The 72089-nt window shown below is 44.8% G+C and overlaps 3 protein-coding genes across 4 annotated transcripts in view; all 3 read right to left on the bottom strand.

Annotated features, from left to right (window-relative positions):
- Window positions 1–15219, bottom strand: part of LOC143989451 (uncharacterized) — a 15746-nt gene extending 527 nt beyond the window's left edge. The window contains exons 1-8 of one of the 2 annotated variants that reach the window (XM_077489577.1): window positions 15164–15219; window positions 14376–14489; window positions 14044–14178; window positions 13834–13957; window positions 13620–13717; window positions 13328–13540; window positions 13058–13202; window positions 1–1551 (exon numbers count right to left, since the gene is read on the bottom strand). The exon at window positions 1–1551 is cut by the window's left edge and continues 527 nt beyond it. In XM_077489577.1, coding sequence (XP_077345703.1) covers window positions 539–1551; window positions 13058–13202; window positions 13328–13540; window positions 13620–13717; window positions 13834–13957; window positions 14044–14178; window positions 14376–14489; window positions 15164–15178 — 1857 coding nt within the window. In that variant the 5' untranslated portion in view covers window positions 15179–15219 and the 3' untranslated portion in view covers window positions 1–538. The remainder of the gene's footprint in view (window positions 1552–13057; window positions 13203–13327; window positions 13541–13619; window positions 13718–13833; window positions 13958–14043; window positions 14179–14375; window positions 14490–15163) is intronic. The other variant, XM_077489578.1, reaches the window with a different exon arrangement.
- Window positions 15220–36842: 21623 nt separating this feature from the next.
- Window positions 36843–53003, bottom strand: LOC143986864 (uncharacterized). Its single transcript, XM_077485271.1, has 10 exons — window positions 51992–53003; window positions 48970–49057; window positions 43879–43914; window positions 42064–42177; window positions 41805–41939; window positions 41595–41718; window positions 41381–41478; window positions 41064–41291; window positions 40827–40968; window positions 36843–38829 (listed from the first exon to the last, which is right to left on the bottom strand). Exons 1-10 carry the CDS (start codon window positions 52966–52968, stop codon window positions 37985–37987), a joined length of 2787 nt encoding a protein of 928 aa, XP_077341397.1. The 5' UTR covers window positions 52969–53003; the 3' UTR covers window positions 36843–37984.
- Window positions 53004–53124: 121 nt separating this feature from the next.
- Window positions 53125–54764, bottom strand: LOC143989498 (gastrula zinc finger protein XlCGF66.1-like). Its single transcript, XM_077489638.1, has 5 exons — window positions 54688–54764; window positions 54140–54269; window positions 53878–54012; window positions 53668–53791; window positions 53125–53553 (listed from the first exon to the last, which is right to left on the bottom strand). Exons 2-5 carry the CDS (start codon window positions 54221–54223, stop codon window positions 53432–53434), a joined length of 465 nt encoding a protein of 154 aa, XP_077345764.1. The 5' UTR covers window positions 54224–54269; window positions 54688–54764; the 3' UTR covers window positions 53125–53431.
- Between the last annotated feature and the right edge of the window lie 17325 nt (window positions 54765–72089).

The following is a 72089-nucleotide window of genomic DNA, read 5'->3' as shown; positions in this document are numbered from 1 at the left end:
CAGTAAAGAAGGAAACATTACTCATTTACATTTTATAAAAAAAAAAAATATGAAAAACTTTTATTTTTTTATTTTTTCATTATTTAGCAAAAAATAAAAAAACCCAGTGGTGATCAATTACCACGAAAAAAAAAAGCTCAATTTGTTGGAAATTAGTTTTAAAAAATGTTGTTTGGGTACAGCATTGCATGACTGAATAATTGTGATTCAAAATGCGACAGTGCTGAAAATTTGTCTGGGCAGGAAGGGGGTTAAGTGCCCAGTATTGAAGTGGTTAAGACAAGCACGGGTTTACTATATCGCTTTATTATAACACTTCATCCATGTCTTTGGTGATCTCTGATCTCCTTATGAACTGTTTCTTACATTATGAAGATCAGCCATGGAGTATATCTGAGGTGTATATCAGGGTGTGCTTCTTCCCCACATGAGAGCTGTGATGTCCAGCAACATTCATATAGAAGACATTTCCCGCACTCAAGGCACTAATACACCTTGAGGGTTGTGTGGGATCCCCGATGTACAGGAAGACAGGACTTCAGTGAGAAACAATTCCCTCACTCAGGACAGGAATACGGCTTCTCCCCATATGAGATCTCTGATGTCTGGAAAGATTGGACTTATGTGAAAAACATTTCCCGCAATCAGTACAGGAATACGGCTTCTCCCCAGTGTGAGACCTCTGATGTGTGTAAAGATTGGACTTGTGTGAAAAACATTTCCCGCAATCAGCACAGGAATATGGCTTTTCCACCATGTGAGATCTCTGATGTGTGACAAGTGCTGATTTTTGTATAAAAGCTTTCCCACACTCAGTACAGAAATATGGCTTATCAATTGTGTGCAATCTCTGATGTCTGTGAAAATTGGACTTATCTGAAAAACATTTCCCGCACTCAGAACAGGAAAGTGGCCTCTCTTTCATGTGCAATCTCTGATGGGTGTATAGATGCGATATCTGTGAAAAACATTTACCGCACTCAGGACAGGAATACGGCTTTTCCCCCGTGTGAGACCTCTGATGTGTGACAAGTGCTGATTTTTGTATAAAACATTTCCCACACTCAGGACAGGAATAAGGCTTCTCACCTGTGTGCAATTTTTGATGTCTGTGAAGACTGGACTTCATTGAAAAACATTTCCCGCACTCAGAACAAGACAGTGGCTTCTCACCTGTATGAGATTTTTTATGCCTACTAAGATGGAATTTAGAACAGATACCCTTCCCGCACTCAGTACAGGAATACTCCTTCTCACCTGTGTGAGATCTTTTATGAACATAAAGATTAGATTTAGAATGCAAACCCTTCCCGCACTCATTACAGGAAAAGTTCTTCTCTGTTGGTAGGACGGCACCGTCCCTCACAGTCTGAGGTTCCTCAGGATAAGAGGAATACGATGGTCCATCTACACTCTGTGGTGCCGGATGGACATTTGAGGTAGTCGGGTTTTCTCCTGGACTATACTGTGTGATGTCCTCATCTTCTACTTTACAGTCTGGAGACAAAGTGAGACAATCCTCTGAGGTTTTCCTCATCTCCCGTCCATCTACTAAAATAGAAATAAAAAGATTATTACTAGACATGAGCTGATTGGTTCCCCTAAACAGGACTCCACCCACATCAGGCAGCTTTGTCTCTGAGGGTCTTACAATTCCCCCCTCAAGGTAACTAGTAAATGGGTCCTCTGATCTCCTACCAGATCATTTCTTTATTCATGGACCTTAGTCAGAGAGTGAGGAAACAACGAGAACTGTCTTTTATAGGAGTGACAGTGATGAGGGGATTATAGGATGAGTGTTCCCACCCCCTCTATCACTCATTGCCATCTTCCCAACACAAGAAGTCCTGCACTTCCTTATTTAGTCCATGATTTAGTCATGAATAACAGCGGGGCTGAGCCCCACCAGAGGTCAGAGAGTGAGGATGGGGGGAGAACAACCAAGATGAAGACTGGACTGATCCCGAAGACCCCCATCATTGGGTTATTGACTCCTCCCTCATTATCACGTTCTGTTAAAGGTTCCAAATGTATCAACAAGGACCTTACAATTCCACCCTCAAGGTAACTAGTAGACCTGAAGCATTGAACAGTATGTTGTCTACTGGGCGCACGGGTCCGGCACATCACGGGGGGGCTGGGGAAGACCCGGCTGTCATGGTGCACGTTGGCACCAATGACAAAGTCAGAGGCAGATGGAGTGTCCTAAAGAATGATTTTAGGTACTTAGGAGCTAAATTGAGGAAAAGGACCTCCAAGGTGGTATTCTCAGGAATACTACCGGTACATTGAGCCACACCAGAAAGGCAGAGGGTGATTAGGGAAGTAAACAAGTGGCTGAAGAGCTGGTGTAGTAAGGAGGGTTTGGGTTCCTGGAGGACTGGGCTGACTTCTCAGTCCATAACCAGTACTATAGAAGGGACGGACTGCACCTAAATGAGGAGGGTGCAGATTAGCTGGGAATGAAGATGGGTGAAAAGTTATTGGGGCTTTTAAACTAGGCGATGGGGGGAGGGTACAGAGGTAGAGATAGTCAGTGCGGAACATATTCCAGCGGGTAGTATTGTGGGCATTAGTGGTTGGTTGACCAAAGCACATAAACCCAAGGTAGGTATAGTAGCAAGTCCTAGTTGCAATCTTGGAACACCCAATAAGAGGATAATATGCGACCGGTCTAAACTATGTGGCATGTTCACCAATGCCAGGAGTTTGGCGAACAAGATGGGAGAACTAGAGATACTATTGTACAAGGAGGATTCGGATTTTGTGGGAATTTCAGAGACCTGGTTCAACAGCTCTCATGATTGGCTGGCAACCATTCAAGGATACACCCTTTATCCCAAGGACAGAGAGGGTAAAAAGGGGGAGGGGTATGCCTATATATCAAGAATAATGTACAAGCGAATGTGAGAGATGACATCACTAAGGGAGCTAGGGAGGAGGTGGAATCCTTATGGGTAGAGCTCCAAAGAGATGAAGTTAAGGGAAAAAAAAATACTGGGAGTATGCTATAGACCTCTTTACCCGAGGGAGAAAGGGGAGACGGAACTGCTATCACAATTTGAATTAGCAGCAAGGATGGGAAGTGTTATCATAATGGGGGATTTTAATTATCCAGACATAGAATTGACGGAGGGAACCATGCATTCATCTAAGGCTCGCCAGTTCCTAAAAGTCTTGCAGGACAATTTTATGGGTCAGATGGTAGACGCACCAACTAGAAATAAAGCGTTACTGGATCTACTGATTACCAACAATACAGACCTGATCACAGATGTGGAAATACGGGGCAATTTAGGGAAAAGCGACCACATGACAATTGGCTTCTGTATAAATCACACAAATAGGAAACATAAAGGGAATACAAAGACACTGAATTTCAAAAGAGCCAACTTCCCCAAACTACAAACCTTACTAGAAGGCATAAATTGGGATAAAATCTTAGGAATAAAGAACGAGGAGCAGAGATGGGTTTGCTTTAAGAGCATATTAAATAAGGGCATTAGCCAATGCATCCCATTGGGTAATAAATTTAAAAGAGCGAACAAAAGTCCTCGATGGCTTAACTTCAATGTAAAAATGCATATAAAAGCAAAGGAGAAGGCCTTTAAAAAATACAAGGTTGAGGGATCATCATCAGCATTCAGACTTTATAAAGAATGCAACAAAAAATGTAAGGGTGCAATAAGGACGGCTAAGATAGAACATGAAAGACACATAGTGGAGGAGAGCAAAAAAAATCCCAAGAAATTCTTTAACCACTTGAGACCCGCGCTATAGCCGAATGATGGCTACAGCGCGGATCTCCTTTTCCGGGACTACGTCTGTTGACGTAGTCCCGTGCACGAGCAGCCTGCGCGCCCCCTGAGGGGCGCGCGCGGCGCGCTCTGTGATCAGCGAATCTATGAGACTCGCCTGATCACCGATCAGAGCAAGGGGTCGATCCTGACCCCTTATCACGTGATTAGCTGTCAGCCAATGACAGCTGATCATGTGATATAACGGAGCCGGTAATCGGCTATTATTCCTCCTCGCGCTGACATCAGTCCCGATCACGGCCAGCCCTGCCAGTGCCCACCTGCCCCCTGCCAGTGCCCACCTGCCCCCTCATCAATAAAGATGATTAAAAAATAACTGCCCTGTCAGTGCCATCCAGCAGTGCCCATAGTGCCACCCAGCTGTGCCCACAGTGCCACCCAGCAGTGCCCACAGTGCCACCCAGCAGTGCCCACAGTGCCACCCAGCAGTGCCCACAATCTGCCTCAACAAAGGTGCTGCACCCCAGTGCCACATATCCGTGCCCATCAGTGTCATCTACCAGTGCCCATCAGTGCCCAGCAGTGCCACCTATCAGAGCCACCTATCAGTGCCCATCAGTCCCATCTATCAGTGGTACCTATCAGTGCCCCTTAGTGCCACCCATCTGTGCCACCCATCCGTGCCACCTTATCTGTGCCCATCTTTGCCCATCAGTGCCGCCTTATCTGTGCCCATCGGTGCCACCTTATCTGTGCCTATTAGTGCCGCCTTAACTATGCCTATCAGTGCCCACCAGTGCAGCCTATCAGTGCCCACCAATGCAGCCTATCAGTGCCCACCAATGCAGCCTATCAGTGCCCACCAATGCAGCCTATCAGTGCCCACCAGTGCAGCCTATCAGTGCCCACCAATGCAGCCTATCAGTGCCCACCAGTGCAGCCTATCAGTGCCCACCAGTGCAGCCTATCAGTGCCGCCTCATCAGCGCACTTCAATGAAGGAGAAAAATGACCCGTTCGCAAAATTTTATAACAAACTATTAAACATGATTTTTTTTTTTTTGCATCTTTTTTGTTTGTTTAAGCAAAAAATAAAACTCCCAGCTGTAATTAAATACCACCAAAAGAAAGCTCTATTTGTGGGAAAAAAAATTATAAAAATTTCATTTGGGTACAGTGTTGTATGCCCGCGCAATTGTCATTCAAAGTGCATCAGCGCTGAAAGCTGAAAATTGGTCTGGGACTGAGGGGGGTTTAAGTGCCCAGTATTGTAGTGGTTAAGTATGTAAATAGTAAAAAAGGGAGGACAGACCATATTGGCCCCATAAAGAATGAGGAAGGACATTTGGTTACAAAGGATGGGGAGATGGTGAAGGTAATTAATTTATTCTTCTCCTCAGTTTTCACGAGGGAATCGGGGGGCTTCAGTAACCAAAACTGCAGTGTTTATCTTCAAGACACATCACAGGAAGCACCTCCATGGTTAACAGAGGACAGAATTAAAATTAGACTTGGATAACTTAACATTAATAAATCACCGGCACCAGATGGCTTGCACCTGAGGGTACTTAGGGAACTCAGTCAAGTAATTGCCAGACCATTGTTCCTAATTTTTACTGACAGTCTACTGACTGGAATGGTACCAGCTAATTGGAGAAAAGCCAATGTAGCACCAATATTTAAAAAGGGCCCAAAATATATCCCTGGGAATTACAGATCAGTTAGCCTAACATCAATAGTATGTAAACTCTTGGAGGGGAATATAAGGGACTACAAGATTTTAGTAATGAGAACGGTATCATTATCAGTAATCAGCATGGATTCATGAAGAATCGTTTTTGCCAAACCAATCTACTAACCTTCTATGAGGAGGTGAATTGCCATCTAGATAAAGGAAGGCCCGTAGACGTGGTGTATCTGGATTTTGCAAAAGCATTTGACACAGTTCCCCATAAACGTTTACTGTACAAAATAAGGTCCGTTGGCATGGACCATAGGGTGAGTACATGGATTGAAAACTGGCTACAAGGGCGAGTTCAGAGGGTGGTGATAAATGGGGAGTACTCTGAATGGTCAGGGGTGAGTAGTGGGGTCCCCCAGGGTTCTGTGCTGGGACCAATCCTATTTAATTTGTTCATAAATGACATGGAGGATGGGATAAACAGTTCAATCTCTGTATTTGCGGACAATACTAAGCTAAGCAGGGCAATAACTTCTCCGCAAGATGTGGAAAAAGATTTGAACAAATTAATGGGGTGGCAACTACATGGCAAATGAGGTTCAATGTAGAAAAAATTAGAGTTACGCTTACCGGTAACGTCTTTTCCAGTAGTCTTTCAGGACAGCCACTATGAGAGATAGACTCCTCCTCTTCCTCTGGAAACACTGCGCCAGCCCATAAATTCTTACTTCCCCTGCCGGACCTCAGTTTATATCGAGAATACCTCCGGCCAGCTGGGGAGACACAAGAACACATTAATAACATATTTATCAAATACCATTATCTTGCTGCGCTCTGGTCTTTTGTAAGACACCCCCCAATTTTCGGGTGGGAACTAGGGCTGTCCTGAAAGACTACTGGAAAAGACGTTACCGGTAAGCGTAACTCTAATTTTCCCTAATCGTCTTTCAGGACAGCCACTATGAGAGGATAAGCGAGCACTTAACAGTTAGGGTGGGACTACAGCTTGCAAAACCTTTCGCCCAAAGGTCTGCTCACCTGCCGACACCAGATCCACTCTGTAGTGCTTTACAAAAGTGGAATAGCTGGACCATGTTGCTGCTCTGCAAATCTGCTCTGGCGTTGCTCCCGCTCTTTCTGCCTGGGAGGCTGCCATAGCTCTAGTGGAGTGTGCTTTAATACCCACTGGGATTTCTTTCCCTGCAACTAAATAAGCCTGCTCGATGGCTACTCTGAGCCACCTAGCAATAGTGCGCCGGGACGCCTTACAACCTTCCCTGGCCCCGGACAACAAAATAAATAAGGAATCTGACCTTCTAAATGACTTGGTCAGTTCCAGATAGTGTAGGATACATCTCCTAACATCCAATAATGGAATTTTAGTTCCTTCTCACCGGAGGGATTGGGACAAAAAGAGGGCAAAACAATTTCCTGGCTTCTATGAAAGCTGGATACCACCTTCGGCAAAAAGGCTGGATCGGTCTTTAAAACTATCCGATCCGGAAAAATAACGCCAAAGGGAGCCCTGACTGATAAGGCCTCCATCTCACTGACCCTCCTAGCAGTTGTCACTGCTACCAGAAACACTGTCTTCAGAGTAAGCTCTCTCAGAAGACACTCCTTTAAAGGCTCAAAGGGGGGTCCAGTTAAGCTCTGCAAAACTAAAGATCAATCCCATCTGGGAAAGGACAGGCCCTGGACCGGTCTCTGTCTGGACAGGGCCCTAAAGGACCTGACTACCCATGGGTTGGCAGCCAAATGATCCTCTAAATAAACACTGAGGGCTGATACTTGACCCCTAAGGGTACTAATGGATAAGCCCTTATCTGCCCCCCATTGTAAAAATTCCCACACCGCGGAGGAGCTCCGTACTGGGAAAGAGTTCTCTGCGCACCACTTGTTGAAACGTAAGCAGACCTTTTCATAGATCTGGCGAGTTTCCTTTTTTCTACTGTCCAGGAGGGTAGAAACTAGTTTCTGTGAAAATCCCTTAGATTTTAATAAACCCTCCTCAGTAGCCAGGCCGCTAACTTCCACTGGCGTACCTGTGGGCAGAGGACTGGCCCCTGAGAGAGAAGATCGTCCATGAGGGGGCAAGAGTAAGGGAGGTTCTACCGCCAACTGCTTTAGCATTGAGAACCATGCTCTCTTGGGCCAATGTGGAGCCACCAGAATCAGAGATGTGCTTTCCATCTGAAACTTTCTCAGAACTGCTGGCAACAACGCTGGAGGTGGGAAGGCATAGCAAGTTCTGAAGTGCCAATTCTGTCTCAAAGCGTCCACCCCTAAGGCTCCTTCTCCCCTTTTTAGGGAGAAAAAACAGGGGGTTTTTGCATTGTTTCTGGACGCGAACAGGTCCACCTCCGGAGACCCCCATCTCCTTATTATGAGATTGAAGACCTCCTGGTTGAGAACCCAATCGTCCTCCCTCTGCCTTTTTCGGCTGAGAAAAGTCTGCTACCACGTTTTTCTCTCCCCTCAGAAAAACTGCTGAGAGCGAAAGGGGGTAGGTTTCGGCCCAGGACAGGATCTCTGTCGCTAAAGACAACAGGGTTCCGCTTCTCGTGCCACCGTTTGTTCAAATAGGCCACTACGGAAGAGTTGTCCGACCGCACCTGAATGTGGTGACCCCGGAGCTCTTTTTTGAAGAATTTGAGGGCTAGTCCCACTGCCCTTAATTCTTTCTAGTTGGACGATCGAGTCAACTCGCCGTCCCCCCAGGTGCCCTGGGCTAGAAGGGAACCCAAATGTGCCCCCCAACCTTTTCCACTTGCGTCTGTGGTTACTATCCGAGAAATCGGGATGAGCCACAGACGACCTTGCGACAGATTTGTCACTTTCCTCCACCACCGGGGGGATCTCCTTACCTGGTGTGGAATATGAACTAAGGTGTCTAGGGCCTCCTGACTGTGGTCCCACACCCCTAGGATGAAGGACTGTAGGGGACGAAAGTGTGGCCCTGCCCACTGCACTGCTGGAAGGGTGGATGTAAGGAGATCCAGTACTGACATCAGAACCCTTATGGAAACCAGCTGGTTGCTCTGAAGAGAGGCCACCGCACTGTCCAGTTTTTGTACCTTTTCTCTTGGTAGAAAAAACTCTCAACAGTGTTGAGTCCAACAGGAAACCTAGGTAGGAGATCTGTTGTGAGGGGATCAGGCTGGACTTTTCCAAGTTCAGAAGCCACCCCAGGTCTGTAAGGACCCCTTTGGTTAGATCGAGATCCCTGACCAACTGTGTTGGGGATGCTGCAAAATAAAAGCAGGTCATCCAGGTAGGCAATTATACATATCCCCTGGAGCCGAAGAAAGGCCATGGCTTCTGCCAGGACTTTGGTAAATATGCGGGGTGCAGAGGATAGCCCGAAATGGCAGGGCCTGAAACTGAAAGTGTATTGTTTCTCCGCCCAGATCTATGGCAAGGCGTAGAAACCTCTGCGAGGCTTCCGCTATAGGGATGTGTAAATACGCGTCCCTTAGGTCCAGGGATACCATGAAACAGTTGTGGGGCAGAAGCGCCTTTACTGAAAAGATCGATTCCATGCGGGATCTTTTGTATGTCACTGAAGCGTTCAGGGGCTTTAAGTTCAGAAACAACCTGAACTTCCGAGGGTTTTTTCACTATGAAGATGTGAGAAAAAAACCCCTTCCCTCTGCTTTTGGGACCCTGAGAATAACATCCTGATTCTCCAATTCCCTCAGAGCTTCTAGCAAGGCCTCGGCCTTTACCATGCACCTGGGTAGATGCGTGACAAGGAGCCTTTGAGGGGGTGGTCTTAGGCATTCCAAGAGGTACCCCCTTCTTACTACCCCTAAAATAAATTGATTGGGGGATATTGTCTCCCACTGTGGAAGAAAGGCCCCCAGTCTTCCTCCCCCTGTAGCTGGAAAGTCACTGGGTTTTACGGGGCTGGATAGGAGGGCGAAAAATCGCCCCTCCTCTGCCCCTGCCTTTTTGGGGCCAGGTTCTCTTTTTTCCCCTCTGGTTTAGAGGTTTCCCTACGCCCCTGCGGAGGAAACCTCTTTTTTGTTGGTACGGGGGTTTTCCGTTTGAGAGGAAAGGACTTTTTCCTGTCCGCTGTCCGGTCTAGAACCGTCTCTAGCCCTGGGCCAAACAGGAGGTCCCCCGTCAGGGGTATCCCACATAGCTTTATCTTGGAGGCATTATCCCCTGGCCATGTTTTTAACCAGAGGGCCCTTCTGGCCGAATTGGCTAGAGCTGCCGTTCTGCCCGACATGCGGACGGACTCAGCAGAGGCATCAGCTATGTAAGTGATCCCTCGCAGCATAGTAGGGAAGGATGACAGAATGGTTTCAATATGTTGTTGGATCTGTGAGAGCCAGTGCTCTAAACTGCGAGCCACAACTGTAACTGCCATTTCAGGCTTTAAATTGCCGATAGCCGAGTCCCACGTCTTTTTAAGCAGAGAGTCAATCCCTTTGTCCATGACATCTGCCAAGGCCCCCATGTCTTCAAACGCCAAATCTGTGTGTCTGGAGACCTGGGAGAACGCGGCATCCAATTTGGGACTTTTATTCCAAAGGCATGCCGGGTCCTCTGAAAATGGGAACCTTCTTTTGAGGGATCTAGATAAAAAGGGTTTTCCCGGATCCTGCCACTCCTTTTTAAACTGTTTCCATTAAAACTTTGTGTACTGGAAACACCCTTCTTTTTGGCTCCCCTAAACCTGAATACATTTGGTCATGCAGGGTTAGGGGCTTTTTATCCGTCTGGATACTGAGGGTTGCATAAATTGCCTTTAAGAGGTCCCTACCTCATAAGGGATAACTTATGTCTGGAGGCTTTCCTGGACCCGTCCTGGTCCTCCCCCTCGGAGCCCTCCTGGGAATCGGAAGAGGAACTATCTGGAAGTTCCCTACCTGTCCCTGAAGGGCCTGCAACCTCTGTCCCCCCTGTACTAGCAGGTTGGACTGGAGCAGAACTCTGTGCTAGAGGTGGGGTTGTATCCTGGGGAGATGGACCCGTGGGAACAACACTTTGGTCCAAGATTCCCCTAAAATGTCCCTACAGGAGGCACACTTCTTTTTAGAGCTATGCGTAGACCTAGTTTTTTCCGTAGCTTTCAAAAAAAAAGGAAAAAAGAAAAAAACAGAAAAAGACAAAGTCAATCAAAAGCTCGGGATACAACCCTGGGAGTGCACTAGACCCTTTTTTAAAACGAAGGGATCTGAGCCTCCCTTCCCCCCTGGCCACCCAGGGGGTCTGCCCCCCACCCATGATAGAACCATACATTGGGGTGGGGGGATCCTAGATAGAGAGAACCCCTCCCCAGGGCGCTCTTACCTTAGGAATGCTGGAGATAGAGTCTGTCGTTTGAGCCTCAGCTTCCGACATGACTGCAGGTGGCTGCTTACTACAGAGTTCCACGTTGCCTGTGCACGTTCTGAACTCATCTCCAGCTTGTGCCCGGACCTCCTATCAGCTCCACGACCCGGAACCGGAAGTCGATCGTATTTCGAGGTCAAGCCTTCGTTTCCGCCGGATACGACGTCGCCCGTCGTTCGGCCCGCTCGGTTCAGAGAAAAAAAGGGGCGGACTGTACCCATGTACAGGGAAATCTTCCGAACGGCTTGCCAGCTGCGTCCCTGTAGACGCGATAGGAGTCCCCCACGACCTGAAGCCGCGCTCGACTCGGAAGGGGTGGCAGTACCTGGTGAGGTAAGTAAACCGTTCGACCCGTCCGACACGCGGACGTTGGTTTCGAACGGTTTGAAACCAGCTTTTTCCAAACGAAGCCCCTGCTTCTTTCAACCGGGTTCTTTTAACGAAAAAACGGCCACAGCCTCCCCAGCTGATCGGCCTGGTTCCTTGCACAGTGTCTCCCCGCCGGAGGAAACACTAATAACTGAGGTCCGGCAGGGAAAGAAAGAATTTATGGGCTGGCGCAGTGTTTCCAGAGGAAGAGGAGGAGTCTATCTCTCATAGTGGCTGTCCTGAAAGACGATTAGGGAAATGTAAAATAATGCATTTGGGTGGAAAAAATAGGAATGCAATCTATACACTGGGAGGAGAACCTCTGGGGAAATCTAAGATGGAAAAGGACCTGGGGGTCCTAGTAGATGACAGGCTCAGCAATGGCATGCAATGCCAAGCTGCTGCTAACAAAGAAAACAGAATATTGGCATTAAAAAGGGGATCAACTCCAGAGATAAAATTATAATTCTCTCGCTCTACAAGACTCTGGTCCGGCTGCACCTGGAGTATGCTGTCCAGTTCTGGGCACCAGTCCTCAGGAAGGATGTACTGGAAATGTAGTGAGTACAAAGAAGGGCAACAAAGCTAATAAAGGGTCTGGAGGATATTAGTTATGAGGAAAGGTTGCGAGCACTGAACTTATTCTCTCTGGAGAAGAGACGCTTGAGAGGGGATATGATTTCAATATAAAAATACCGTACTGGTGACCCCACAATAGGGATAAAACTTTTTCACAAAAGGGAGTTTAACAAGACTAGTGGCCACTCATTAAAGCGGACCTCCACCCTGAAGTGGAAGTTCCACTCATCTGATCCCTCACCCCCTCCGGTGCCACAATCGGCACCTTTCAGGGGGGAGGGGGGTGCAGATACCTGGATAATCCAGGTATCTGCACCCACTTCCAGGACAAGCTAGCCGCAGGTGCAGCTCCTCTTTAAAGTTAGAAGAAAAGAGGTTTAACCTTAAACTCCGTAGAGGGTTCTTTACTGTAAGAGCGGCAATGATGTGGAATTCCCTTCCACAGGTGGTGGTCTCAGCGGGGAGCATCAATAGTTTCAAGAAACTATTAGATAAGCATCTGAACGGCCGCAACATACAGGGATATACAATGTAATACTGACATATAATCACACACATAGGTTGGACTATAGGTTGGACTTCACCTACTATGTAACTATGTAGTAAATAGGTCCTCTGATCTCCTACCAGTTAATTTCTTTATTCATGGACCTTAGTCAGAGAGTGAGGAAACAATGAGAACTGCTTTTTATAGGAGTGACAGTGATGAGGGGATTATAGGACGAGTGTCCCCTCCCCCTCTATCACTTATCATTAATCACAGGGCTGAGCCCCACCAGAGGTCAGAGAGTGAGGATGGGGGGGAGAGCAACCAAGATGAAGACTGGACTGATCCTGAAGACCACCATCATTGGGATATCAATTCCTCCTTCATTATCACTTTCTGTTAAAGGTTCCAAATGTATCAAAATATTATCACGTTATTATCAACAAGTATACAGACATATCCCTCCAGCCAGCAAACAACAGAGGAAGTGACCCCGGGAGAATTGTTCTGTTAGAGGATTTGCTAGACCCAGGCATGAGGTAGCAGGTCCAAAGCACATGCATCAGATGCTTAGAATAAGCAATGTCTATGGTAAAAATCAACATTTTGCTGCCAGCTGAACCCCAGAATCTCCATAAATCCAGTCTAGATACATAAATTGTGTCTGCAGCACAGAGAAGGAAGATTATCCGAGAGAAATACAGGAATACAGGACGGGGAACACAGCTCAGGAAAGTGACCAGGGGATTACAGGCTGATATCACCCAGTCCTGGCCCTACTCTGGACCAATCAGTGAGCAGTATGGGTTGAGGAATGTATTTAGTGTTAATGACCCACCTGTGCTGATCTCTGTAGGAGTGTCCTCCTCTATAAATGTCCCCGTTATTCCATCCTCCTCCATAGACTGCTGATCATCCCTCAAATACATCTCTTCTTTTTCTTCTGCTTTAACCTCAACTTGTATATCTATCAGATCTTCATCCTAAACCAAGAGAAATATCAACAATAACATCTGTACGACATAAACTTTAATATTGTGACATCACCAAAATAGAATCCACATATTGTCTCCACAAGTCCTTGTTCTATATCCTCCATCCCACCAACCTTGTAATGGTGAGGGATGGTGTGACCTTTCTGTGTGGAATCCCAGGAATACAGAGAACGAGAAAATCTCTCTGGTGAGTTTCTGTTATTGAGTGGTTTCATCATGATGTCTTTATACAGATCCTTGTATCCTTCAAAAAGCTCCTTCACTACACCATACTCCTCATCCTCCTCTTTAAACTCTTCTTTAACAACAATCCCAAGGTTTCCACTCTGAGTATATAATAAAAATTTAATTGAAACAAAGTTACTGTGTATAAAACATAGCTATCAGGGATTGTTCCTCATCTACCTGATGATGGTGAGGGATGGTGTGATCTTCCTGTGTGGAATCCCAGGAATACAGAGGACGGGGACATCTCTCTGGTGGGTTCCCATTACTGGATCCATCTGTAGGAAACACACACACTGACTGAATACATTGTTTCTATGTGTTTATCAGATGATGGGGGATCTAGGTGGAGCCTCCGTACTGCTCTCTCCTTTACAATAAAGTCTCCTCTTACCCGGTGATGTGAGGGGCGGCTGATTGTCCATCATGACGTCCTTGTAGAGATCCTTGTGTCCTTCTAAATACTCCCACTCCTCCATGGAGAAATAGACAGTGACATCCTGACACCTTATAGGAACCTGACACACACAATGATACAGTCACCATCCAGACACATCCCTTGTCTGTTACTGGATAATGTCCCAGAATTCCCAGCACCGCTCACCTCTCCTGTCAGCAGCTCCATCATCTTCTTGGTGACTTCTAGAATCTTCTTCATGTTGTGTCTCTCAGGTTTTAGAGAGTCACATGGAGGCTCTGTGATGGTCATATCATCACCTGACTTCACAAGAGGAAATCTCTGTATTGAGGAACCAATAGAAATATGTTAGAATCTCAGAATCCTCCTCACCTCTCTGGTCAGGTCTGTGTTTTAATAATAGAGATAAGAGTGATGTCATGTGATCTCCCAGAATCCTCCTCACCTCTCTGGTCAGGTCTGTGTTTTATTAATAGAGATAAGAGTGATGTCATGTGATCTCCCAGAATCCTCCTCACCTCTCCGGTCAGCAGGTAGATGATCTCCAGGGTGAGGTTTAGTATCTTCTCAGTCATGTGATTCCGGTCCTTCTCCATCCTCATTGGTGCCGTCATTTGATCTATACAGTGCTCCTTGAATACAGATAAGTTTGGGAAATAAAAAGTAAGAATCATTTGGATGTGCATACAAGGGGGGCTGCTGTACATTTAAGAGCTACTGCCCCCATAGGAACACATTTCATTTGTACTGTTTAATGTTTGCTACATTTTCATGAACCCAGAATTCTCCTGGATCTGAATTTCCCTTTTCTCTGTTGGGTTTTTGAACTGGATTTGATTAGATTTAGATCTGCAGACAAGTGATAAATGATCCTTCCTTTGACTTGTTTGCTCTGAGGCAGTGCTGTGAGGACAATGTTGGGTCATTATAATGCCCAGGAAGGGGAACTTGCTGAATTTTGGTCGGCTTATCAGGATAATTACCAGAAGCTGTAGGGCCCAAATGTTTGGCAGCCTGCTGACTGATAGGAGTGATGTCACCCCCACAGTTATTAACTTTGGTTTCACTTGATCCTCCTTTTTAGATTGTAAGCTCTAACGAGCAGAGCCCTCTGATTCCTCCTGTATTGAATTAAATTGTAACTGTACTGTCTGCCCTCATGTTGTAAAGTGCTGCGCAAACTGTTGGCACTATATAAATCCTATATAATGATAATCTCACTGTCACACTCTGCAGTAAGAAAAGGGATTGGATTGACTAGCAGGAGGATGCTGCTGGTAGAGTAGAGTAGAGTAGATCTTATTACCTCCTCTGGTGCCATTTCTAGCAATGTTTCCTCTCTACTTCTGCCCGACTCACCTCTCACCCAGAACATTGTATTTATACCTGACATCACTTCCTGTCTGTACCTGACATCACTTCCTGTCTGCAATCTACAGAGATGTTCTATCTCAACATAAGAGAGATCATCACCTTGTGGGGCTCAGAGGAACTGCAGCCCCAAGAAACATCTTGTAGTGTGAACATCGGCCTTACACTGTGTGTGTATGGACTGTGTATCCTTATAGATGAGGTCATCTCCACTCCCATACCTCCCAACTGTCCCTGATTTTGAGGGACTGTCCCTGATTTTGAGAGACTGTCCCTAATTTGGAGCAATGTCCCTCTGTCCCTCTTTCCTCCTCATTTGTCCCTCATTTTGGTCTGATCTATATAGTTGTATATAAAATGCACTTTTTATCGTCCAAAAAGTGTTCCCCAGAGCTAAACCTTTCATCCAATTTGTAAATTGCTACATTTGTACATTTCAAAAGCCAATATAAAAAAAATAGTAGTGGTTATAAAAAACACTTAAGGGTTTAACAATTTTTTTTTCTGATAATTTGCCTTTAAAGGTGGCGTGACAGAAGGTGGGTCCTATGCTTACATACTTTTGCTAATAGGCATCCCTCCTTCCCATCTCAGAAAGTTGGGAGGTATGCCACTCCCACCAAGGGGGGTAGAAATATATTACTGTCTAGTTTAACCTTTTGGCATACAGGGTTCCTCAAAAAGTTTCTAGGGGTTGCTTGACCAATGAACAATATAAAATATGATGCATAGAGTAAATAGATACCAAACTTGTCAAGATTTAAAACTTCGCACCTCTGTGAAATGGCGACAAACTACGGTACCTACATTTTTTATAGGCAATGCTTTGAAAGCCTTTGCAGGTTATCAGTTTAGAGGTAACCATGAACTATGGTCCTTGACTTATTGCTCTGACCCTGACATTCATGGCGATACTTGTGTGCTGCAATCACCTTTTAAATATGCGTGCCACTGCCAGATCTACATACATGTGAGAACGGGGAGACGTGGCAGAATATTTATGTGTATTTGGTGTGTTCTGTGTGTTAGTGGTGCATTTTCATGTGTTTTCACTGTGTTTGCAGTATATTACATGGGTTTTCAGTGCATTTGCATTGTAGTATTAGCTTTTACCAGCGTCAGAGGTTTTAAAGCTCTAACGCAGGTCCTCAGAACTCTCTGGCCCTGGGTTTTTTTTATAGCTTGAAAATGCCTATGCCACTTACAGCTCCTAAAAGGGCGTTTTTAAGTAGAAAAAAAAGTCTGACCTTGCTAAATGCAGCTGTAAAGACGCCCTGTGTGCATGAAGCCTAAAAGTGGTGCATGTATAGAACCTGCTGCAGCAAAACTGACATTTAAATTGCCTGCAATACAATACCAAAAGACCAACACTTCCCTGGATCGGATCTTGGATAGGTCTAACCTAGGGAAGCCCATCCTGAAACATACCCCAAAACAAAGCTGCGAAATAGCATGCCTACTACACAGTTACGACCTTATTGATCTTTGGCGCAATGCGCACCCCTCTACTAGAGACTATACGTTCTATTCTCCGGTGCACAAAACTTACTCCCGTATAGATCATTTGTTTACCCTGTCCCCTTTGTTCCCGTACGTCTCGGAGACTAAAATTATCCCTGTAGCATGGTCAGACCATTCTCTGGTCCAGGTAATTCTAACAGGCTTATGGACTACACCGCGCTTGTCTGCGTGAAGACTAAACGAGTCCTTATTAAACGACCCACTCATTGCCAATGAAATAGAAACAACTCTACGTCAATACTTTCAGGACAATCCCTCTTCAGCTACCTCTCCTTCCATAGTGTGGGCGGCCCATAAGGCCACCGTTTGGGGCAAATTAATACAATTAGCTTCCAGAATCAAATGGGAATGGGTGATCCAACAGCAGGAGAAGGAGTTACTAGACCTTACACAGGCACAAAAAAACAACCCACAGATAGATCTTAGGAGCCAGATTGATGAGGCACGACTGGCTCTGAATTTGAGCCTCACGATGAAAGCAGACAAATATGTCAGATGGAACAGACACCGTTACTATTACCTAGGTGACAAACCTAATACCCTACTAGCCAGGAAACTTAACCCTAGACCTTTTAACCCAGCACCTCCAAAATTGAGACTACAGAATGGCCACACTTCCCAAAACTCTTAGCTTATATCAAAAGAATTCCATGCATTCTATTCCAAGCTCTATGATTCTCCCAACGATTTTAATGTGCACGAAGCGGAGACATTCTTACGGAATATGCCGTTCCCCACACTATCCAAAGACCATGCAGAGATGATGGAGGCAGTGTTTACAGCAAACGAAATAGCAGCGGCTATCAAATACTTAAACCCGTCAAAATCCCCAGGCCCTGATGGCTTCTCAGGCCACTATTACCACAAATATAGTGAGATTCTGACTCCTCATCTCTGCTCTTTTTACAATGAACTGCGTAGGGGTTCTCCTTTACCTCCACACGAGAATAGGGCTTACATACACGTGAAGCCGAACAAAGACCATGGAGACTGCACAAATTACCGCCCCATCTCACTAATCAATGCGGACCTTAAATTAATGACAAAGATAATGGCCACACGTATGAACGGGTTCTTAGCAAACTATATTCATCCAGACCAGACTGGGTTTGTCCCTACTAGACAAGCCCCGGACCAGACCAGACGTATCATCGATATTATATCCGCATTGAATTCAGGTTGGGATGAGGAGAGACAGAGGGGTGCATTGCTGGTCTCCCTTGATCTGCATAAAGCGTTTGATTCTCTGTCCTAGGATTATTTGTTCTTTATCTTAGAAAAATATGGATTTGGACCAAGTTTCCTGACTACGCTTAAAATGATCTACGATACCCCCACGGTGAATTTAGTAATTAAGGGTTGCCAGTCACCAAACATAAATATACGCAGGGGGACCCGCCAGGGATGCCCCCTGTCCCCCCTATTGTTTATATTGGCTTTGGAGCCACTGGCCATCAAGATTCGCGAACATCCGGACATACTGGGCATCACAAGCGGAGGATGAGAACATAAATGTGCATTGTTCGCAGATGATATTTTACTGCTTCTCTCCTCCCCAGTCACCTCCTTGCCCAACCTACACGAGGTACTGCAACATTTCACATTTACAGAATTGAAAGTAAATCACTCAAAATCTCAAGCACTCAATGTGTCCCTACAACCACATATAGTCCGAGCATTACGGAGCTCTTTTCCCTTTAAATGGTAGGACGAGACCTTACCATATTTGGGTGTTACACTAACCCCTACTCTCACCACGTTGTATAAACACAATTATCCTCCACTATTTAAAAAATTATCAGCAGATCTTAAACGATGGTCGAATAGTCCCCCGTCGTGGTTTGGCAGGTTGTACCCAATCAAGATGACAGTGCTATATCTATTCAAGACCCTTTTGATAACTATAGATAGAAGAGAGCTCCAGAAGTTCCAGGAAAAATTGTTGGACTACATATGGGAACACGGAAGACCCAGGGTGAACAGACAAACAATGTACATGCCAAAAGCAAGAGGTGGCCTGGGTATGCCGGACTTGCTTAAATACTACCAGGCGGCACAAATCTCACAACTGATTCGATTTCACACGCGCCAATCCAGACCACTCTGGATGCTGTTAGAGTCCTCCCAATTCCCAGGAAGAGAGATTAGCCACTTAATGTGGATGAAAGCAAAAGATAGACCAATAGTAATGTGCCCGACTTTGTCCTTCTCTTTAAATTTATGGGACCGGCTAGCCACTACCCACACCTTCGGATCCTGGCATACCCCACTAGCCCCATTGCTCAATAACCCCATGTCTAAACCCTCAAGATTTCTCATGGTGGACCAACAAAGGTTTGCTGCGAATAGCTGACCTCTGTGACCACAGAGAAGCTTTGTCGCGAGCGACCCTACAAGATAGGCATCAGCTCCCGAGCTCAGAATTCTTTCGTTATACTCAGATAGCGCACTTTTTGGCAACACTGAGTCGCACATCTGACCTTACCACATGTACCTCAATGGAAACTACCTGTAAGACATACGACAAACTCACTGGCCATATATCTCGGATCTACAGCATTTTATTTTCAACCTCTCAGAAGCTGCCTTATATGGAGAAATGGGAAAGAGATATGCACAACAACTTGGAAATAGAGGAGTGGAACAAAATAGTACAATGTGCATCTAAATCTTTTATTAATACTTCTTTGATTGAAGCAAATTATAAGGTGTTGATGAGGTGGTATATGGTTCCAGCTCGGGTAGCAACCTTCGCTCCGGGGGCGTCCCCGCGGTGCTTTAGAGGCTGTAATGCAGACGGCACCATGTATCACATATGGTGGTCTTGCCCGAAAGTGAGACGGTTCTGGATACGCGCGTACAATTTTATATATTCTCTGACCCGAGTGAACCTTTGTAAATCGCCTCTGCATGCGCTGCTGGGACGCCCCGTGGAGAAGACGTCAAAACCAACGAGAAAACTTATAGCTTTCATATTTGTGGCAGCGAGGATATCCATAGCCAAATCGTGGAGGTCACCAACAATACCTTTTTACCTACTTAAAACAAAATTGTCCTGGATAATGGTGAATGAACGCCTATCAGCAATATAAAGTGATAGAATGGCTTGGTTCAACAGAGTGTGGGACCCATGGATTAGGGACCTCGTAACTGTGTGATAGGTTAATCTGGTGCTGGAGGGCGTTCCCCCGGAGCTGGAGTGCATCCCTTTCTTTCTCTTTACCTTCTATTTCCTATTTCTCCATCTCATTCTACTATAGCTACTTTTCTCCTTTCCTTCTCTTTCTGAGTGCTCTTGACAATACATGTGCCTGTGTTCATTTCATCATCATTACTTCTGCACTAACTAAAGCCCTGAAGCCAGCATCGAGGGATAGTTATCAGGGGTCTAGTTGCTTGCAATTCTGACCCACATATGGATTAAGACAAACGATAGTCACTTGTATATTGCGATCCAATTACTCTTCAAATATACATCCAGTTTTTCTTCCCTCCCTTTTTTTATTTTTATTAATTTCTTTCTTCTCTGTGTATCAATGATGTCAGATACCGAAATTGTATTTCTCTTTGTGAAAAATTTGAATAAAAATATTGGAAACTAAAATCAAATTCACCCTCCCCCCCACAATCCTAGTTTAGAAACCCCTCCAGCCTTCCCATAAACCTCTCCCCCAGCACAGTAGACCCCCTTCCATTTAGGTGCTTCATATCATCTACCATAGCCCCCCCCCCCACATCTTTTCCCATTCCACCCACCAATAGAGGCTGACCCCTGTCTGCCCCATTAAATTCAAATTTACCCTCCCCCCACAATCCTAGTTTAAAAACTCCTGCAGCCTTCCCATAAACCTCTCCCTCAGCACAGTAGACACCCTTCCATTTAGGTGCAAGCCATCTTTGGCATATAGGTTGCACCCCAATGAAAAGTCAGCCCAAAATTGAACTTTTTGGCCTAAAAGCAAAATGCTATGTGTGGTGCTGGGCACTCACTGCGAGCCTTAAATGTTCAATATTTATGCTGTGCAAAGCTAAAGATCCTTGCTAATGGATCCTCACGCTTTGATAACCCTACGTCTGCTGTGCACTGGTTGGACAGAGAGGAGCGTCATCTGGCGCAGCGTCAGCCTGAAGGATATTAATATACACTCCCTATGTCTTCATCGGTGCTCTATGTTTGTTTCTCCTTTCTATATCCTGTCACTACTGTCATGTTCTGATATGTTGCTATACAAAGTTTTGGCGTGTTCTCCAAGTGGCTAAGCTTGATACAAGCTATAAGGAATGTATGCCCTCCGGGCTACATTGATGCCCTGCACTATGGTTCTGAGAGTACTCTTCTCCCCTCACATTAAGGTGTATGATCAGACTCAATGGGTCCCGTTGACCCGGAATTGTATGCACTGATTTTTTTTTGCTCCCCCCTCCTTTTTTTTTTTTTCCCCTGTTGCTGGTGGGAATAAAATGGACTATTCAACTGCTTACTGTTCTGGGATATGACACTAGGCGGTGTTCTAACATGTTCTTTTTTATGAGAGACAAGAAATACTACAGCAGCGGTCTCCAAACTGTGGCCCTTTGCTTGCTTTTATCTGGAGCATGAGGCACTACTTCATCCACTGATACCAACAATGGGGCATAATTCCCCCCACTGACACCAATGAATGGGGCACCATTTCTCCCAATGATGGGGCACAATTCCTTTACACTAACACCAACAATGGGGCCCAATGTCCTCAATGATGGGACACAATTCCTCCCAATGACACCAACAATGGGGCCCAATGACACCAACAATGGGGCCCAATGACATCAACAATGGGACATAATTCCCCCCACTGACACTAATGAAGGGGCACAATTCCTTCCAATGATTCCAAAGATGGGGCACAATTCTTCCCACTGACACCAACAATGGGGCCCAATGACATCAACATAAGGCATAATTCCTCCAAATAACACCAATAACAGGGCCCAGTGACATCAGCAATAGGGAATAATTCCCCCCACTGACACCAATAAAGGGGCATAATTCCTCACAAAGATACGAAGGATGGGGCACAATTCCTCCCACTGACACCAACAATGGGGCCCAATGACATCAATGATGGGACACAATTCCTCCCAATGACACAAACAATGGGGCAAAATTCCCCCCACTGACACCAATGAAGGGGCACAATGCTTCCCAAAGATACCAACGATGGGGCACAATTCCTCCCACTGACACCAACAATGGGGCCCAATGAGATCAATGATGGGGCACAATTCCTCCCACTTACACCAATAATGGGGCGCAATTGCTCTCACTGAAATAAACAATGCAGCTTTATTTTTGTCCTACTGATGTCGAGACCTTTAGTACTCCCAAAAAGTTTTAAAAACTGCAGTTTTTTCAGGAGCAGTGATTTTAATAATGATTAAAGTGAAACAATAAAAGTGTAATATTTAAATTTCATACCTGGGGGGTATCTATAGTATGCCTGTGAAGGGGTGCATGTTTCCCATGCTTAGAACTGTCCCTGCACAAAGTGTAATTTCGCAAGGAAAAAAAGTCTTTTAAAATCACTTTGAATTGTTGGCTCCCATAATACAGAGAACACTCAATGATTGTTCTCTGTATTACAGAGCCGACAATTCATTCATTTATATATAAAAAAAAAAGTGTGGTGTTCCCCTAAATTCAATTACCAGTCCATGTTGATGGGGACAAGGGCCTCATCCCCACAACCCTGCCCGGTGGTTGTGGGGGTCTGCGGGCAGGGGGCTTATCAGAATCTGGAAGCCCCCTTTAACAAGGGGACCCCCAGATCCTGGCCCCCCCTGGATTGAAATGGTAAGGCGGTACAAAAGTACCCCTACCATTTCACAAAGAAAGTTTAAAAAATGGTTAAATAAGACAAACACAAAAAATCCCTTTATTAAAAATCAAAAAAAGATTCCAGCGATGCTAATCCACTCTTGCTATCCAGCGATGGATAATCATCTCTCCGGGGTCCAGCGATGGCTGATCTGATCCAGCGACGGGTGATTTTCAGTCCAGCGCAGTCCATGTATGCATCCGTCTTCTGTTTCCACTAAGGAGACACTGCGGGGATCCCAGCGTTGACGTTTCTTATATTAGGAGGGCGGGCCACCTGTCACCTGACCCCGCCCCCTCTGACGCTGGTGAGGGAAGCCAGGGGTTCCCCATGATGTATGGGTGACCCCGCCCCCCTCTGATGTAATGGAAACCTGCGGGGCGGGTCACCCATAGGTCATGTGGGGTTTCAATATTTGTCTAGGTTGGAGCCGCACATAGTTACCTGTACAGTTACACTCTACATAGTCCTCATTTTCTAGAAGAGTGAGTGTGCTGATTGCTAATAATGTCTTCTTTAATTGCTTGGAGAAGCAGGTTGACAGAAATGGTAGCTTTGTTTTCTTATTCTGTACCCTCAGGGGTTTTTTTTGTATTGTTGCAGCCATATATACCGTTCTCCTCTTAAGAAACTGGCACAATTTATGGCATTGCACCCCAGGGTCCCAGTGCAGCTATGGGGGACTTTAACAATGTTCTTAACCTCACCTGTTCTCACCTGGATAGGCTATCAGTCCTTCCGAGAGCTAAACAGGTGGTGTCCTGTAGAACTAACTGTGCTGACTTATGCCACGTACACACGACCAGACCTTTCGACGGACTAGGTCCGACTAAATGAATCCGTCGGATATTACGATTGTGTATGGGCTCCAGCGGACTTTTTTTCCCAAAAGTCAGACGGATCTAGAAATAAAACATGTTTCAAATCTTTCCGACAGACTCGAGTTCAGTCAAAAAATCCATTTGTCTGTATGCTAGTCCAATGGACGAAAACCGACACTAGGGCAGCTATTGGCTACAAACTTCCTTATTCTAGTCCGGTCATACGTTGTCACATTCGAATCTGTCAGACTTTGGAGTGCTTGTGTGTGGCCAAGTCTGTTTGTACGGAAAGTCCGTCGGAAGTCCACCGAAAGTCCGTCTGGAAGACCGTCGGACCTAGTCCATCAAAGTCTGGTCGTGTGTACACGGCATTACTTTCTGAGATCAGCCTGCCAGATGTCTGGAGGGAGCAAAATGTTGATGTGAAATGCTGCTCTTGCCACTCCGCCTCTCATGGAGGTTTATCTAGAATCGATTTGGGTATTGGAAATGATGCCTTGCTCCCATATATTGTAGATGCCGCATATGAACCCCGCCTCCTTTCGGATCGCTCTCCCTTTTGGGTGCGTGTGGTTACTACAGACTCAGTTGCTAGACCGTTGTGGCGAGTTAATACATTTTGGTTAACCCTGTTCCCTGCTCCTGGCCCTATTCCCAGTGTATTATCTGAATTTCTTCAATTAAATATACATTCTGCTAGTGAAGCGGTGATGTGGGACTCTGTTAAGGCATTCTTGCAGGGTCTCAACATGGAAAATTTCTGGTATTAAGCATAGAACTAGAGAGTGGTAAGACACGGTCCGTCTTGAACTGCAACGCAGAAAGGAGGCGTTAGTGGCCAATCCCTTACAAAATAATCACAGTAGCTGGATTAAGGCCCAGTCCCTATATAACAAGGTAGTGTTGTCAGCAGCAGAGAAAAAGTGTTATTTTATACAACAAAGCTATTTTGAGCAGGGAGAGAACACGGGCCACTTGTTGGCTCTGGTCGCTAGGGCGCAGCAAGAAATTAACTCCATTACTGAGATTAGATCATTGAATGATGATGTGTGTACCCCTACCTCTGAAATTTTGCAATTCTATACAGATTTCTATGCCTCTAAGACCCCCACTGCCTTAACTTTTTATAGGACTTTTATAGGACTGTATAGGACTGTACCTTTCCCCAGGTCTCCGCTGATGAACAGGTTGCTTTGAACTCACCGATCACTATGGAAGAGCTGAGTGAGGCATTGGCAGATGCACCAAACCACAAGTCACCAGGCTCAGATGGCCTTCCTTCTGAAGTATACTCCAGGTATGTGTTGATCCTTCTACCTCCGCTATTGTGCCCCTCACGTGAGGCAGCTAAAACAGGCCATTTGCCTGACTCTATGAAAGAGGCCATCATCGTGGTGCTCCTTTAGGAAAGGACAGACAGGTACCGGATTCATACCGCCTTCTATCTTTACTTAATACGGACGCCAAGTTGCTTGCCAGGGTCCTCGCCAATAGGCTTTTGGGGGCAATTGGTCGCCTGGTTCGCCATGACCCGTCTCGAATTATTCCGACGCAGTCAATGTCTTAACTTAGAGATGTCAGTAGATAATCCTGGAGGTAGGGCCATTCTATCCCTAGATGCTGCCAAGGCCTTTGACTGGCCCTATCTATGGGAGATCCTAACTAGATTCGGCTTGGGTGACAATTTTATCAATTGGGTGAGGGTTCTCTACTCTGCTCCTAAAGCCACGATACACATGAATAATTCCCTCTTACCCTTTCGCATTGCACAGGGGCAATCTTCAGGGGTGTCAATTATCTCCCCTTTTATTTGCATTGGCAGTACAGCTATTAGCCATGTTAATTTGTAAAAAACATGAAATTTTGGGTTTCCGCAGGGGTCAGTTGGAGGACAAAATATATCTCTATGCAGACAATCCATTGTATCTGGGGAATACCAATGCTTCATTGCGAACTTTGATGGCAACCATTAAGTTTGGTGAATTTTCGGGATTCACCATAAAGAAGTATAAATATGTGGTTATGCTCCTTGATCTGCTTGTATTACCCCTTCCCACAGATGCTTCTCAAATTACTATTGTTAGCGCCTTTAAATATCTGGGAGTGGTGATATCGCCGGATCCATCTGAATATCCGAAACTTAATCTAACTCCTTTACTGGGCATACAACATATTAAATGCCAAGGCTGGTGTAAACTCCCACTGTTAGTGGTGGGGTGGGTAAATCTAAATCAAGATGATCTGGGCCCCTCTCAGCTCTTATATATTTTCCATAATTTCCCTATCTAGATTTCTAATAAATGGTTCAAAGGGATTGACAACCAAATTCGTGATCTTATATGGAAAAAGAGACAAGCCTGTATCAGTTACCCTACAATATGGCAAGGATAGGGGGGGACTGGCGGTTCCACACCCCAAGATGTACTTTTTGGCATCCCAGCTGCAACAATTTGCAGGAGGGAATCTTCGAGACATTGATGATCCTATTGTACATTTGGTGTATTTCTCTAACCCTGTATTAATGGCTGGTTCCCATCTGGAGAAGGATCTCCCGAGTATCCCCCCTTCCTCTTCAACAGCATCATTGCTTCAGAAAGGTTTGGAGACCAGCCAGGGAAGCACTGTCCATTACTGGCCTGTTGGAGTTTACTCCACTTTGGAATAAGCCTAACTATCTGGAATTAGATAAATTACAGGGCTTTTCCCTCTGGAAACAAGGAATCTGGTTCTTTAATCAATTAAATTCTGGTGGTACACTGAAGTCGTTTGATCACCTATGTGTGGAATTTTCTTTAACACGCAAATCAATACCTCCAACTTAGACATGAGGCTACAAACCCAGGCACAGACCATTAGTTTATCCGGCACTAAATCTCTGCTTCTTCAGGAGGTCCTGCATTCAACCAATCATAGGTGTTTAATATTGCGAGTCTACTCAGTACTATTACCATCAATTCAGAACTCTGCTCTACTTAAATGTAGAACCAACTGATGTAGGTAATATAGATGGAGACCAATGGGATATGGCCCTGGAGTCAATCCCAGTGGTGTCGGTATCTCATAAACCTTTGCAACTATTTATGCTGCATAGATCTTATCACACACCTGATAAATTATATGACTGGGGATGAAGGAATTCTCCTCTATGCCCAAAATGTATCGTCCATAGGGGAGGGAAAAGATTTGGCTATGTCCAAAAGTTACAAGGTATTGGCTGGAGGTTACACAGACTCTCTGACTTAGCTCAATTGCCCGTACCTCTTACCCCATTGGTGTGCCTACTGGGGTGCAATTGATTCTGAAATGTATCCAAAAGGTATATGGTAACCAGTAGGGATGCACCAATGCCACTTTTTTGACACCGAGTACGAGTACCGATACTTGCCATCATGTACTCGCCAATACCAATTACCGATACCTGATTTTGGTCATGTGACCAAGTGTAACACAGGCCAGCCTCCACGTTAGGCAAGAGAGACAATGTGGGACAAACTAACTGAAGTATAACACAGGCCGGCCGCCATGTTAGGCAAGTGAGAGACAATGTGGGACAAACTAACTGAAGTATAACACAGGCTGGCCGCCATGTTAGGCAAATGAGAGAGAGAGACAACGTGGGACAAAACTAAACTAAGTATAACACAGGCAGGCCGACATGTTAGGCAAGTGATGTAAGCTAGTAGTACTTACAGCAATCACCGGCTGTGGGACACATAAGAAGAAAGCAAGCAACAGTTAGAAATAGAGAAGAGCACTCACCGGCCAGCATGAGGGGACATGGTGTAAGGAGGATGCTGGCCATGTGGGGCAGCCATGTAGCAGACGCAGAAGCAAAACACGCCATGAGGGAAACAGCACTCACCGCCGTGTGGAGAGGCCGCACCCTAATCCGGTTCCCGAGCTCCGCCCAAGCTGATGTCACTTCCAGTATCGGTGCATTTTCACAAGTACCGATACCCCCAAAAATGCCAAGTATCGACACAGATACCGGTATCGGTGCATCCCTAGTAACCAGTTTACTATATCATGCTAGGAAGCTGATAGCCCGCTTTTTGTTGGCATCCACTGAGCCTACTAGGGCCTGGTGGATCTCCTATGTTAACCCTCAAGAAGCAGTTGGCAGGGAGTGGCCGGAGTCAGACGAATGCCGGGAGGTGATGTGAGAGGGCGCTGAGAACCTCAAGCTGTTATTATTTTACCGTTTTGCCTATTTTTCTATATTACATTGTAAAAGTCGCATTTTAACATTTAATAAATGAGCCCAGCTTTTTATAACATACTACACTAATGGAGGCTCTCTTTCGCTTTTCCTTCCCCCCTGTTTTTGGCATGGTGACACTGGAGCAATACAGGACATAGGTGTAAAGGATTTATAAAGGGGAAGATACCGCTGGCACTATTCACAGTATACATCTAGACACTAGGATCCCCATAGAAGTATCCAGATAATTACAATTATTTATTGATGCGAGACACTGTATAGATCCAAGGTGAGAGTTCTCAGAGACCACAACACAGGAGAAAATAGATGGAACTCCACATAAGTAACAACATTTGCTCATCGTAAAAGCAACATTCAGGGACTATTTGGAACATTGTTTGGAATAGTGTTTGTCACATTCGGAATGTTTGCTTGGAAGCCTGTGCTATTTTACCAATGAGATTTGGAGCACATTGTTACTATTCGGAGGAAATTTGTCTATCTATTTTTGATCCTGCTGTGGTTTTTCAATACCATTAGATTCCTATGAACTTTATTTTTGCATTGCCATTGTCACTTTATACATCCACAATGTATCTGTATATTTTAGACACTATTCACTTTACGCATTTTGTGTATACTTTAGACCAGTGATTCTCAACCAGGGTTCGGTGGAATCCTAGGGTTCCTCCAGAGGTTGCTAGGGGTTCCTTCAGCGTTGGGCAATTTCTGCCTCTCAGATAAGTTCCCACTCACACCATTGATCTTTTTAGTTATCTGTAAGGAGGTAATTCTTCCCAATGACCACAAGTGTAAGGAGCATTCTTCCCACTGACCATCACACTAATGTATCATGAGTTGAAAATTTCAAATTTTTAGAAGGGGTTCCCTGAGACCAGAGAACTATTTCAAGGGTTCCTCTGTGTTGAAAAGGTTGAGAAAGGCTGCTTTAGACACTGTTCACTATATGTATTTGTCACTTTGTGATTGATTTCTTGATTGCATTTGGTCACCAGCATCACCTTTTGGAGTCCTCACGATACTTCAATTTATCCAGCATTTGGAGAATTCACTTCTCTAATCAGTAGTGATTTTTATCCTGCGCAAAATCATTTATATATTTTTTATCAGTTGGCTTATCGTCATCGCAAGTTGGAAAATGCAATCTTATTTGGAAAAACTGGCTGGATAATTCTAATCTTGCTCCTCCGCAGATAGTAATGGATAGACAAAATAAAAAGATAAAAGAAAAATCCGCCCTTAGTGAGCCTTAAAATAAAACAAGCAGCTGAACACCATAACCTGATCAGCCACCAAAAACCTCCTCCTCGTGCCCAAAGCCCGGTATAAATCCAAGGAGGATCGGAGATTCGCTGTCCAAGGTCCCCGGCTATGGAATGCTCTACCAAGCAACATGCACCTGGAAGAAAACCACCTGGCTTTTAGGAAAAAACTCAAGACCTTCCTTTTCTAGCTGATGATCAAAGCTCGTCACAGTGCCTTGAGGCGATTCAGTTCGCATTGTGCACTATACAAATATTTCATTCATTCATTCAACCCAGATACCGGGCACAAAAGCTGTAAAGGAAGAAAAAAAGTGCAGCGCTTATACTATAAATGATAATAAAGGCCCTTACACACGATCTGAATTTTTGACAACAAACATGCAAATTAGCTGTTTTGGAGCAACATCCGACCGTGTGTACGCTCCATCGGACAAACTTTTTCGGTATTCATCTGACTTTTGTTGGCTGTGCGAATGGACAAACTTTCTGCCAAAAAAAGTCCGATGGAGCAAAGTCCGATTGTGTGTACAGAAAACCATAGGACTTTTGTACAAAGTACAAATGTCAGGTCACCTAGAGGCGAGGTGACAGGTGCACACCGTAGGGATCAGGAGTGCACCGCAAGGTTGTGGACCCTACGGCTGACTGCTGCAGATGGGGGACAGATCCCACTGGGGTTAGAGCGTAAGATTCCCTGGGGCGCGGAGTCTAAGAGCCAGCAGGTGTTCACCAGCGCCTCCAGTGGTGAGGATGGACTTGGCTGCAACTGGCTCCAGGTCGCGACCCCCAGGGTCCCCCAGCTCACACCCACAGTAGGCAACAGGAGGATAGGGATGGTGAGGGACAAAGCCAAGGTCGAGGCCACAAGCAGACAAGAATAGTCGGGTACACGCCAAAAGGTCAGGATAACAGGCAAACAGGGATAGTCAAAACACGCCAAAGTCAGTAACAGAAAACAGTAGCAGAGCGCACGGCAGGAAGCTAACACACAAAGGAATACACAATGGTTGATCAGCGCTGATGGCCTGCAGTGCACAGGTTAATATAGGGCTCCCTGATAGGGCCTGGGGTGGAGCCATGCTTAGAGGAGAGGTTATAAAAACCACCAGGTGGAAGTGGTTGGCCTCTTAGTCTGAAGACATGAGGGGAGGTAAGCAAACACAGGAAGATCACTGTATAACCATGACAGTACCCTCCCTCTTACGAGGCCTCCCCCTCCCCCGCCTGGGTCCAGGCTTAAAGGGAAACTTCAGATGGAACCTCCTTAACAGACAGGGAGCAAAGACCTCAGATGCAGTGATCCAAGACCTCTCCTCAGGACCCAACCCTTTCCAAAGTACGAGGTATTGAAGAATGCCTTTACGGAGTCGGGAATCCAAAACTTGACTAACCTCGTATTTTAGATTATCCTCAGAGACCGAAACAGAGGTAGGGAGAGGACTTGAGGACTAAAGGCCTTTTAGGAATGGGTAAGGGCATGAGAAGATCAGGAGTCTGAGCAGGGACCCCCACCCCCTTAAAGATGAGCTGGGCATCCATAACAGGACCACCAGACTGGGCAGAGGTCAGTGGATCCCTGAGGTCATGTTGGTTAGAAAGTGACATGTCACAAGAGTCAAGCTGGGTAGCTGCAACACAAACAGAATGCAGAGAACCCCGAGAAAAAGATTGAAAGCCCCTCCTGGCCGAATGAGGTATTCTATCCAAAGGATGGATTGAGCCTCTTAAAGGGGTTTGAACGGACATAGTAGCAGTAGGGTGAGGCCAGGTCACCGAAGGTGTTAAACAAGAAACAGGAAGCTCATTGGGCATGGGCTGGACTGGCATAACTGGTGCAGAGGTCGACTGAATAGTATTGTCAGGTGTAGCGACCATCACAATCGCATCACAGGGCATAGCAACTGTGGAACTTGCAGACAAGTTAGTCTGGCTGTGCGTCCAAGGGAAATTAGGGACAGGCAAAGGTAAATGGTTATGCGAACTGGAGTGAATGATCGACTCAGGTTCATAGGTGAACCCCTCATCCAGAGTACCACATGACCTAGAGAGTGCATCAGTCCGACTATTGCAGGACGCATCCCAGAGATCTCTATATACAGCGGGAAGAGCAGAAGATACTGAGACGTGGAAACAGGAAATTTCTCATTTGGGGTACCCTTGAGTAGGCAGGAAGAGGAAAGGGAGGAACCCCAAGCCAGGATCTGACCGGCAGACCAGTCAACATGCGGAGAATGGAGCAGTAACCAAGGAAGACCTAATATGATAGGAGATGAAGCCTTAGGTAAGACAAGGAAGGATATCCACTCCTGGTGGAGTGTCCTTACTGACATCTTAACAGGAAGAGTCTGGAAGCGGATAGGGCCCCCTGGGAGAACAGTGCCATCAATCGTCAAGACCACCAATGGCGTTGTAAGGGGCAAAAGGGTAAGTCTCATGGAGGATGCAGTTTCCCAATCCATGAAATTGGCAGCGGCTCCGGAATCCAGATGTGCTGAGACCAAACGAGAGGAAACACCCACATGAAGCAACACGGAAAGGAGAAGACGAGAAGGTGAAGGTGATATTTCAGGGTCTAATACTCCACCTTCCAGATGTATTAGCCCTGAACGTTTTTCCGGACGAAGAGAACAAGTGTCACGGAAATGACCTTTGGCCCCACAATAAAGGCACAGGCCCAGAGTTCTGCGCCTAGCACGTTCTTCGGAAGATAACTTAGTCCAGCCCAACTGCATAGGTTCCTCAGTAGGCAGGGGGTGCTCCTCGGATCGAAGAAAAGGGACTGGGGGCTCAGGCTGTCTAAAGAACGGGGAGTGCTGGCGTCTTTTTTCCAGGGCCCTCTCCTGAAAGCGAATATCGATCTGGTTACACAAGGTGATGACACTGTTCAGATCAGCAGGAAGGGATCTTCCTGTTAATTCATCCTTCACTCTATCAGAGAGGCTATGTAAAAAGGTTGCAACTAGGGCCTCATTATTCCAGCTCGATTCAGCTGAGAGGATACGGAACTGAAGAGCATACTGTCCCACAGACGCAGACTCTAGACGGAGACGTAAAAGAGCGCTAGCCGCTGAGGAGACACAACCCGGTTCCTCGAAGATATTCTGAAAAAGTTTCAAGAAATCAGAAAGGATAGAAGCCACTGGATCATTCAGTTCCCACAGAGGGGCAGCCCAGGCTAACGCCTCGCCGGACAGGAGGGATATGATATATGCGACTTTTGCCCGATCGGACAGGAAGTTTTGGGGCAGAAGTTCAAAATGAATTGTGCACTGGCTAAGGAACCCCCTGCAAGTTGGAGTCCCCAGAGAAACGGACCGGAGCTGGTAGTTGTAATGAATGTGTGGCTGCGACTGATGCAATAGGTGTAGCGGCAGATAGCGGTTGCGGTTGTTGAACTGGGGGTCCTAATGAGGCCTGAACCTGTTCAAAACGGGATGCCAAATCCTGAAGGAATCGCATCACCTGGGTCCCCCAGCTCACACCCACAGTAGGCAACAGGAGGATAGGGATGGTGAGGGACAAAGCCAAGGTCGGGGCCACAAGTAGACAAGAATAGTCGGGTACATGCCAAAAGGTCAGGATCACCGGCAAACAGGGATAGTCAAGACACGCCAAAGTCGGTAATGGAAAACAGTAGGAGAACAGCAGGAAACAGGAAGCTAACACACAAAGGAATACACAATGGTTGATCAGCGCTGATGGCCTGCAGTGCACAGGTTAATATAGGGCTCCCTGATAGGGCCTGGGGTGGAGCCATGCTTAGAGGAGAGGTTATAAAAACCACCAGGTGGAAGTGGCTGACCTCTTAGTCTGAAGACATGAGGGGAGGTAAGCAAACACAGGAAGATCACTGCATAACCATGACAACAAACACCCATGCTCAGAACCAATGCAAAAGATCAGACAACAATACAGAAGTTGACCAAAGGTGGCAGTAAAGAGCAGAAACACCACGTGATTTGGTGAAAGTTGGCTGAAAAAGTCCTGCTGTGTGTATGCAATAGAAGTTTTCAGCCGACGCCCTTTGTACAAAAATCCACGGGAAAGTTTGTACAAAGTCTGCTCAAATTAGAGTGCAGATATACTTCAAAAATAAAATATCAATCAAATGTATAAAATACAAGAACAAATATATACACCGCAAAATCTGTGAAAATATGCAGTGAAAAAATAAAAATAAAATAAAAAAATCAACATAAATAAAGTTCATCTGTAGATAAAGTGTCCATATATACAGTTAGGGCCATATATATTTGGACACAGGCACAATTTTCATACTTTTGGCTCTGTATGCCACCAGAATAAGAATTAAAACAAAACAATCCAAATGAATTTGGAGTGCAGACTTTCAGCTTTAATTCAAGGGATTGAAGAAAAATATATAGTACACATTTTAGGAACTGCAACCATTGTTATATACAGCCCCCCCCCCATTTTCAGGGGCTCAAATGTAATTGGACAAATGAATATAATCATAAATAAAATGTTTATTTTTAATATTTTGTTGAGAATCCTTTACTGGCAATGACTGCCTGAAGTCTGGAACCCATGGACATTGCCAAAGCCTGTGTTTTCTCCTTTCTGATGCTTTGCCAGGCTCTAACTGCAGCTGTCTTCAGTTGTTCTCTGTTTGTCGGATTTTCTGCCTTTAGTTTTGCCTTCAGCAAGTGAAATGCATGCTTAATTGGGTTGAAATCAGGCGATTGACTCCGCCATTGCAGAATATTCCACTTATTTTCCTTCAAAAGATCCTGGTTTGCTTTTGCTGTGTGTTTTGGATCATTGTCCATCTGTACTGTGAAGCGCCGTCCAATCAACTTTGTTGCATTTGGCTGAACCTAAACTGATAATATATCTCTAAACACTACAGAATTCATCCAGCTGCTTCTGTCTACTGTCACATCATCAATAAAAACCAATGACACAATGCCACTGGAAACCATGCATGCCCATGCCATCACACTGCCTCCACCATGTTTTACAGATGACATTGTGTGCTTTGGATCATGAGCTGTTCCAAGCCTTCTCCACACTTTTTTCTTCCCGTTATTCTGTTACAGAATAATCTTTGTTTCATCCATCCAAATAATGCTTTTCCAGAACTGGTCTGATTTTTTAGATGTTTTTTGGCAAAGTCTAATCTGGCTTTTCTATTGTTCAGTCATATAAATGATTTGCACCTTGTGGTGAACCCTCTGTATTTTCTCTTGTGAAGTCTTCTCTTGATTGTAGACTTTGACAATGATACGCCCACCTCCTGGAGAGTGTCCTTCACTTGCCTAGATGTTGTAAATGTTTTTTTTTTTTTTTTTACCATACAGAGGATCCTGGGATCATCCACCACTGTTGTCGTAGGTGCCCAGGCCTTTTTATGTTGCTGAGCTCACCAGTGCATTCTTCTTTCCTCAAAATGTAGCAAAATGTTGATATGGCTACTCCTAATGTCGATGCTATCTCTCTGAGGGATTTGTTTAGTTTCTGAAGCCTTGCAATGGCCTGTTTCACTTGCATGGATATCTCCTTTGAACACATGATGTAGGTTCACAGCAATAGATTCCAAATGCAAATACCAAACTTAGAATCCACTCCAGACCTTTTACCTGCTTAATTGATGAAGAAATAATGAAGGAGTAGCCCACACCTGGCCATGAAACAGCTTTTGATTTAATTGTCCAAATACTTTTGGTCCATTGAAAAAGGGGGGTGGCTATTCTTAAGAGCTGTAATTCCTCAAACCCTTTCTCTGATTCGGATGTACATACCCTCAAAAGAAACTTGAGAGTGTGCACTTTTAACCCATCTTCATCATATAACTATAACTTGAATATGTTTTGGTAAATACCTTAAAAAATCTAAAATTGTGCCTGTGTCCAAATATATATGGACCTAACTGTAAATGAAAAAAATCAACATAAAGTTCATATATATATATATATATATATATATATATATATATATATATATACAGTGGTGTGAAAATGTGTTTGCCCCCTTCCTCATTTCCTGTTCCTTTGCATGTTTGTCACACTTAAGTGTTTCGGAATATCAAACCAATTTAAACAATAGTCAAGGACAACACAAGTAAACACAAAATGCAATTTGTAAATGAAGGTGTTTATTATTAAAGGTGAAAAAAAATCCAAACCATCATGGCCCTGTGTGAAAAAGTGATTGTCCCCCTTGTTAAAACATACTATAACTGTGGTTGTCCACACCTGAGTTCAATTTCTCTAGCCACACCCAGGCCTGATTATTGCCACACCTGTTCACAATCAAGGCATCACTTAAATAGGAGCTGCTTGACACAGTAAGGTCCACTAGAAGATCCTTAAAAGCTACACATCATCCCAAGACCCAAAGAAATTCAGGAACAATTGAGAAAGAAAGTAATTGAGATCTATCAGTCTGGAAAGGGTTATAAAGCCATTTCCAAAGCTTTGGGAATCCAGCGAACCACAGTGAGAGCCATTATCCACAAATGGCGAAGACATGGAACAGTGGTGAACCTTCCCAGGAGTGGCCGGCCGCCCAAAATTACCCCAAGAGCGCAGCGACGACTCAACCAAGAGGTCACAAAAGACCCCACAACAACGTCCAAGGAACTGCAGGCCTCACTTGCCTCAGTTAAGGTCAGCGTTCATGCCTCCACCATCAGGAAAAGACTGGGCAAAAATGGCCTGCATGGCAGAGTTCCAAGGAGAAAACCACTGCTGAGCAAAAAGAACATCAAAGCTCGTCTCAATTTCTCCACAACACATCTTGATGATCCCCAAGACTTTTGGGACAACATTCTGTGGACCGATGAGACAAAAGTGGAACACTTTGGAAGGTGTGTGTCCAAGTATATCTGGCGTAGAAGGAACACTGCATTTCATAAAAAGAACATTATACCAACAGTAAAATATGGTGGTGGTAGTGTGATGGTCTGGGGCTGTTTTGCTGCTTCAGGACCTGGAAGACTTGCCGTGATAAAGGGAACTATGAATTCTGCTGTCTACCAAGAGATCCTGAAGGAGAATGTCCGACCATCTGTTCGTGTACTCAAGCTGAAACGAACTTGGGTTCTGCAGCAGGACAATGATCCTAAACACACCAGCAAGTCCACCACCGAATGGCTGAAGAAAAACAAAATGAAGACTTTGGAGTGGCCTAGCCAAAGTCCTGACCTGAATCCTATTGAGATGTTGTGGTATGACCTTAAAAAGGCCGTTCATGCTCGAAAACCCTCTAATGTAACTGAATTAGGACAATTCTGCAAAGATGAGTGGGCCAAAATTCCTCCAGGACGCTGTAAAAGCCTCATTGCACGTTATCGCAAACGCTTGGTTGCAGTTGTTGCTGCTAAGGGTGGCCCAACCAGTTATTAGGTTTAGGGGGCAATCACTTTTTCACACAGGGCCATGATGGTTTGGATTTTTTTTCACCTTTAATAATAAACACCTTCATTTACAAATTGCATTTTGTGTTTACTTGTGTTGTCCTTGACTATTGTTTAAATTGGTTTGATGTTCCGAAACACTTAAGTGTGACAAACATGCAAAGGAACAGGAAATGAGGAAGGGGGCAAACACTTTTTCACACCACTGTATAAGTGTTCATATATGTGAAAAAAATCAACCAACAAAATCGTGTGCATACAAAAAACACAATGTGACTTGATAGTTTAACTCATTCAATTTGACCACGTAGAACCCGTCACCTCTAAATCACCAATTCTAAGATGGAGGCTTAGCAGATCCCCAGTGACTCCCTTGTTAGGGGAGGTCAGAAAAGGCAAATCGGATCACAGATCCCACTAAGGATGTCCAGGTGCCAGGGATTATCCCAATCGTATAGGTGTCTCCTACTCCTTGGAATTGAATGGTCACTTACAGCAGATTTCCAAAGCGTATCCCCAAAAAACAAAAAAATTCTCCAAATCATGTGATACAATTTCAACAGAGGATTTAATGAAGCTTAGTGCTCAAACAATTAAAAAAAGACTCCACCGAGTCACAGACAAAAAAACAAGTAAACATGTTTAAAAACAGCAGAGTGTTATCAGTGAAAAAACTGCGATCACACATGCGCAAGGAGTGTGGACGTGGCTACCTGACGATCGCTTCATCAAAGGTCTGACATCATCAGGGGTACCTGATGTAATGGATAGGTTACTATGATTCTAAACTCACCTATAGTTTCAATGGTTCTCACCCGGGCTTGGGACTTTTCTTATGTCCTATATAAGTGTAGATGAAAAATCTTCCTGTGCATATGTCCACAAACAAGCTCGGGAGTTTTTGGTTTGGTTGTGTGTTCTTCCAGAAAAATGTTTACACGTACGATGTAATAGGTAACTACATGTTATATCTTTACTTTTGTGTATGTATATCATGCATGTGATTCTGGTACTCTTACCTTTGCATATCATTTTTTATGTACTTTACAGTTCCCTATTATTCTTGCCAATAAAAAAAAAGTTTTGATAAAAAAAAAAAAAGGGAGACTGGGATGGCATTAAAGTTCACGTGCTTGTAAAGGCAGGTGTCCCAATACAGTGTATGTTGAAAATGTATCCGTGCTTCTTTTTCGTGTAAATTTCAAACCCTTCAAACCCAATACTTCCTCCTTAGTCAATTGGGCATCTCAGAATGAATATGCCTTCTCCAATTATTCACTTTTTCGTTTGCTTCTTTGTTTTTGCCCGACATCCTCTCCTCTTATGGGGCATCTTTTTTGTATTCTCAATCTTTTATTTATTATATTTTCACAAGCTGTCATAATTCGGGTTTTTAATTCAGAGTTGGTATAAAGTAAACACATTTTATTAAGACAAGCACGGTTTACTATATCACTTTATTATAACTTTCCATCCATGTCTTTGGTGATCTCTGATCTCCTTATGAACTGTTTCTTACATGATGAAGATCAGCCATGGAATATATCTGAGGTGTATATCAGGGTGTGCTTCTTCCCCACATGAGAGCTGTGATGTCCAGCAACATTCATATAGAAGACATTTCCCGCACTGAAGCCACTAATACACCTCCAGGGTTGTGTGGGATCCCTGATGTACAGGAAGACAGGACTTCAGTGAGGAACAATTCCCTCACTCAGGACAGGTATATGGCCTTTCCCAATGTGACATCTCTGATGTCGGGAAAGATAGGACTTTCGTGAAAAACATTTGCCGCACTCAGAACAAGAATACGGCTTTTCCCCCGTGTGCAATTTCTGATGTCTGTGAAGACTGGACTTTAATGAGAAACATTTCCCGCACACAGGGCAGGAATATGGCTTCTCACCGGTGTGCAATTTTTGATGTCTATGAAGACTGGATATCAATGTGAAAAATTTCCCGCACTCAGGACAGGAATACGGCTTCTCACCGGTGTGCAATTTCTGGTGTCTGTGAAGACCGGACTTCAATGAGAAAAATTTCCCGCAATCAAGACATGGATACGGCTTCTCACCTGTGTGTGATATCTGATGTGTGTGAAGATTGGACTTCAATGAAAAACATTTCCCGCACTCAGAACAAGAAAATGGCTTTTCACCTGTATGAGAGTTTTTATGCCTATTAAGATGGAATTTAGAACGGAAACCCTTCCCGCACTCAGTACAGGAATACTCCTTCTCACCAGTATGAAATTTTTTATGAGCAATAAATCTGCATTTATAACGGAAACACTTCCCGCACTCAGTACAGGAAAACCTCTTATCTGTTGGAAGGACGGCACCGTCCCTCACAGTCTGAGGTTCCTCAGGATAAGAGGAATACGATGGTCCATCTACACTGTGTGGTGCCGGATGGACATTTGAGGTAGTCGGGTTTTCTCCTGGACTATACTGTGTGATGTCCTCATCTTCTACTTTACAGTCTGGAGACAAAGTGAGACAATCCTCTGAGGTTTTCCTCATCTCCCGTCCATCTACTAAAATAGAAATAAAAAGATTATTACTAGACATGAGCTGATTGGTTCCCCTAAACCAGGACTCCGCCCACATCAGGCAGCTTTGTCTCTGAGGATCTTACAATTCCCCCCTCAAGGTAACTAGTAAATGGGTCCTCTGATCTCCTACCAGATCATTTCTTTATTCATGGACCTTAGTCAGAGAGTGAGGAAACAACGAGAACTGTCTTTTATAGGAGTGACAGTGATGAGGGGATTATAGGACGAGTGTCCCCTCCCCCTCTATCACTCATTGCCATCTTCCCAACACAAGAATTCCTGCACTTCCTTATTTAGTCCAAGGCTCAAAATTTCAAGTCCTGAGCTACTAGCCAGTCCTCAAGGGTTACTCCCCACTAGTTGCACCACCCAACCCCGCCCCACCCCACCCATAAACACGCTCTCATAAATTATCTCATTTAATGACACTTAAATGTTTTATGCAGAATTAAATTATAAAAAAAAAAAATATGGAACAACAACAACTTTATCCGTGCCCACCAATGCAGCCTGTGTCCACCATGCAGCCTGTGCCTGCGCTCACCATCCACCATGCAGCCTGTGCTCACCGTCCACCATGCAGCCTGTGTCCACCATGCAGCTTGTGCCCACCACATAGCCTACCTATGCAGGGGAGGAGAGGAACAGGAGAGCAGCCCGGATGTTCAGAGTGCAGCCAGGGAACACAGCGACATTAGCTTTCATATCAAATGCTGTTTTCCCGCCGCTCAACGTAATATACAGCCCCACCCCCTGGCCAGGGAACTTTGATTGACAGATCATCCAGCCCAGGATTGGACGTGTGATCTGTCTATCAAAGTCCCGGGTCCAGAGGGCGGGGCTGCATCTGACAGAGAGCGGCGGGGAACACGACAATGTAAAATGAAAGCTAATATCGCTGTGTTCCCCGTGATGTGCTCTGAACATCCGGGCCACTCTCTCTACCATCCATGATTGCTGGGAGAAGGACTCCCATACCACCCAGGCTACTGTCGGTGCTCACCCCACTCCAGGCAGCCCTTCCTACCCAGCCTTCAAAATGCACTCGCAAAATGCGTGCAGGTGAGTGCAATTTTTGAGGGCCAATTTAGTCCATGATTTAGTCATGAATAACAGTGAGGCTGAGCACCATTAGAGGTCAGAGAGTGAGGATGGGGAGAGAACAACCAAGATGAAGACTGGACTGATCCTGAAGACCACCATCATTGGGTTATTGACCCCTCCCTTGTTATCACTTTCTGTTTAAGGTTCCAAAGTCTGAGAATGTTATCACATTATTATCAACATGTAAAAGTCTGTGCTCCAATCAAATCATCAGATATAAAATGTCCAGCTGGTAGGAAATGAGTCTAACAAAAGAGAATACATATTATGTTTATACATAGCAGTGGGTAGAGGGGAGAGAGCAGAAGTCAGGACTATGTAATGTAAAACACATTGTATAGGGTACAGCAGATAGGACTATATAGTATCAGAATGATGTAATGTACAACATAGAATATATAGCGCAGGGGTCAGGAGAATGTAATGTACAATATAAATTATACAGTGTAATGGTCAGGACTCATAATATTGGTATTCAGTGGAAGTTTAAATGTTTACTTGAGACAAGTTTCAGAGATCCCACACTGCTGCCTCCCATCTCCTGAGACTGCGCTCAGTGATTTGGGTCTGAGACTATATAGACATATCCCTCCACCTGGCACAGCCAGCAGACAACAGAGTACGTAAAACTGGAAGAGTCATACATAAGGCAGAAGAACTCCAGAATCGCCATAAATCCAGTCTAGATACATAAACTGTGTCTGCAACACAGAGAAGGAAGATTATCGGAGAGAAATACAGGAATACAGGACAGGGAACACAGCTCAGGAAAGTGACCAGGGGATTACAGGCTGATATCACCCAGTCCCCACCCTGCTCTGGACCAATCAGTGAGCAGTATGGGTGGAGGAATGTATTTAGTGTTATTGACTCACCTGTGCTGATCTCTGTAGCAGTGTCCGCCTCTATAAATGTCCCCGTTATTCCATCCTCCTCCATAGACTGCTGATCATCCCTCACATACCTCTCTTCTCCTTCTGCTTTAACCTCAAATTCTAAATCGATTGGATCTCCACTCTAAATCAAGAAAATATAATCTGTAAAATATAAGGTTTAATATTGTGACATATTGTCTCCATGAGTCTGTGATTTATAAGCTTCGTCCCACCAACCTTGTAACAATGAGGGATGGTGTGATCTTCCTTTGTGGAATCCCGGGAATACAGAGGACGGGGACATCTCTCTGGTGGGTTTCTGTAGCTGGATGACTCCACCATGGTGTCCTGGTACAGATCTTTGTGTTTTTTGAGGAACTCTGACTCCTCCATCACCCCATCCTCATCATCCTCCTCTTTTATCTCTTCTTTAACATCAACTTTAGAATCTCTCAGGTTTCCACTCTGAACATAGAATAAAAATGACATCAATGGTAAGAATGCAGATAATGTACAGATCCTAATGATACTATCAGTGATTGTTCCTCATCCACCTGATGATGGTGAGGGATGGTGTGATCTTCCTGTGTGGAATCCCGGGAATACAGAGAGTGAGGACATCTTTCTGGTTGGTTCCCAATACTGGATCCATCTGTAGGAAACACACACACTGACTGAATACATTGTTTCTATGTGTTTATCAGATGATGGGGGATCTAGGTGGACCCTCCGTACTGCTCTCTCCTTTACAATAAAGTCTCCTCTTACCCGGTGATGTGAGGGGCGGCTGATTGTCCATCATGACGTCCTTGTAGAGATCCTTGTGTCCTTCTAAATACTCCCACTCCTCCATGGAGAAATAGACAGTGACATCCTGACACCTTATAGGAACCTGACACACACAATGATACAGTCACCATCCAGACACATCCCTTGTCTGTTACTGGATAATGTCCCAGGATTCCCAGCACCGCTCACCTCTCCTGTCAGCAGCTCCATCATCTTCTTGGTGACTTCTAGAATCTTCTCCATGTTGTGTCTCTCAGGCTTTAGGGAGTCACATGGAGGCACTGTGGTGGTCATATGATCACCGGACTTCACAATAGGAAATCTCTGTATTGAGGAACCAACAGGAATGTCATGTTAGAATCCCGGAATCCTCCTCACCTCTCAGTTCAGTTCTGTGTTTTTTTAGAGATAAGAGTGATGTCATGTGACCTCCCAGAATCCTCCTCACCTCTCTGGTCAGCAGGTAGATGATCTCCAGGGTGAGGTTTAGTATCTTCTCAGTCATGTGACTCCGGTCCTCCTCCATCCTCATTGGTGCCGTCACTTGATCTATACAGGGCTCCTTGTAGACGGATAACTTTGATAAGTAAGAATTATTTGAATGGTATAAGTCACACAATAATAGGATGTGGATGTGAGGGGGGTAATAGGAGGGTTGCTGTACATTTAAGGACTACTGTCCCCATTGGAACACTTAGTCTGGACTGTTTAGTATTTGCTACATTTTCATGAACCCAGAACCCTCTTTGCCTGCCGGATCAGTCTCCCCAAAATTCATACCAGACCCTTATCCGAGCGCTCAGCCTGGCAGGTCAGGAAAGTGGGGGATGAGTGAGCGCCCCCCACCTAAACTCTACCAGCCCACATGCCCTCAACATGGGGGGGGGCTTTGAGGTGGGGACAAGGGTCTCTTCCCCACAACCCTGGGCTTTGTTTGTCGGGGTCTGTGGGCGGAGGGGCCTATCAGAATCTGGAAGCCCCCAGATCCCAGCCCCCCTATGTAAATGAGTATGGGGTACATAGTATCCCTACCTATTCAACAAAAAGGTGTCAAAAAGTAAAAAAAAAATTTAAAAAAAGAGGCAGTTTTTGACAGTTTCTTTATTAAAAAAAAAAAAAAACAATGTTCCCCCGATGTATATCCTTCCTCAATCACGATGCCAGCCACACTGCCGATCCGAAAAAAAAAAAAAAAATAGCTTCTCTCGCCCTGAAGGCAAACTGCCGAATAGCTTGCTTGCCATTTGACAGTTCTTATATAGATAAGAGCCACCTGGCAACGACAGCAGGTGGTACCGCCCACTTGTGACATCTCTGACCCAGCATGCGCCCGTTGGTGATGTCACAAGGGGGGCAGGACCACCAGGTGACGTCGCAGGGGTCCTCGCCCTTATCTCTATACAGTAAGAACCATCAAACAAAGGGTTTTCGGGGTTGGCGGTCCTGGTGCAGTGGGCGTCGTAACTGACGATAGATTTACATTAGGGGGACATTATAAAAAACAAAAAAACAAAACAAAGGAATTGTCAAAAAATTTCTGTTTTTATTACTTTTTGACACTTTTTACTACTTTTTCTACTATGTACCCCATACTCATTCTCATATGGGGAGAGGGGGGGAAGCTGGGATCTGTGGGCCCCCTTGTTAAAGGGCACTTTCAGATTCTGATAAGACCCCTGCCCGCAGACCCCCAAAACCACAGTCAAGGGCAGAGCCACTCTGCCCCGAAGCACCCCCCCCCCATGTTGAGGGCACGTGTCCTGGTATGGCTCGCTCATCCCCCCTTCCCTGGCCTGGCAGGCTGCATGATTCGATAAGGGCCTGGTATGGATTTTGGGGGGACCCCTGGTCGGTGTTTTTTTTTTTTTTTTACCAACAAACTTTTATTTTTTTTATTTATTCAGCTGTCAGCGGGGAAGCCCCATTGACAGTTTCCCGACCCTGCTCCTTAACGACCAGCTTTTACTTTTACTGCGCTCTGATTGGGCAAAGCTTTGGTCATTGTCTTGTCTATTTATTGTCAGTGCTGTTTTTTTGAGAGGCCCACATTACTAGAATTTATCTCCAAAATTTAGAGAATTTTTTTCCGGCCCCGTAAGTGGGCAAATGTTCTGCCCCTGAAGGGGTTAATCTATGTTTCCACACTATATATGTGTGTATCCTCATCTGCTGGAGATAAAAGACATCACAGTGACTATGGAGGAAGAGGACGGACATGACGGGGGGGGTTACTGGGTGTAAATAGAAAATAAGATCTTATTACCTCCTCTGCTGCCCCTTCCAACAATGTCTTCTCTCTACTTCCCCCGACTCACCTCTCACCTGGAACTTCCTATTTATACCTAACATCACTTCCTGCCTGTATTCCATAGAGATGTTCTATCTCAGTATAAGTGAGATCACCACCTTGTGGAGCTCAGAGGGGCTGCAGCCCAGACAAACATCTCATAGTGTGAACACAGCCTTGTGCTGTGGGTGTATGTACTGTATATCCTTATACAAGCACATCTCATAAAATTAGAATATTATCAAAAAGTTAATTTATTACTAGTGATGGAGGAACGTCTGACTGGACATTTCGCGAACGCGGCCAAAAGTTCCTTGCGGTTCGCGGCGGACCCCATTGACTTTAATGGCAGGCGAACCTTAAAAACCTCCAGGTCATATTTTCAGCCACAAAATACTTACTAGCTGTGCACACATAGTCCTACAACATGGACACTGACATAACAAAAGTATTAAGTGAATCTGGGATCGACAACGACAAGAATTCTTTTTTTATCTGTGAAATTTTGACAATTCAGGAGCGCATGAAGGCCATGGAGGAGAGGCAAGGTCAGGGCAGGCTATGAAGGGGGTGCAGGAGATGATCAGTATCGCAGTCCTATGTCAGTGTCCCAGTGTGCCAACCTGTGCTTGAGCCCCTACCTCTGACCAGCCCTTACCCCCACCTATGCAGGGCTCCACTGCGGTGGTCCGGAGGTGCTAGTCCAGTGCTGATCCTCAGCCATGGTGCTGGCACTGCCTGTTGATTGGCTTCTCCGCTGCTATCGCCCTCACTGTCTGAAACCAGCACCGCGATAGAGACTGAGCACTGACACCTGCACCGTGATAGAGAGCCCTGACAGCAGCACCAATAGAGAGCACTGACACCAGCACCGTGATAGAGAGCACTGACACCAGCACCGAGATAGAGAGCACTGACACCACACCAGTGCCGAGATAGAGAGCACTGACACCAGCGCTGAGATAGAGAGAGAGCACTGACAACAGCACCGTGATAGAGACCACTGACACCAGCACCGAGAAAGAGATAGAGAGCACTGACACCAGCACCATGATAGAGGCACTGACACTACACCAGCACTGAGATAGAAAGCACTGACACCAGCACTGATACCAGCAACTCGCTGCGGGACCCAAAAATATGACACCGCTCAACCTCTTCAAACAGGAGGGTACGGGCATATAGTACGGTGTGCTTTTTTTGTACAAGGAAGTGAGTCAAAGGTAGAAAAAAGGTCTGTGTGCTAGATTACATAAATGGTTTATAGAGTTATGCATATACATGGTCTACTGGTCATATGTGTTGAATTCCTCCGAGATCCATGGCTCATTCATTTTTATAAATGTGAGGTAGTCAACACTGTTGTGAGCTAGGCGAGTGCTCTTATCGGTCATGATCCCCCTTGCTGCGCTGAACGTCCTTTCGGAAAGGACACTGAACGAGTGACAAGCCAACAGTTCCATTGCAAATCGCTCAAGCTCTGACCAGGGGTCAAGCCTGCCCACCCAGTAGTCCAGGGGTTCATCACTTCTCAGAGCGTCCACATCGGCCGTTAACCTGATGTAATCAGACACCTGTTGGTCTAGGCATTCCCTGATGCTGAATCCAGATGAGACCTGTCGATGGGTCGGCTGAAAGAATGATCTCATATCAGAAGTCACCAACACATCTTCAAACCGCCCTCTTCTTGCAGGCGCTGTTGGATTGGTACCCACAACTCTTTCTCTGGTAGTGGGAATTCCTCTGCCAGCGCACGCAAAAGCAGAATGCAGTATTTCTCGAAGCAAGGCCTGGAAGTGCTCCATTCTGACAGCCCTCTGTGATGGTAGTAACATTTCCACCATTTTGTGTTTGTACCGGGGGTCTAAGTATGTTGCCACCCAGTACTGGTCCTTGACCTTTATTCTTTTTATACGGGGGTCCCTGTTAAAACATTGGAGCATGAAGGCCCCCATTTGCACTAAACTGGAAGAGGTCTGGTGGCCTGGCTCCTGCTCATCATCCAGGATAATGTCGTCCTCCTCGTTCGCCTCTCCCCATCCACGGACAACAACAGGGATCCCAGAAAGGTTTAAAGCATGCTCTCTTTCTCCTCCTCATCCGCCCCGGCACCATCCTCCTCTGACTCCTCTTCAGACTCCTGTTGTTGACTTGTCTCAGATAGAGTAGCCCCCCCTGGGAATTCATCCAGCATTGCGACTTCCTCATCTTCCTGCTCCTCCACGGCTTGATCAATGACACGACGCAATGCACGCTCCATAAAGAAGGCATAAGGTATGATTTCACTGATGGCGCCATGGCTGCGACTGACCAGTTTGGTGATCTCATCAAATGGCCGCAGAAGTCTGCATGTGTCATGCATGAGCAACCACTGGCACGGTGAAAAAAAACCAAGCTCCCAGAACCTGTTCTGCCGCACAGTTCGTACAGGTAGTCATTAACTGCACGTTTCTGCTTGAGCAGCCTATCAAGCATATAGAAGGTTGAGTTCCATCGCGTCGGGCAATCGCAAATAAGATGTCTGACCGGCAGATTGTGTCGCAGCTGAATGTCAGCAAGACGAGCCATGGCCGTGTAAGATCTTCTGAAATGGGCCGAGATTTTTTTTGCCTGCCGCAAGATGTCCTGGACCCCAGGGTATTTGACAATGAATCGCTGCATGACCAAGTTTAACACACGTGCCATGCATGGCACGTGTGTAATTTTGCCCCGTTTCAATGCGCTAAGCAGATTGGCACCGTTGTCACACACCACTTTACCAACTGTCAAATTGAGCGGTGTTTGCCACTGATCTGCCTGTGAACGCAAAGCTGAAAGGAGTGCAGGGCCAGTGTGGCTCTTTGCTTCCAGGCACAACAAATGCAGCACAGCATGGCAACGTCTCACCTGGCATGTCGAATAGGTTCTGGGGATCTTGGGCGGCGCAGCGGAAGAGATGCTGGCAGCGGAAAAGGAGGAGTCAGCCGAGGAGGAGAAAAAGGAAGGAGTAGGAGGAAGAGAAGAAGAGGCAGGCCTGCATGCAATCCGTGGCGGTAAAACCAAATCTACACAGGTGCCACGGGTTACATGCTTGACGGCCATCAGAAGGTTCACCCAGTGGGCAGTAAAAGTGATATACCTTCCCTGCCCGGGTTTGCTAGACCACGTGTCTGTGGTCAGATGTATCTTGGCACTGACACTGTGAGCCAGAGATACATTCACTTGCCGCTGAACATGGCCATATAACTCTGGGATGCCCTTCTGTGAAAAATACTTCCTTCTCGGGACCTTCCATTTTGGTGTTCCAATGGCCACAAATTTTCGAAAGGCTTCCGAGTCCACCAGTTTATATAGAAGTAGTCGGCGGCTATCAGTTCTGACAAGTCAGCGGTCAACCGTTGGGCAAAAGGGTTATCCAGCAACATTATTTTTTTACACTCGAACATTTGGCCCACAGAAGCCTGCCTTTTTCCAGAAAAACATGAGGACGGCATGATGTAAGGTGGAGTGGAGGACAATTGTGAGGAGAGAGAAGGAGAAGTAGAAGACGAGGCTGGACAGTGAGAGCCTGATGTGTGGCTTTGTGGGTTCCGTTGCTCCCACTCGGTGATGGCAGCTCATGTGCTTTCTTAAGGCGGTCATGCCTAGGTGAGTGTTGGGCTTACCGCGACTTATGCGTTGACTGCAAAGGCTGCAGTTGGCAAAACTATTGTCAGCAGCGGACACGTTAAAAACAGCCCACACTGCGGAGCCATGTGCCGGTGTCCTGGGAGCACCAGATGTGACCATACATGGTTGATGCCTCATTCCTGATACATTAGCAGTCTGGTTTGTTCCTCCTGTGCAATCTAAGCTCTGCCTGCTTCTCCTCCTTATCTGCTGGCCCATATCTCCCTCTGAACTCCCCTCCTCTTCCTCTCTTGTGGGCACCCACGTGACATCACTAGACACGTCATCATCGATGTCACCTTCCCCACTGCTATAATTAGAGATCTCGGAGTAAGCAGCAACACTGGGGACCAACCTCCTCCTTGGGCTGATCTGGGTACTGTCGTCAGACTGCTGAGTGGAGGTTATTGCTACCTCCTCTTCCTGATCCAATGCCAAGAGTGGCTGTGCATCGGCAATGTCTTGTGATGGATCAGAAAATAATTCCTGTGACTCAAGCGGAGGGTATATGGTGGCGGTGGTGATAGTGTCTTTGGGGGTGCACACAGCAGAGAGTGAAGTAGAGGGTGCAGATCGAGAGGATGAGGAGGGTGCAGAAGAGTAAGGCTGAGTGAGCCACTCAACCAAGTCTGGTGCACCCTTTGACGTAATCAAACACACCTTCTGCAATTTGCCACTTGGGCTCAAGCCTTTTGCTCCTGCCCTACCCCTACCACCCCTGCGGAAGGGTCTGCCTCTTCCTCTGTCTGTCATTTTTTAAATGACCCTGTGACAAAAGTCTCTAGAGAAGTGCAGTATATGTGGAAGAAGGTATATAACACCCCCCGCTTCACTCTGTCGTTTTGGGGGGCCACTGGTCTATCACACCAGTTATAATACTTTTTTTCTAACTACGTTTGTCACTCTTTGTAGTATCACTGTAGAACCGCTCAGCAGTCACAATGCTGCACAGTGGAAATGCACTATACTATACTAGGACCTTTGTGGACCTAATAGTAGCTAGCTAGTATCTAGTGAATTGCAGACTGTCCCTGCTCCAAAAACCAAACTGCCCCTCCCTACACTGAGAAACGACAGCTGCAGAATCGGTCAGCATTCAGCTCAGCAGTAAAGTATAATATGCTTTCTATATTTGAAAGAAATTATATTATACGTGTACAACCCTATATACTGTACCAGTCCTTAAAAGGACCTTTGTGGACCTAGTAGCTAGTGGATTGCAGACTGTCCCTGCTCCAAACACCAAACTGTCCCTCAGTCCATACACTGATAAAAGATAGCAGCAGCTTGAAGGGGCACCACAGCTTGTACAAGTGACTGGGGGAGGACTCTTCAGAGGAGGGCTGGCAAGTGGCATCCTGAGAAGTGCCTGGTTACTGCATTGGGAAGGACATTGACGAGTCCACACTTTTCCCGTACCTCAAAGAAAGCGGGAAATGTTCCATGTACAGTTGGGAAAAGGTTCCTGTTCATCTTCAGTTGATTGTTCCAGTTCTGAGTCAACGTGCTGAGTGCCATGACCTCTGGTTAGAGGTCTGTTCAGCCTTGAAGTACCCAGTGGCTACTCTCTGGGTGGAAGTAGAGACTTGGTTAAACCTGCAGTTCAAGGTACCTGAGTTCTTCACCCATACCCTCTGTTCCCAAAGAGACTGTGTTTTGTGAAAGTTCTACTGCAAAATTAAACCTTTTGAAAGGACTTTATCTGTGACAGTGTACAATTCGTTGTGTATCTCTTTACGTCTAGAGGAAAAGAGATTTAATCTTCAAATACGGAAAGGTTTCTTCACAGTAAGAGCTGTGAAAATGTGGAATAGACTCCCGCTAGAGGTGGTTCTGGCCAACTCAGTAGATTGCTTTAAGAAAGGCCTGGATACTTTCCTGAATGTACATAATATAACTGGGTACTAACATTTATAGGTAAAGTTGATCCAGGGAAAATCCGATTGCCTTTTGGGGGATTAGGAAGGAATTTTTTTCCGCTGCTGTAGCAATTTGGAGCATGCTCTGCTGGGTTTTTTTTTTGCCTTCCTCTGGATCAATTGTGGGCATAAAATTGGGTATATTGGATTGTACGATTATTTTTTATTTTATTTATTTGTTTTTAAGGTTGAACTGGATGGACTTGTGTCTTTTTTCAACCAGACTAACTATGTAACTATGTAAAAGTATTGGGACGCCTGCCTTTATACCAGGGATATGCAATTAGCAGACCTCCAGCTGTTGCAGAACTACACTTCCCATGAGGCATTGCAAGACTGTGAGAGCCACAAGCATGACACCCAGAGGCAGAGGCATGATGGGATTTGTAGTTTTGCAACAGCTGGAGGTCCGCTAATTGCATATCCCTGCTTTACACGCACATGAACTTTAAAAGGCATCGCAGTCTTAGTCCATGGGGTTCAATTTTGAGTTGGCCCACCCTTTGCAGCTAAATAAAAGAAAGGTCTGGTGTCACCAGTAACACACACCCATCCCTAATAGTACAATAAAAACATAAGTATCGCCCTTTGGGACTTTATATAAGGAGTGCACAATTGACCGATGAAATTGACAAATACAAAAAAAACATTTAGTGCAGAAAAGATAACATCTGAAAGAGTAGCATAAACAAAGGCAAAGCAGATACAAGTTTGCAATGGGTAAAGATTGTATTGCATTTGAAATACATGAGTATACATGACATCTACAACAGCTGACACATTTTGCGAGATGTGACGCGCTCTTCAGGGGTGGATGCATGTAGGATAAATCAATCGGCAAGGCCTATGTTCCTGTGGCTATGTTCACAGAGGATGGCAGCAATATATGCTTGGGAAGGGAGCTGAGGGAGCGCAGTCAACCAAAAAACCCCAACCAAGGAACAATGAGAAGGCGAACGTGGCATGGGTAGAAATGAGTGACCTAGATAATCCATTAAGGTGTCGACTGTTACAATGGTAGGACAGATAAAAAGGCCAAGGAAGAATGTGTGCAAAACTGCAGATATGTGAAAAGAGATGTCAGAAAAGGCAATCCCTGTGTAGGATCAGTAGCTTGCAGTAGCAGAGTGAAGTGAAAGAGTGAAATGAAAAAACCCTTTGCAGCTTTTACTCTTCTGGGAAGTCCGTCCACAAGGTTTAGGAGTGTGTCTATGGGAATGTTTGACCATTCTTCCAGAAGCGCATTTGTGAGGTCAGGCACTGATGTTGGACGGGAAGGTCTGGCTCTTAATCTCCACTCTAATTGATCCCAAAGGTGTTCTGTTGAGTTGAGGTCGGGACTCTGTGCAGGCCGGTCAAGTTCCTCCACCCCAAACTCGCTCAGCCATGTCTTTTCGTCCAACGTAGTGGCACAGTGGTGTAGTGGTTAGCACTCTCACCTAGCAGTAAGACGGGTTGCTGGTTCAAATCCCAACCACGAAACTACCTGCCTGGAGTTTGCATGTTCTCCCTGTGCCTGTGTGGGTTTCCTCCCACAATCCATGCAGGTAGGTTAATTGTCTTCTGTCCAAAATTGGCCCTAGTATATGAATGGGGACATTGGATTATGGGCTCCTTGAGGGTAGGGACCGATGTGAGTGTGCAATGTACAAGGATAGGGACAATTGTAGACACCTCACTCAGGATGGACTGGTGTCTTTATTCAACCTTACTAACTATGAAACATCAGTGCCTGACCTCACAAATGCTCTTCTGGAAGTATGGTCAAACATTCCCATAGACACACTCCTAAACCTTGTGGACAGCCTGCCCAGAAGAGTTGAAGCTGTTATAGCTGCAAAGGGTGGGACAACTCAATATTCAACCCTACAGACTAAGACTGGGATGCCATTAAAGTTCATGTGCGTGCAAAGGCAGGTGTCCCAATACATTTGACAATAATGTGTATGTGGGAAAATATATCCATGTTTCTTTTTGGTGTAAATTTCTAACCCTTCAAACCCAATACTTTAATTTCCTCATCAATTGTGCATCTATGAGAATGAATATGCCTTCTCCAATTATTCTCTTTTTCTTTTGCTTCTTTATTCCTGCCCTACATCCTCTCCACTTCTGGAGCTTCTTCTTTGTATTCTCAATCTTTTATTTCTTTATTTATTATATTTTCACACAGTGTCTTAAATTGTGAACATTGTTTTTTTTTTCCAGAGTTGGTATAAAGGGAACACATTTATATTAAGACAAGCGCGTGTTTACTATATCACTTTATTATAACACTTCATCCATGTCTTTGGTGATCTCTGATCTCCTTATGAACGGTTTCTTACATGATGAAGATCAGCCATGGAGTATATCTGAGGTGTATATCAGGGTGTGCTTCTTCCCCACATGAGAGCAGTGATGTCCAGCAACATTCATATAGAAGACATTTCCCGCACTCAAGGCACTAATACACCTCGAGGGTTGTGTGGGATCCCTGATGTACAGGAAGACAGGACTTCAGTGAGGAACAATTCCCTCACTAAGAACGGGAACGTGGGTTCTCCCCGGTGTGAGATCTCTGATGTCTGGAAAGATTGGACTTCTGTGAAAAACATTTCCCGCACTCAGGACAGGAAATTGGCTTCTCCCCTGTGTGAGATCTCTGATGTCTGGAAAGATTGGAATTATGTGAAAAACATTTCCCGCACTCAGGACAGGAATACGGCTTTTCTCCAGTGTGAGACCTCTGATGTTCAACAAGTACTGATTTTCGTATAAAACATTTTCCACACTCAGGACAGAAATGTTTCTTATCATCTGTGTGCAATCTCTCATGTCTGTGAAGATTGGACTTCTGTGAAAAACATTTCCCGCACTCACGACAGAAATACAGCTTTTCCCCCGTGTGACATCTCTGATGTTTAACAAGATCTGATTTTTGTGCAAAACATTTCCCACACTCAGAACATGGAAGTGGCTTCTCCCCCGTGTGAGATCTCTGATGCGTGTAAAGATTGGATTTCTGTGAAAAACATTTCCCACACTCAGGACAGGAATATGGTTTTTCCCCTGTGTGCAAATTCTGATGTCTGTGAAGGCTGGACTTCAATGAAAAACATTTCTCGCACTCAGGACATGAATATGGCTTCTCACCTGTATGCAATTTCTGATGTCTGCGAAGACTAGATTTCAATGAAAAACATTTCCCGCACTCAGAACAAGAAAGTGGCTTCTCACCTGTATGAGATTTTTTATGCTTGTTAAATTTGGATTTAGAACAGAAACCCTTCCCGCACTCAGTACAGGAAAAGCTCTTCTCTGTTGGAAGGACGGCCCCGTCCCTCACAGTCTGAGGTTCCTCAGGATAAGAGGAATACGATGGTCCATCTACACTGTGTGGTGCCGGATGGACATTTGAGGTAGTTGGGTTTTCTCCTGGACTATACTGTGTGATGTCCTCATCTTCTACTTCACAGTCTGGAGACAAAGTGAGACAATCCTCTGAGGTTTTCCTCATCTCCCGTCCATCTACTAAAATACAAATAAAAAGATTATTACTACACATGAGCTGATTGGTTCCCCGAAACCAAGACTCCGCCCACATCAGGCAGCTTTGTCTCTGAGGATCTTACAATTCCCCCCTCACGGTAACTAGTAAATGGGTCCTCTGATCTCCTACCAGATCATTTCTTTATTCATGGACCTTAGTCAGAGAGTGAGGAAACAAACGAGAACTGTCTTTTATAGGAGTGACAGTGATGAGGGGATTATAGGATGAGTGTCCCTACTGTATGTTAAAGGTTCCAAATGTATCAACATATTATCACATTATTAACAACAAGTATACAGAGATATCCCTCCACCCGGCACAGCCAGCAAACAACAGAGTAAGTAACCCTGGGAGAATTGTTCTGTTAGAGGTCTTGCTATACCCAGGCATGAGGTAGAAGATTCAAAAGTACATGTATCAGATGCCTAGATTAAGCAATATCTATGGTGAAAATCAACATTTTGCTGCCAGTTGAACCCCAGAATATGCATAAATCCCGGGAATACAGAGGACGGGGACATCTCTCTGGTGGGTTCCCATTATTGGATCCATCTGTAGGAAACACACACACTGACTGAATACATTGTTTCTGTGTTTATCAGATGATGGGGGATCTAGGTGGAGCCTCCGTACTGCTCTCTCCTTTACAATAAAGTCTCCTCTTACCCGGTGATGTGAGGGGCGGCTGATTGTCCATCATGACGTCCTTGTAGAGATCCTTGTGTCCTTCTAAATACTCCCACTCCTCCATGGAGAAATAGACAGTGACATCCTGACACCTTATAGGAACCTGACACACACAATGATACAGTCACCATCCAGACACATCCCTTGTCTGTTACTGGATAATGTCCCAGAATTCCCGGCACCGCTCACCTCTCCTGTCAGCAGCTCCATCATCTTCTTGGTGACTTCTAGAATCTTCTCCATGTTGTGTCTCTCAGGTTTTAGGGAGTCACATGGAGGCACTGTGATGGTCATATGATCTCCTGACTTCACAGGAGGAAATCTCTGTATTGAGAAACCAATAGGAATATCATGTTACAATCCCAGAATCCTCCTCACCTCTCCGGTCAGGTCTGTGTTTTATTAATAGAGATAAGAGTGATGTCATGTGACCTCCCAGAATCCTCCTCACCTCTCCGGTCAGCAGGTAGATGATCTCCAGGGTGAGGTTTAGTATCTTCTCAGTCATGTGACTCCGGTCCTCCTCCATCCTCATTGGTGCCGTCACTTGATCTATACAGGTCTCCTTGTAGACGGATAACCTTGATAAATTAAATTAAGAATTACTTGGATGGTGTTGGTCACACAAAAATAGGATGTGAGGGTGGTAAAAGGAGGGTTGCACTCCAACATTGTGTTGGCTGCATATTGTAAGGATTGCCCTTTGTCTGCCTGTGTAGTGTAATAATTGCCCTTTGTAGGTCATGTATGGTCAGGATGGTCATTGTCAGTGCTGTTTGTTTAGAAGACCATATTACTAGAATGTATCTCCAAAATGAGGAGAATGTTGTGGTCCTGTAAGTGGGGGAAATGTTCTGCCCTGAAGGGCTTAATCTAGGTCTCCACACTACATATGTGTGTATCATCATCTGTTGGAGATAAAAGACATCACAGTGACTATGGAGAAAGAGGACGGACATGACAGGGGGGTTACTGGGTGTAAAAAGAAATTATTATTACCTCCACTGCGGCCTCTTCCAGCAATGTCTCCACTCTATTTCCTCCCAACTCACCTCTCACCAGAACTTCCAATTTATACCTGACATCACTTCCTGTCTTCTTCCATAGAGACTTCCTGTCTGGGTAGAAGTGAGATCACCACCTTGTGGAGTTCAGAGGAACTACAACCCGGTAGTGTGCTGTGTGTGTGTATATGTACTGTATATCCTTATAGATGGGGTCATCTCTACCCCCACCAAGGGGGATAGAAATATATTACTGCCTAGTCCAGCCTTTCTCAGCCAGGGTTCCACCAAAGATTTCTAGGAGTTCCTTGACCAATGAACATTGCAATATAAAAGATATAAAATATGATGCTGCATAGAGTAAATAGACACCAAGCACATCCACATTTAAAACTGCACACCACTGTGTTGTTAAGACATGGCATGACTCCGATCTCTGTAAAGGGTAGATCAGGAAACTCTTTAACCATGTGATCTGCTGTGTCCAATCACATGTAAACATGGAAGTGCTGGTGATCGGCTCTCCTCGCCACACACTGTCATGAGAGCCAATCAGTGGCATCTCCTTGCAGGGGACACCCAGGCATGTAATCTGGGCTCTGATCATCAGGGCCCTGATTATAGTAAAGCCAATCAGTGCCCATTAGGGTTGCCACATCATCCCTTTAATCCAGGACACAAATTAATTACACAGGTTCTGATCCTGATTTAATGCAGATAAGGCACCAAGTGAGTTTAATTACCACCTTTATCAGCCAGAGAACCTGTGTAATTAATGTGGGTCCTGGATTAAAGGGTTGATGTGGCACACCCTAGTGCCCATCAATGACACCAATTAGTATAACGCCAGTCACTGCTGCCTTTCAGTGGCCATCACTGCTGCCCATCAGTGCTGTCCATCAGTTGCCATCATTGCCGCTTATCCATGCCACCTATCAGTGCCCACCAGTGCTGCCCATCAGTGCCAACTATTAGTGCTCATCGGCGTGGCATATTAGTGCCTCTTTGTGGGTGCCACCTAGTGCCCATAAGTTCCACCTCATCAGTGCCCATCAGTGAAGGAGAAGAAAAATATTTATTTACAAAATTTACTGACAGAAACTAAGAAAAACTTTTTTTTTTCCAAAATGTTCAGTCTTTTGTTTTGCAAAGAATAAAAAAAACCCAGCAGTGATTAAATACCATCAAAATAAAGCTCTATTTGTGTGAAGAAAATGATAAAAAAAAAATTATTTGTGTACAGTGTTGCATGACCACGTAATTGTCATACAAAATGTGAGAGCGCTGCAAGCTGAAAATTGGCCTGGGCAGGAAGGGAGAGAAAGTGCCCTGTAGGCAAGGGGCATCCCCTGCATTCTGAGTGTAATGAACAGTGCATTCTCTACATAACATCCTCCTTAACCCTTTCATGACTAAGCCTATTTTTGGAATTTGGTGTTTACAAGTTAAAATCCATATTTTTTGCTAGAAAATTACTTGGAACCCCCAAACATTATATATATTTTTTTAGCAGAGGCTCTAGAGAATAAAACGGCGATTGTTGCAATATTTTATGTCACACGGTATTTGCGCAGTGGTGTTTTAAACACAACTTTTTGGGAAAAGGGACACTTTCATGAATAAAAAAAAAAAAAAACAGTAAAATTAGCCCAATTTTTTTGCGTAATGTGAAAGATAATGTTACGCCGAGTAAATAGATACCAAACATGTCACACTTTATAATTGCGCGCACTTGTAGATTGACGACAAAGTACGGTACCTAAAAATCTCAATAGGCGACGCTTTAAAAATTTTTTACGGTTACCAGGTTAGCGTTACAGAGGAGGTCTACAGCTAGAATTATTGCTCTCGCTCTGACGATCGCGGCGATACCTCACATGTGTGATTTGAACACCGTTTACATACGCGGGCGCGACTTCCGTATGCGTTTTCTTTGCTTCGCGAGCTCGCGGGGACGGCGGGCGCTTTGAAATTTTTTTTTTTTTTTTTTTATTTATTTTATTTATTTTAAAACGACTAAATTGTTAAAAAAAAAAAAAAAAAAATTTGATCACTTTTATTGCTGTCACAAGGAATGTAAACATCCCTTGTGACAGTAATAGGTGGTGACAGGTCCTCTTTATGGAGGGATCGGGGGTCTAAAAGACCCCCCACCCCTCCTTTACACTTCAATGTATTCAGATCGCCGAAAACGGCGATTCTGAATACCGGATATTTTTTTAAAACCGGCGCCATTGGCAGCCGAGTAAACGGGAAGTGACGTCATGACGTCGCTTCCGTGTTTACGATGAGGAGACTGGAACGAAGCCGATTACGGCTTCGTTCCAGTTCCTCCGCAGCAGCCGGAGGCGTCGGACAGGGAATCGGTGCTCCCGATCGAGCGGGAGCACCGGTAACAGCGGCGAGAGGCGGCGGGAGGGGGGGACGTCCCCTCCCGCTCCTCCGGCATAACAGCCGAGCGGCTTTTAGCCGCATCGGTTGTTATGGCTGGAAAGCCAATCGCCCGCTGTAAAAAACGGTACCGGGATGATGCCTGCAGGTGCGGGCATCATCCCGGTATACCCCCCGGAAGCCGAGTACGCAGATCTGCGTACGCTCGGCGGGAAGGGGTTAACCTCCCTGGCGGTATGATTATGTCTTATTTTTTAAGCTGAAATCGGTACATTGTTTTGCATGGAAATTGTGCGTTTTATATTGTAGACCTTTAATTCTTAGCTCACTTCAATCTGTCAAAACAAGAGTCTAGTAGACATCCTGGATAGGATAAAGTTTGAAACACAAAATCATAAACTATAATATAATAAATAATTATAAAATTTAGAAATAGTGACCAATCACAACCATGATATAACAACATGCTTCCATCCCTAATAAATTAGAAAAAATATATAGGAAATAGAAATGGAACTTTAGATGAAACATTGTGGGTAGGAATAATATGTATAAATGAATAAAGTACATTTTTATTTGATTTGATGTCTTTAACCCCTAAGGGTAGTCCATGACTTTTAGAGCATATAAAATAAAATACAGACATCTGCTGATTAATGTATAATTTGTAATAATAATAATGAATTTAATGCAAAAAAACGATGGACATAATACTATTGTTACAAAAAATACATAAATCAATAAATGTACAAATCAAAATACATAACATGATACAGATAAAACAGACAAGAAAGTGTAATAATGATGAATTCGTAATTAAAACAAGCTTTAGCTAAGCATTCTTATGCGTTTCTTGGCTTCCTGACTCTCATCCGGTGTAAGATGCACCTTTTCACTAAAGAATAATAAGGTAACTATTAATAAATATAACCTTCTAATGAAAGGAAATGATCAGAGGCAGCCACTTACTAAAAAATACTTACAGAGTGAAACCCGCAAGTTATGCTCAATTCCAGCAATGGGATTGAATGGTGGTCTGGAACAAACTGTCTCACCCGGGGTTGAGGCAGGGTAATACCCCCCCCCAAAAGTCAGAGAAAGGGCGAGGGGAGAAGATAGCCATGGACCAACCCAGATGCCCACACCACCTAACCAATGAGTGTTGTGTGTGCACATTCAGACCAAAATTTGTGAAAAGAATTTAATGAAAAATGGTGGGGGCGTGGCCGGACCGGGGACAGCGATGGACGCTTGAATCTTCTCCTCCGGCGCTCAGGGAGATACAACGCCGCACACAGGGCTTTAAACCAGCCATCCGACCATGGGGAAAGCGGATAAGAGTGCTCCAGGATCCCGGGATGCCGCCGAATCAGGTCTGTCCCCGCTCACGAACATACCGGCGATGTTCCGTCCGCCGCAGTGTGAAGGCCCCAAAGCCTCGGCCTCGCCTAAACAGGCTACCCCGCTCGGCGCTTCCGGAGGCGCGGTGGGCGGCGCGAACGGCCCGCAGGGCCTAAATAGAGACATCTTCCCCCCTCCACCCCAGGCTTTATCCCCCCAAGCCTCCCCAGCCCCTCAAGCCCTCTGCCTGGCTGATCTCCAGGCAGTGGCTTTAGATATCAAAGCTACCCTGTCTGCTGCCATCACAGATCTGAAAGCAGACATACAGCAGGTGGCAGCAAGATTGGGATCTGTGGAGCAAACTGCATCTCGTCATTCTGAGGCACTAAAACAAATACAAAGAGCGTCAGATAACCACTTGAGCCACATAATAGAGATGCACCGCCACATTGAAGACCTCGACAACAGGGGCAGGCGCCATAACATTAGAATCCGCGGAGTCCCTGAGACCACAGACCAAATCCCTGTAATACAGACAGCTACCTCCATTTTCAATGAGCTGCTGGAGAGGCCCCCAGACTCCCCAATTGACTTTGAACGGATTCACCGCGCTCTCCGCCCAAGGGGAAGGGACACCGACCCGCCGAGAGATATAGTATGTTGCCTGGTAAATTTTCCGCTAAAGGAAGCCATTCTCAAAAAAGCCAGAGAAAGAAACAGAGTGCTCTTCAACGGTCATGAAATCAAATTATTTCAAGACCTCTCCAACATTACTTTGCAGCAACGCAGGGCCCTGCGTCCATTACTAGATCAACTCCGGACCAGAGGCATCCCCTACAGGTGGAAATTCCCCTTTTGCCTATCTGCAACCTGGAGAGGCCACACAGCTTTCCTACGCACTCCGGACGACCTACGACCGTTCTGCGATTCACTCAACATACCCGTAACAGATGTACCTGAATGGTACAACTCATTCCAGATTCATGACACGTGGGTTGAAGTGGCAAACAACATGACTCCCAGAACGCAAAGAAACAGAGACCGACGTCGAAGATCTCCGTCAGAACAACATCATGGAAGAAGAGCAGAACAAGGAAGCCCAGTCATCTCTCCACCCAGAAGGAGAGACCGTGTCGACAGACAAGACTAAATGGACACCTAGACAGTGGCTCCATACCTCTCTCAAATAGCCCCATCTCAATCGCTTTCTATTTTCTTCTGGTCTACCCCCACCACCACACACTCTATATTCAGAGAGCGAACCTATCCTGCCAACTCTCAACCTCTCTTTCTGTATTGGATTGATACAGTGTTTCACCGAAAGGTAAGGCCCTATTGGGGTGCTTCGGAGTTTCTTTTTTGAATACATTTTATTTTCAATTTCCTTTTTTATTATTTATTTTTTGGATCGAACTGTTGACAATTCGATGCAAGTAAATATGTCCAACCCCCGAGCTTGCAAATGTGAAGTCACTTCACTACCCTCGTGGTATACTCCGACCCAGGACAAGTCTGGACTGAGCATCGCATATCACCTTTCCTTTTACAAGAGAACTACCATTACAGGGCTCCAACCCCGATACACTTTTCACCTTTACGGACATAATAGCCGTTTTTAAACTCAAGGTTTATACTTGTATTAGGTTTGTTTGTCAGGCCTTGTCCTGTTGTGTTATGTGCAGGCCTCTAACCCTCTTTGCCCTTCGCTATAGCATTCTCTTCATTAATGCCTTAATGGGTTAAGATTCTCCTTGCTTACCATGGCGGTATCTACCCCACGAGACCCGATCCCTGAGGTTCTTGAGTGATAGCAACGTATAGGATGCTCCTTTAATCTGTTTATTATTCCTCAAAGGGATAATGTTTTGAATGTTTCTTTTCTCTTCAGGTTTTATGTTTTTCACTGTTAACAAAAGTTATGTTCTTAGTTGTCAATACTGTAAACCAGGTGGGGGTTAATAAATGTTTACCACTTGGAGTCGCAGTCACTAATGCTCTGTCGACACTCAAGGGGGTCGGACGTGTGGAGAGTCCTCCCTGCCCATGCCTTTCTTAGTTCTAGAGAAATCGCTACCTTCATGCTTCCTAGACATATAGCTGCACCATATCATTCCAATGCAGCTCTAAATGCCCCATAAAGGGAGATAACAATTATAGGATGCTCAACCTCAAAGCTATCCTGCAGGGGCCTGGGGGGTCTCTCGGCGCGCCCTCACTCCTCTTTATATAAGGTTAGAATAAATGTTTATGGAATGTTCCTTATTGGCTTGTTATATCGCACTACCTGGTCAAACGACTCACTTAAACAGGAAAACCCAGACTTGGGTAAAAGGGTTACTTCTGTTAGCACATTTGCTGTTAAAAAGTTTTCGTAATGGTTTTAGGATTTCTAGTTCAGAGGCCCGCACTGCGAGAATTTCTTCCTAGTCTATATACAGGAGATCAAACTCTCCCACCCATCACATATATGACAATAGCTATAACTATCTCTTCGCAAACACTAAGACGCAGTTACACCATCTTTTTCCCCGAGTTTATGATCCTTATTTCTGCCCTTTATAAATTTCATACGCCCTTAGGAACTCCCTGGGCGCCGGTCCCTCCCAACCGATACGAAACTTCTTTCTTGGTGATACAAATTTTTATCATTGGATTGTACCTCTTTTGGTCACAGAACCCACACAAGGAGTGGCTCCCCTCATCCCTCCTTGACCTTACCGGCATATATATATATAGGTAGGCTTAGCTGGTCTAACCCTTCCTCCAGTTTGTATCCTTTGTATCTGTCTTAGGTACTACACCAATCCTCTAACTTCCCCACTCTCTCCTTTCTTTCCTCCCTTTTTTTTTTTTTTTTTTTTTTTTTTTTAGTTATGCCTCCTCAAAGCCAGCAAAGTTCACCCCTTTCCCTTAAGCTATTATCCATCAATGCTAAAGGACTCAACATTGCATCTAAAAGAACCAAATTCCTATATGAATTTCACAAACACAAAGCTAACATAGTATGTATTCAAGAGACGCACTTTAAATCCAATAATATACCTAAATTCTCAGATAGCCGTTTCTCCACAACTTTTCACTCCACCAACCCTGAGGGGAAAACGAAAGGAGTCTCCATCCTTATATCAAAACATACTCCTTTTCAGATAAATGAGACAATGATTGATCCTGAGGGGAGATTTATTTTTCTCAAGGGTGTAGTGGCATCTCATCCGATCACGATTGCTAATATCTACGCACCCAACTCAAAACAGGTTACTTTTTTCCGCAAAATTAAGGACCTACTAACAAATTTCGCCTCAGGCATCCTAATACTTGGCGGAGACTTTAATGTCCCCCTCAACCCTATAGCTGATACCTCAAATAGTTCCTCGAGTCTTCCCTTCAGGGCTTTAAAACAAATTAAACTCCAATTGCAGTCACTAACATTACATGACACCTGGAGAACCCTCAACCCTCAAGCCAGAGATTATACTTACTTCTCAGCAATCCATCAAAAGTATTCAAGAATTGACTACTTCTATATTACACAAGCGGACCTTTCACTCATGACAAACACGACAATAGAGCCTATGACTTTATCGGACCATCACCCAATCACATTATCCTTGACTTTCCCAGAAAAAACCTCTATAACTAAAATGTGGAGACTAAACACCACGGTGTTGAAGGACCCAATAGACATTAATCGCTTTCGAGATGTACTCAGTGACTACTTTTTCCGTAATGACACCACAGACACTACTAAGATCATCCAATGGGAAGCACACAAAAGTGTCATTAGTTCATAAAGAAATTAACCCAACTCAAAAAAGAAAAACAAATTAAAATTAAATCCTTAACAGATCGCATCCATGAGCTCGAACTACAACATAAGAAGACAGTGGCTGTCTCCACTTTCGAGGAATTGACTAGAGCTAGAGAGCTTCTTACGGAAGAATTAAATCTTAAAGCTAAAAGACAATATATTCTACGACATAAAATTTACTATGAGCAAGGTAATAAAAGTGGGAAAATGCTTGCAAGAGCAGTTCAGAGTAAGAGGGCCTCATCCACCATTCATCACATAACCGACAATCGAGGAAAGTCGTATTCTTCGAATGAGGAGATAGCCACCCAATTTGAACAATATTACCAAACACTGTATAATATCCCTCCAAATTCTAAATCCCCCCTTAACCCAGAAGCCAGATCAAAATTGATTCAAAACTACCTGGAGAAATATAGTCCACCCAAAATCGCAAAAAATATAGCCCAGGAACTCGAGTCCCCCATTAATGGTGATGAATTTGATAAGGCCTTGAAAGACATGAAATTAGGCAAAGCCCCTGGTCCAGACGGTCTCCCCTTACAATATTACAAAACTTTTATAGACATTCTCAAACCCAAATTTTTACAAACTTTCCAATCGCTACACTCAGAAAAAAATCCCCCCAAACAGCTCCTGGAAGCGCATATAACAGTTATTCCCAAGGAAGGAAAGGACCCATCACTTGTCACAAATTATCGTCCAATCTCCTTAATAAATGTAGACATTAAAATATACGCTAAAATTCTGGCCAATAGATTGCTACCCCTACTGACCTCCTTGATTTCCCTTGACCAGGTGGGATTTATCCCCGGCAGAGAAGGCCGTGATAACACCATCAAAGCCCTGAACATACACAACTGGTTGACTTCAAAAAAAAAACAGGGCTTCTTTCTGTCTCTTGACGCAGAAAAGGAGTTCGACAGAGTGGCCTGGGATTTCATTGACGCAGTCCTTAAAAATATTGGCATACTGCCCCAGATGAGAGCATACATAGCAGCTTTGTACTCTAATCCAACTGCACGCGTACGCACCAATGGCCACCTGTCGAACGCCTTTAACCTTAAAAATGGGACGAGACAAGGTTGCCCTCTGTCCCCATTGCTTTTTGTCCTTACCTTAGAGCCCCTCTTAAATAAAATTAGATCCAACCCTAATATTAAAGGCATCGAGATTAAAGACCGCTCCTACAAAATAGCAGCCTTCGCGGACGATATGTTACTCTTTCTATCACAACCCTTGGTCTCCATACCCAATCTGATTAAAGACCTTGAAACATACCAAACATTATCTAATTTAAAAATTAATCACTCCAAATCGGTAGCATTAAATATATCATTGCCCCTCAAAGAGGTAGATCTATGCAAACAAAACTTCCCATTCACTTTGTCCCCCAACCAAATTACCTATCTTGGAATAGAGATACCCTCTTCCCTGAAAGACTTATTCAGACTCAATTTTTTACCTTTATTAAAAAATTCACAAGATGACCTCAAACGTTGGAACTCTCTCAATATCTCATGGTTTGGGAGGGCCTCTCTGTTAAAAATGACCATTCTACCCAGATTCCTCTATGCCATGCAAACGATCCCCATAAAATTGCCATCCTCCTTCTTTGCCTCCTTCCGCAAAGCCTGTTCCACCTTTATTTGGAGGGGTAAACCTCCCAGAATCAAATATACCAGATTGATCCTCCCGAAAAACAAAGGAGGAATTGCACTTCCTGACCTTAAAAAATACCATCAAGCAACGGTACTCACGCGAATTGTAGATTGGAACCTACATCAGCTTGTCAAAGATTGGGTGTCATTAGAACAGGCCCAATTCCCATATTCAATCACTCACATACCTTGGGTTGACCCCAAGTACCTTCAAAAAGAAATCAAATCACACCCCCTTATTGGACCCACGATAGCAATTTTCCACGACACTTACAAGAATGGAGACCCCACTCCTTGGATCAGTCCCTTAACGCCTCTTCGGAATAATCCTGATTCTTCCCCCCAGGAAACACCCCAAACCCTTTCCTGGTCAATTGGCCCCACGAAACGGTGCTAATTAAACACTTTCTTCACAGGGGGATTTTTTTATCCCTCGAGGAAATCAATAAAGACAGTGATCCTGGACTGATTTCCCCCTGGACATATTGTCAAATTCGTCACTATATCTCCAAAACAGCACTGACAACCCTTAGATCCAAACCTCCCACGACCCTCGAGAGCTTATGCTCAGACACTTCCCCTCAGAGACATATTATTTCTTGTCTGTACAACTCACTATTTGAAGAGGGTTTAGGGTTCTCCTACCCATCTTGCCTAGCATGGGAAAAAGACCTCAACCTTTCCCTATCCAATGAAAACTGGGAAAACATTTACACCTACGCTCATAAAGGCTCACTAAACGTTGCCACACAGGAGTGTGGATTCAAGATTTTAACGAGATGGTATAGAACACCCAGTACTCTTCATAAATTCTACCCCCAGATCTCCAACAAATGCTGGAGATGTAATGAGGAGGAAGGTTCATTATTCCATATCTGGTGGTCATGTCCACTTATCCAATCATTCTGGCAAAATGGTTCACGAAACCATCATATCAATAACATCAGAAACCTTTGATCTCAACCCAGCCCACTTCTTGCTGCATCTCAACAAAATCCCCCCCAAAAAATATTTGAAATCCCTAACCATGATCATGATAAACGCAGCAAGACATTGTATCCCTTGCCATTGGAGATCATCCTCACTCCCTACGAAGAAAGAATGGTTCAGAAGGATTAACTTTATTGAAAACATTGAGGAACTTATAAGCATATCACAAGAAAGAATGTTAAACTTTACCTCAACCTGGTCGAAATGGCTTGCATTCAAAGATACGCAGGAATTTAAGTCTCTCATTTAATATTGATTGCTGTTGAACCCTCATCTTATATGCTACTTTCTTGAGGTCCTAACGGCGCGGGCCCGCTGCTTGGGAACTCTCCTTGCCTTCCCTTCTCTTCTGCATCTATACCAAACTAACTCCTTAACCCCTTCCTTGACCTCCCTCCCCCTTTTTTTTTTTTTCTTCCCTTTCTCTCTTCTTCTCTCTCTCTCTCGCTCTCTCTCTTTTCCCCCTCATTTACACGAGTGATTCTGACTTTTTTTTTTATTTGCCTACGATTTCTATCATATACACAATGTAAAATTAACCGCAGAATGTTATTAAAGGTCTTCAGTCATTTTTCATTTATATCATGACAGTTCATGTTACTGTTTCTATACCTCTGTAACCTCCTGTAATAATGTATTACTATGCTACCATTATTGTGCAATATACTGTCGATTGTAATTTCCTGCAATTCTCTAATAAAACTTTTGTGAAATAAAAAAAAAAAAGAAAAATGGTAAACAAGTACAAATGTGACTACAAGGTCAAAAAGTGTGTGCGTTTAACAGATGAAGATTATATATATATATATATATATATATATATATATATATATATATATATATATATATATATATATTGAATGAAGTGTCTGTAAGGTAAGCGAGACCAGAGTGAATGTGTAGCAATTAAAGGCTAAAATAAATAAGGTCTAAACACACTCCAAGAGGGTGTGCAATAAATGCACAGAAATTGTGTTATATACAATAAATATGTATGCCATTACCCATATGATAATGAATCCTGCTCAGAGTGATCCCTTCCGTGTGAGACAAAGTGGAGGAATGAATCGGTTCCAGCTGAAGTATCCCTGGTCCTGGGCAGGTCCCTGCCAACCAGTGCTGGGACAAGGTCATCCAGCGCCCAGGACAAAGATGCCAAGCTGCGCCCCCTTTCCCTTAGGGTATGGGTCGGGAATGGCTGTATGCGACAATGGCACCAACCTTTTCTCTGCCCTCCGACAGGGACGCTTGACCAATTGTCCCATGTTTGGCACACGTCCTGAATATGGCGGTGCAGTGGTTCTTGAGCAGGTACCCAGGCTTACAGAATCTCCTGAGGCAGGCCAGAAAAGTCTGTGGTCATTTCCGCCAGTCATACAATGCCAGTGCTTGGCTGGCTGACATTCAAAGGGAATGCAATGTGCTCACCAACCGCCTCAATTGTGACATGCCCACCAGGTGGAACTCAATGTTGGCAATACTGCAGCAGCTGCACACGCAGCAGAGGGCCATCAATGAGTACCTGTGTGAGTAGGGCACCAGGACAGGGTCAGCGGAGCTTGACTTTTTTTCGCCACGCCAGTGGCTACTGATCAAGGATGCACTCACTGTCCTGTCACCATTTGAGGAGGCCATGAGGATGGTGAGCAGCGGCAATGCATACTTCAGTGATATTGTCCCTCTTGTCTTGCTGTTGGAGCACACGCTTCATGGAATAATGGACAGGGCACTCTAGGCAGAACAGCAGGAGGAAGAGGAGGACTTCCTTATCTCTCAAAGCCCCCTTTATCCAAATACTGTAGTATTCCTGCGGGCCTGCCAAACACACAGGAAGCAGAGGAGGATTATGTCAGCATGGACGTGAAGGATAACACTCAGCAGCAGTCTTCAAAGGATGGTTTTCAGTCCCCAGAAACCCAAGGAGTTGTACATGGCTGGGAGGAGGTTGTTACGGATCATGTGATCCTTAGTGACCCAGAGGACTCAGAATCGAATGTCTGAAAACTTACGCTGCATGGCCTCCCTGATTCTCCAAAGCCTGCGAAAGGACCCTCGGATTTGTGGTATCAAGAGGGATCATTACTGGCTGGCAACCCTTCTTGATCCACGTTACAAGACTAAGGTTGCAGAACTCATCATATCTTCGCAGAGGGAGCAGAGGACGAAACATCTTCTGGAGGCCTTGAAGAAAGGTTCGTGCAATGCGTTTCCAGACCCTGGCAGATTAAAATTTCCTGGTGCTGGACAACGTGTTGCTGAGGCTTCAATCAGTCAGAGGAAGAGCAGTGGAGAAGGTGGCCGGCTGACTGATGCCTTTAGACAATTTTTCAGTCCTCAGCGCCAAGGTCTGATTCAAGCAACCATCTCCAGCGTCTGCATTACATGGTTCTGATATATCTAGGGGCAAGAGCAGACTTGGAGACCTTTCCATCAGACCATCCACTGGGTTACTGGGTCTTGAGGATGGACCACTGGCCAGAACTTGCTCAATATGCAATTGAGCTACTGGCCTGTACTGCATCCAGTGTTCTTTCTGAACGTACATTCAGTGCTGCTGTAGGGTTTGTAACGGATCATAGAGTGCGCCTGTCCACATACTCCATTGATAGACTAATTCATTTTCATGAATCTGAGCCTATGATCAGCAGCTATCAAGCACCTGATGCTGATGTAACTGATTGATTTTTCTATGGATGTGGGATCCCTTGAAGACTGCCTATGCTGAGTGACTATCCTATTCCTCCTTCCAACAATATTTTTGGTAAGGGCACCACCACCACCACCAAAGGCCCAATTTTTTTGCCCCTGTTTAACAGGGGCATGTAATTACAATTTTTGATTTAATATTTCACATCAGGGCCCGTTCCTGCGCCCAACAAGAGTATCTGTGAGGGGTTACCGTGTTGTGACACCACCACCAAAGGCCCAATTTTTCTGCCCCTGTTTAAAGAGGAAGTAAACCCTGATGGGTTTACTTCCTCTTTGATTCCCTGCAAAAGTAAAGCATAATGGACTACTGTGCATCGCATAGTAGTTCATTATGTGTCACTTACCTGACACAGGAGCCAGTGAAGTCACCGCTGTCCCCTGTAGTTCCATTTTCTTGGTGGGTCTCCGTGGGTCTCGCTGCTCCGGCGCTGTGATTCGCCGGAGCAGCGATGACGTCACTCCCGCGCATGCTGTCTACGGCATCCAGTGTTCTTTCTGAACGTTCATTCTTTGGACCACTTTAACAGGGGCATGTAATTACAATTTTTGATTTAATATTTCACAGCAGGGACCATTTGTGCGCCAACCAAGAGTAACTGTGAGGGCTTACAGTGTTGTGGCACCACCAAAGGCCCAATGTTTCTGCCTCTGTTTATCAGGGGCATGTAATTACAATCCTTGATCTAATATATCACAGCAGGGCCCATTCCTGAGCCCACCAAGAGTAATGCCACGTACACACGGTTGGAATTTCCAACAACAAATGTTCGATGTGAGCTTGTTGTCAGAAATTCCAACCATGTGCAGGCTCCATCGGACATTTGCTGTCGGAATTTCCAACAACAATTATTTGAGAGCAGGATCTCAAATTTTCAGACAACAAAATTGTCAGAAATTCCGAGCGTGTGTACCCAATTCCGACACAAAATTCCACGCATGCTCGGAATCAAGCAGAAGAGCCACACTGGCTATTGAACTATTTTTCTCTGTTCGTCATATGTCTTGTACTTCACCACGTTCTTGATTTTTAGAATTTCCGACAACATTAGTGTGACCGTGTGTATGCAAGACAAGTTTGAGCCAACATCCGTAGGAAAAAAATCCACGGTTTTGTTGTCGGAGTGTCCAATCGTGTGTACGCGGCATAACTGTGAGGGCTTACAGTTTTGTGGCACCACCAACAAAGGCCCAATTTTTCTTCCCATGTTTAACAGGAGCGTGTAATTATTTTTGATATAATATTTCACAGTAGGCCCCTTTCCTGCGCCCACCAAGAGTAACTGTGAGGGCTTACAGTGTTGTGGCACCACCACCACCAAAGGCTCCGTTTTCGCAATGATTTTCATCTATATTGCCAGGACCTGACAATACATTATTACCGCAAGCAGTTTTCAATTACTTTTTTTCCTTTAGAAATGTAATTTTGCTGGGGTATTGTTCTTAACACGGGAAAACTGCGCCACTTTACAGGCATACTATAGACACCCCCCAAGCACAATATTTAAAGGAATATTTCATTTTTATTGTTTCACTTTAAGCATTATTAAAATCGCTGCTCTGGAAAAAACATCCGTTTTTAAAACTTTTTTTTTGCATTGATGTCCCCTGGGGCAGTACCCAGGTGCCCAAACACTTTTTATGACAATAACTTACATATAAGCCTTTACAAATAGCACTTTTGTTTATTCATGTTCGTGTCCCATAGACTTTAATGGTGTTAGTGTGTTCGAACAAACTTTTTGCATGTTCGCATGTTGTGCTGCGAACCAAACCGTGGGGGTTTGGCTCATCCCTACTGAGCAGTATTCATTATCATATGGGTAATGGCAAACATATTTATGGTTTTTATTGTATATAACGGGGGGGTATTACCCTGCTTCAACCCCGGGTGAGACAGTTTGTTCCAGACCACCATTTAATCCCATTGCTGGAATTGAGCATAACTTGCGGGTTTCACTCTAAGTATTTTTTAATAAGTGGCTGTCTCTGATAATTTTCTTTCATTAGAAGGTTCTATTTATTAATAATTACCTTATTACTTTTTAGTAAACATGTGCATCTTACCCAGAGACGTAACTAGAATCTTCGGGGCCCCGGAGCAAGAAACCATGATGGGCCCCCCTTCCATCCGAGCCCGGGACTTCCAATTTGGGGAGGGTTTCCATGGACATCCTCCCAAAACCGTGCTTCCTGCATGCCCACTGGGAGGTGCATCCAGTGCAATCACAGTGGCCCTTTACCATGTGATGCCAGCTGATCACATGTAAACAGACTTGCCGGTTATCAGCAGCCCTTTCCTCCCATGCTGTCTGTGTTAGGAAAGGACTGCAATTAACTGTCAAGAATGTCAGTAAGTTGTTTACACTGATAATCAGTGCCATCTATCAGTGTCCATCAATGACACCTACAAGTGTTACCTATCAGTGCTCATTAATTCTGCCTATTAGTGCCCATCAAATCTGCCTATCAGCACCACCTATCAGTGCTCATTAATGCCGCCTAACAGGGTTCATCGGTGCTACCTATCAGTATCAGTACTAACAGTGTATATAATATAAAAGTGCATGCAGGGCACTGGACAAAGCATTAGGGACAAAAGGGAGATGAAATTACTTTTTAACTTTGTGGCTGGGCTCCACCCCTTGCGTCGTGACACCTGCAGGGAACCAAGCCCGGCACAGTGATACATCGGGCGGAGGAGACAGCCCATGGACATGACGGGAGGACATCACAGGATTCTGGGGACAAGGTAAGTAACTTTGCCTGCAATGCAATCCTGAGTTTGGCTCGGGGCTTACCACTTTTGATAGTGAAAATTCACCCCGAGAGACACTCGGGGATACCACTAGGAAGGTTAACCCTGCATTCTGAGTGTAACTCACTGCTGTTCCCTGCATTCTAAGTGTAACGCACTGGTGAACCCTGCATTCTGAGCGCAATGCACTGGTGAACCCTACATTCTGAGTGTAACTCACTCCTGTCCCCTGCATTCTGAGCGCAAAGCATTAGTGAACTCTTCATTCTGAGCATAACACACTCCTTAACCCTACATTATGAGCATAACACACTCCTTAACCCTGCATTCTGAGCGCAATGCACTCCTTAACCCTGCATTTTCTGCATAACACACTCATTAGCCCTGCATTCTTAGAACACCATACTCCTCTGCAACTCTGAACTCTGCATTCTGAGTGTAATGCACTGGTGAACCCTGCATTCTCTGCATAGCATATTGTCCTAAACTATATATAGTGCTAAACTACTTTTCAAATCACATCAATATTACAATTGTACTTGTATCGTAACAAGGGGCATAACATAGGCAGACTAATTCTAATCAGGACTCGAAAGAATGCAAACATGTAAGAAAACATTATTAGTGCCGTGTGCACAGTGAGGTCAGTGTGCAATACATACAAAATAGAATACAATTATATACAGAACTTACAAATTTATTTTACACTACAGACAACCAGCCCTTTACAGTTGTTGCGAGATATTTGCTTCCAACGCGTGCTGACCACAATAGAACCAAGATATTCAATCAAATGTGAAAAATACTACCGCACAGACATTCTCGACAGTGTGTACAAAAAGGTTACACAGCGAATTAAGACGCTAATTTCATCAGAGAATGCTGGCCCCTATTTGTCCTTCGCAATAAACTGTTGGTCTAGAGAAACAGAATCATTAATGAGTTGAACGTGTAATTTTATAGACAGTAACTGGGAAAGGAAACAGGTAATTCTAAATGTCAAGGCCATGTCTGGCTCCCATACTGGGGACTACATCAGGGAGATGTTCCTTAGCATGCTGAATGATTGGGACATCAACCAAGACAGAGTGGTGCTTGTGCTTTGAGACAGTGGTGCTAACATGATTGAAGGCCTCAGACTGGCAGATATACCAGACTTAAGCTGCAGTGCACACACATTACAGCTTGTGGTGAAAGACGGCATCAGCAGTCAGCGAGTAGTGAGGGGAAATCATTGCCAAATTAAAGACTTGTGCTACACACTTTAGCCTCTCTGTGCTTGCAAAGCAGCATCTTGGAGCCATCCAAAAAGATCTTGGCCTCCCCCAGCACAGCATCATTCAGAATGATCCCACCCGCTGGAACTTCACATTACATACAGTATGTTGCAGAGGATGCTGGAGCAGAAACGTGCCCTGAATATGTAACAGAACGTGGCAAGTTTACCACACCTCCAGCAGAACAAGGGTATATCATCTCAAATGTGATAGATACACTGGGTCCTATTGAGGAAGCGACTTTGGATATCAGCAAGGCAGAGGCCTCCATCTCCTGCATCATCCCATGCATTGCCGTGCTAAAAATGGTGCTTCAAGCAGAGGGTCACACCACAAGGGGTGCTATGCTGAAAATGGTGCTTCAGGCAGAGGGTCACCCCACAAGGGGTGCTGTGCTGAAAATGGTGCTTCAAGCAGAGGGTCACACCACAAGGGGTGCTGTGCTGAAAATGGTGCTTCAGGCAG

This window comes from Lithobates pipiens, unplaced genomic scaffold (assembly GCF_037356315.1).
Source record: "Lithobates pipiens isolate NorthernLeopardFrog02 unplaced genomic scaffold, aLitPip1_a1.2 Scaffold_18, whole genome shotgun sequence".
In the NCBI taxonomy this organism is placed as follows: domain Eukaryota; kingdom Metazoa; phylum Chordata; class Amphibia; order Anura; family Ranidae; genus Lithobates; species Lithobates pipiens.
Note: the sequence above shows the minus strand (reverse complement) of the source record. Positions and strands in the feature narration are given on the sequence as shown.

What these genes read in the sequence shown, in the direction of transcription:
- LOC143989498 (XM_077489638.1), bottom strand. Translation starts at nt 54,223, where the DNA reads ATGAGGATGGAGGAGGACCGGAGTCACATGACTGAGAAGATACTAAAC. An exon ending in TCTACCTGCTGACCGGAGAG is followed by an intron (nt 54,013 to 54,139) that starts GTGAGGAGGATT and finishes TTCTCAATACAG; the next exon opens with AGATTTCCTCCTGTGAAGTC. An exon ending in TGGAGCTGCTGACAGGAGAG is followed by an intron (nt 53,792 to 53,877) that starts GTGAGCGGTGCC and finishes TGTGTGTGTCAG; the next exon opens with GTTCCTATAAGGTGTCAGGA.
- LOC143986864 (XM_077485271.1), bottom strand. Translation starts at nt 52,968, where the DNA reads ATGAGGAAAACCTCAGAGGATTGTCTCACTTTGTCTCCAGACTGTGAA. An exon ending in TGGAAGGGGCAGCAGAGGAG is followed by an intron (nt 42,178 to 43,878) that starts GTAATAAGATCT and finishes TCCGTCTACAAG; the next exon opens with GAGCCCTGTATAGATCAAGT. An exon ending in CCATCCCTCATTGTTACAAG is followed by an intron (nt 40,969 to 41,063) that starts GTTGGTGGGACG and finishes TTCTTGATTTAG; the next exon opens with AGTGGAGATCCAATCGATTT.